At 30.7% G+C, this 72,089-nt stretch overlaps 5 protein-coding genes across 6 annotated transcripts in view; 2 read left to right on the top strand and 3 right to left on the bottom strand.

Moving 5' to 3' along the window:
* The window catches only part of LOC119606610 (serine protease 7), a 10,697-nt gene extending 7,333 nt beyond the window's left edge, over nucleotides 1–3,364 (top strand). The window contains exons 3-5 of the mRNA XM_037960176.1: nucleotides 2,375–2,483; nucleotides 2,559–2,845; nucleotides 2,909–3,364. Coding sequence (XP_037816104.1) covers nucleotides 2,375–2,483; nucleotides 2,559–2,845; nucleotides 2,909–3,213 — 701 coding nt within the window. The 3' untranslated portion in view covers nucleotides 3,214–3,364. The remainder of the gene's footprint in view (nucleotides 1–2,374; nucleotides 2,484–2,558; nucleotides 2,846–2,908) is intronic.
* A 41,350-nt stretch (nucleotides 3,365–44,714) lies between these two features.
* LOC119606613 (arrestin domain-containing protein 17-like) lies at nucleotides 44,715–48,717 on the bottom strand. The gene is made up of 5 exons (XM_037960179.1): nucleotides 48,574–48,717; nucleotides 47,967–48,095; nucleotides 47,691–47,905; nucleotides 45,076–45,652; nucleotides 44,715–45,014 (listed from the first exon to the last, which is right to left on the bottom strand). The coding sequence occupies exons 1-5, from the start codon at nucleotides 48,686–48,688 to the stop codon at nucleotides 44,836–44,838; spliced, it is 1,215 nt and encodes a 404-aa protein (XP_037816107.1). The 5' UTR covers nucleotides 48,689–48,717; the 3' UTR covers nucleotides 44,715–44,835.
* Nucleotides 48,718–55,254: 6,537 nt separating this feature from the next.
* Nucleotides 55,255–61,113, bottom strand: LOC119606614 (arrestin domain-containing protein 17-like). Of its 2 annotated transcripts, none has more exons than XM_037960180.1 (5): nucleotides 60,684–61,113; nucleotides 60,406–60,573; nucleotides 60,123–60,337; nucleotides 55,592–56,186; nucleotides 55,255–55,528 (listed from the first exon to the last, which is right to left on the bottom strand). In XM_037960180.1, the coding sequence occupies exons 1-5, from the start codon at nucleotides 60,796–60,798 to the stop codon at nucleotides 55,317–55,319; spliced, it is 1,305 nt and encodes a 434-aa protein (XP_037816108.1). In that variant the 5' UTR covers nucleotides 60,799–61,113; the 3' UTR covers nucleotides 55,255–55,316. The 2 variants fall into 2 exon arrangements, with proteins under 2 accessions (XP_037816108.1, XP_037816109.1); XM_037960181.1 differs by lacking the exons at nucleotides 60,123–60,337; nucleotides 60,406–60,573; nucleotides 60,684–61,113 and adding exons at nucleotides 56,292–56,515; nucleotides 56,577–56,720; nucleotides 56,825–57,021.
* A 2,193-nt stretch (nucleotides 61,114–63,306) lies between these two features.
* Nucleotides 63,307–65,402, top strand: LOC119606611 (arrestin domain-containing protein 17). Its single transcript, XM_037960177.1, has 4 exons — nucleotides 63,307–63,549; nucleotides 64,012–64,385; nucleotides 64,452–65,028; nucleotides 65,092–65,402. Exons 1-4 carry the CDS (start codon nucleotides 63,435–63,437, stop codon nucleotides 65,352–65,354), a joined length of 1,329 nt encoding a protein of 442 aa, XP_037816105.1. The 5' UTR covers nucleotides 63,307–63,434; the 3' UTR covers nucleotides 65,355–65,402.
* Nucleotides 65,403–66,354: 952 nt separating this feature from the next.
* LOC119606609 (arrestin domain-containing protein 4-like) lies at nucleotides 66,355–72,085 on the bottom strand (the record flags this gene model as incomplete). Its single annotated transcript, XM_037960174.1, has 4 exons — nucleotides 66,355–68,141; nucleotides 68,202–68,383; nucleotides 68,449–69,160; nucleotides 72,038–72,085. Coding segments are annotated over 3 exons (885 nt in total), but the record flags the coding sequence as incomplete, so codon positions are not given.
* Between the last annotated feature and the right edge of the window lie 4 nt (nucleotides 72,086–72,089).

The raw sequence follows: 72,089 nt of genomic DNA, 5'->3' as shown, positions 1-72,089 counted from the left end.
ATAACTCATTACAAAATTAAGATATCCAAGTAAAATTTGGTGTAAGTATTGCCCATATGCATAGAAATATTACTGTGAATTTTTTTTCCGATCGGTCCATAATTGGTCATAGCTCCCATACAAGGTCCCCTCCCGAAAATCACTTAAACGCGCTTAACTCATAACTAAATTAAGATATCCATATAAAATTTGGTACAAATATTACTCATATGGACAGAATTTTTGTTGTGAAAGTTTTTTCCGATCGGTCCATAATTGATCATAGCTCCCATACAAGGTCCCCTCCCGAAAATCACTTAAACGCGCATAACTCATTACTAAATTAAGATATCCAAATAAAATTTGGTACAAGTATTGACCATATGCATAGAAATATTACTGTGAAATTTTTTTTAGATCGGTCCATAATTGGTCATAGCTCCCATACAATGTCCCCTCCCGAAAATCACTTAAACGCGCTTAACTCATAACTAAATTAAGATATCCATATAAAATTTGGTACAAATATTACTGATATGCACAAATTTTGTTGTGAAATTTTTTTCCGATCGGTCCCCTCCCGAAAATCAGTTAAACGCGCATAACTCATTACTAAATTCAGATATCCATATCAATATAAAATTTGGCACAAGTATTACTCATATGCACAGAAATATTACTGTGAAAATTTTTTTCGATCGGTCCATAATTGGTCATAGCTCCCATACAAGGTCCCCTCCCGAAAATCACTTAAACGCGCCATAATTGATCATAGCTCCCATACAAGGTCCCCTCCCGAAAATCACTTAAACGCGCATAACTCATTACTAAATTAAGATATCCAAATAAAATTTGGTACAAGTATTGACCATATGCATAGAAATATTACTGTGAAATTTTTTTTCGATCGGTCCATAATTGGTCATAGCTCCCATACAAGGTCCCCTCCCGAAAATCACTTAAACGCGCTTAACTCATAACTAAATTAAGATGTCCATATAAAATTTGGTACAAATATTACCCATATGCACGGAAATATTGTTGTGAAATTTTTTTCCGATCGGTCCATAATTGATCAAAGCTCCCATACAAGGTCCCCTCCCGAAAATCACTTAAACGCGCATAACTCATTACTAAATTAAGATATCTAAATAAAATTTGGTGTAAGTATTGCCCATATGCATAGAAATATTACTGTGAAATTTTTTTCCGATCGGTCCATAATTGGTCATAGCTCCCATACAATGTCCCCTCCCGAAAATCACTTAAACGCGCTTAACTCATAACTAAATTAAGATATCCATATAAAATTTGGTACAAATATTACTCATATGCACAAATTTTGTTGTGAAATTTTTTTCCGATCGGTCCCCTCCCGAAAATCAGTTAAACGCGCATAACTCATTACTAAATTCAGATATCCATATCAATATAAAATTTGGCACAAGTATTACTCATATGCACAGAAATATTACTGTGAAAATTTTTTTCGATCGGTCCATAATTGGTCATAGCTCCCATACAAGGTCCCCTCCCGAAAATCACTTAAACGCGCATAACTCATTACGTAATTAAGATACCCATATGGTACAAATATTACTCATATGCACAGAAATATTACAGATAATTTTTTTCCGATCGGTCCATAACTCGTCATAGCTCCCATACAAGGTCCCCTCCCGAAAATCACTTAAACGCACATAACTCATTACTAAATTAAGATATCCATATAAAGTTTGGCAAAAATATTGCTCATATACAGAGAAATATTACTGTGAAATTGTTTTCCTATCGATCCATAATTGATCATAGCTCCCATACAAGGTCCCTTTCAGAAAAACACTTAAAGGCACATAACTCATTACCAAATAATGATATAAATAAATACTATTTTTGTTCATAAATACTATTTTGTAATGCAAAAAGCACTTAATGCTATTTCAAAAAATTTTCACGATCGGTCTATGTTTGGTCATATCTCTTATACTAGGTCCTGCCCCTAAAAGCGCTTTAACCGTATTTAACTATTTGCATTATCAATTTGTGTAGAACAAAATTATATATATGTATGTATTTTTAAAATCCTTAAATCTTTCACACACATGCATACATGCAAATACGAGATATCGCTAAAGCACATATTAGGGCGCTATTTAAAATTTAAATGAAAGTGGCGTTTCTAATGTTCAATAAATCTTGGAATTGTAGTAGATTTAGGCTGTTTAAATCTTGGGATTTTTCTATTTAAGACATGAGAAAACTTATTTCTACAAATATTTTAATAATTAGAAATGTATTAATACAAAAGTTGCTGGTGGAGGGTATTTAAGATTCGGCTCAGCCGAATATAGCACTCTAACTTGTTTTTAACAATTTTGTTTTAATTGTTGTATAGAAGATGGTCAACCGGTTTTAAATTGTGGTGGCAGTTTAATAAATCAACGTTATGTTTTAACCGCAGCCCATTGTGTTAAGGGTGAAATTGAAACAGCAGTTGGTCCTCTGTAAGTAAATTTTGGGAGAAGTTAATGAAAATAATAATACCATACTTTTACCTTTTTTCTTTACATTTACCTTAGCACTCGCATACGTTTGGGTGAATATGACATCAGCTCTGAAATTGATTGTATTGGCTCTGATTGCAATAACAAAGTTCTTGAATTGGGTTTCGAAGAAATTATACCTCATCCACAGTATGATGATAAAAACTCTAATCGTTATCATGATATTGCTCTTATACGTTTAGATCAAGATGTGGAATATAATGATTTCATACGTCCTGTATGCCTGCCTGTGGCAGCTACCAAACAGGATATCAATACAGGAGCTTTATTAACAGTGGCCGGTTGGGGTAGAACTTTATTGGGTAATTATAATAAATTTATTACCAAGAAATTATAAAATTTAAAAATTTTCCCCTTCTTTTAAGCCCGCCAATCGAATGTTAAAAAACAACTAGATATACCGGTTAACGATCATAATGCTTGTGTTCAAAAGTTTGCCACTAGAAAAATTAATATTGGTCCCACACAATTGTGTGCTGGTGGTGAGTTTGCCAAAGATAGTTGTGATGGTGATTCTGGTGGTCCTTTGATGCGTAAGGCATTTATGAAACGTTGGTATTTAGAGGGTATTGTTTCGTTTGGCAATCGTTGTGGTCTTGAAGGTTGGCCTGGTGTTTATACTCGTGTTTCAGAGTACACTGACTGGATACAAAGTAGTTTAAAACCTTAAAAATTTATTATACCAAGACAATACTATAAATGGAATTGGCAACGATATATTTTTTTAAGTTAAATTTACATTAAATCTTTGTATTTGTAATTAAATTCGAAATTGTTAGTTTTTATTAATTAAACAATTTTTGCTTTATAAAAATCCAGTATATTTATGGTCTCAAAAAGTTTTTTTTTATCAAAGAGTTTATTGGAGAAATACAGTTCTATCACTCATATTACTATGAGTGATTACATACAATCAACAATTGCTATAGCTTTACAATCAAACCTTAATTTCATAAGTTGATAGTTCTTCTTTTATGAAATAACTACGTAAGTGTCATATCAAACACCCCTATATATATAATATAAAAACTACTTTGAAAACAGTATGAAATAATGCTCACCTGTTGCGCACTGTCGATGGTGACTCCCAACTCTATGTATACATACATTCAATCTACCACACATTTACCGTAGCAGTCATCAGCTATAGTTTTCTTCTTTCATAAGCTATTTATAACTATTCAAACATAAATGATGGTTTATTTTAAAAAGAAGTGAAAAAAATCTGCACTAAAAAACTATGTGCAAAACTTTGCACATAAATTACAAAGCATTGAATGAAGAAAAAAATATAAAAATTATAGTTAAAAGAGTGTGGTGTTGTTTTTTTAAAAGTATATGCAAATTTTTAGTATCAGCACATAATTTATCATAAATTTCACATACACATGATGTACTTTTGTAAAGTTGCCCCCTACACAGGTGAATGCAATAAATTTGTTGATGTAAGAAAATCAAATATGAATTTTCCAAATGATAACTAAAAAATTATTAAATTATAACCAAAGGTTCAATACAATTGAAAAGTAATTACAAATGTTAGCTTCCATGAAGAATAAACTCAATTTCATTTTTATACACTAATAGTATTAAAGCAAGTTACTGGCTACATTTCTGTCTAGTAATAGAGCCCATTATATGCTCTATTTCTGTCTAGTAATAGAGCCAGTTATTGGCTCTATTTCTATCTAGCAATAGAGCCAGTTACTGGCCGCTTTTCTATCTAGCAATACAGCCAGTTCTGTCTAGTAATAGAGCCAGTTACTGGCTCTAGTCCTGTCTAGTAATAGAGCCAGTTACTGGCTCTAGTCCTGTCTAGTAATGGAGCCAGTTACTGGCTCCAGTTCTGTCTAGTAATAGAGCCAGTTACTGGCTTTAGTTCCGTCTAGTAATAGAGCCAGTTAATGGCTCTAGTTTTGTCTAGTAATAGAGCCAGTTACTGACTCTATTACTGTCCAGTAATAGAGCCAGTTACTGGGTCTATTCCTGTCTAGTAATAGAGCCACTTACTGGCTCTATTTCTGTCTAGTAATAGAGACAGTTACTGGCTCTAGTTCTGTCTAGTAATAGAGACAGTTACTGGCTCTAGTTCTGTCTAGTAATATAGCCAGTTACTGGCTATATTTCTGTCTAGTAATAGAGCCAGTTACTGGCTCTAGTTTTATCTAGTAATAGCGCCAGTTATTGGCTCTAGTTCTGTCTAGTAATAGAGCCAGTTACTGCTCTATTGCTGTCTAGTAATAGAGCCAGTTACTGCTCTATTGCTGTCTAGTAATATAGCCAGTTACTGGTTCTAGTTTTGTCTAGTAATAGCGCCAGTTACTGGCTCTAGTTCTGTCTAGTAATAGAGCATGTTACTGGCTCTATTTCTGTCTAGTAGTAGAGCCAGTTACTGGCTCTATTTCTGTCTAGTAATACAGCCAGTTACTGGCTCTAATTCTGTCTAGTAATAGAGCCAGTTACTGGCTCTAATTCTGTCTAGTAATAGAGCCAGTTACTGGCTCTATTTGTTTCTAGTAATAGAGCTAGTTACTTAAACAGATAAAGTTGCTGAATCTAGTTCTGCTCATAAAAAGACCTAATTTAGGGCTCTTGCAGAGTTATTATGTGTCGTTAATATTGTCATTTAATTTGTTTTGCAAAAAATTCCCCACAAAAGTTTATTCTTTACTTTAAGTTTTTCTGTATAAATAAATTATTTTTGCTATTTACTTTTTTGCTATATCATCACATCAAATAAATTTGCAAAATTTCATCGCATTAGGCAAATTAACTACACATATAGTTTTAAGCACATTGTTAAAATACAACTTTTGTTTTTCTGATATTTTAAGTGGCGCACTTCTTAAATGTTACGATGCTCTATATGTAAATCAGCTTATTTTGCACCACAATCCAGCGAAAAATTCCTTCAAAACATTAGTTCAAGCACAGCAAAACTAAGGAGCTGAAAACATGCATTATCAATTTGCGTAACAAGTATTGCAAGGATATTATCCAAACATGTGGCACGAGTTGCTGACTGTTTTGACGAATGATACTTATTTAAAATGTGGTACTGCAAAAAAAGTTTGTATCTGTAGATAACCACTGCTTGTGTTAAAATTTTTTACAGCTATATGACAAAATTAAAAATAATGGAAAAAGGCAAAAGTTTTGAAAACTTCAATGTCAACATGTGCAAGCATGTAGTTATTTAATTTTACCACAAATTTGCAACGTCAAATGTGTGAGATGTGAAAAAATATTAAAATTACTTAACTACATTAATCTGGTGTAGAAAAACTCTATTTGACAAATGAAAATTGAACAATATCTAACGAGCATTAATGAAAAACTGAAAGAATTATTTATCACAATTTTTAATTTTTTGTTGTTCCAATGAGTATTTCATTGTGCCGAAAAGTCTTTACTGTACATTCTAACTAAATTATCTGCATTAAAATGTCCTTCATAATTCAACAACATGGCTTTATATTAAGACTTCAATTTGTATAAGGAAATGCTGCTAAACTATAGCAAATAGCTATAAAAATGATGAAAAAAACAAAAATATTAAAGTTTCTAGTAAAAGCACACAATATTTACAAATATACGAAAAAAATGTGCAAAAAATAAAAAACAACATTTAGCGCAAACAAAAAAAAAATTTTACTAAAATTAGTAACCATAATACAGTCATCAAAGCTTAGCTGGAAGAAAAAATACTACACTGCAAAATGTGAAAGTTTTCATGCACAAACAAACGAAAAGAGCACTCTAATGCAATTTTCAATAACCATCAAAAGTAAAACTTATTTATATACATATACACACACAAACATATAAGTACGAATATATAAACGTTCATAGCAGTATTTACCCACACATAGATATGTGTATATGTGTATGTACATGTTTTAAATAAACATTTACTCTTGCAATGTATATACAAACAAACACCTACATCAATACATGTATATTTATACTTCAACTAACCAATACTCCCAAATATTTTCTTATACACACACCAGCAAGCTATGATTTTTTACACCTTGATAAACTATAGCTGTATTTTTCACAGTACACTTCAATACTTACTGCGGACAAGAGTTTTAAAACTAGCACAAGCTGTTGAACAGTAAGTTAAAACTACCAAAATGTTTTCTATTTCTTCTACACTTTTCTGGTGCACTTGTGGTTACAATCAGTAGAAAAAAAGAGAAAAATAGGGAGCTCTAATAGCTTATGCCAAATACATATTGATCAGAATTACTTTAGTACAGATATAAGTATACTAGAGATGTATGTTTGTATATATAAATGTATATATTAACAATATGTACAATACACCCATCCTTCGATTCAAAATATAAATCTATCCTAGAAAAAATCATGCAAATCGAGTTAAAAAAAGTTATATTAAACACTTTCCATCTGTAAGATACTTTTTATAAGTAATCCATTCAAATATTTGGACGGTTTATAGGGGCTATGATACTAACTAACTAACTAACTAACTAACTAACTACTAACTAACTAACTAACTAACTAACTAACTACTAACTAACTACTAACTAACTAACTAACTAACTAACTAACTAACTAACTAACTAACTAACTAACTAACTACTAACTAACTAACTAACTAACTAACTAACTAACTAACTACTAACTAACTAACTAACTACTAACTAACTAACTAACTAACTAACTAACTACTAACTAACTAACTAACTAACTAACTAACTAACTAACTACTAACTAACTAACTAACTAACTAACTAACTAACTAACTAACTAACTAACTAACTAACTAACTAACTAACTACTAACTAACTAACTAACTAACTAACTAACTAACTAACTAACTAACTAACTAACTAACTAACTAACTAACTAACTAACTAACTAACTAACTAACTAACTAACTAACTAACTAACTAACTAACTAACTAACTAACTAACTAACTAACTAACTAACTAACTAACTAACTAACTAACTAACTAACTAACTAACTAACTAACTAACTAACTAACTAACTAACTAACTAACTAACTAACTAACTAACTAACTAACTAACTAACTAACTAACTAACTAACTAACTAACTAACTAACTAACTAACTAACTAACTAACTACTAACTAACTAACTAACTAACTAACTAACTAACTAACTACTAACTAACTAACTAACTAACTAACTAACTAACTAACTAACTAACTAACTAACTAACTAACTAACTACTAACTAACTAACTAACTAACTAACTAACTAACTAACTAACTAACTAACTAACTAACTAACTAACTAACTAACTAACTAACTAACTAACTAACTAACTAACTACTAACTAACTAACACTAACTAACTAACTACCTAACTAACTAACTAACTAACTAACTAATACTAACTAACTACTACTAACTAACTAACTAACTAAATTAACTAACTAACTAACTAATCTAACTACTAACTAACTAACTAACTAACTAACTAACTACTACTAACTAATAACTCACTAACTAACTAACCAACTAACTAACTAACTAACTAACTAACTACTAACTAACTAAACTAACAAACTACTAACTACTAACTAACTACTAACTAACTAAATACTAACTAACTAACTAACTAAACTCACTAACTACTAACACTAACAACTAAACTACTAACTAACTACTAACTACTAATAACTAACTAACTAACTAACTAACTAAATATAAACTAAATAACTAACTAACTAACTAACTCACTAACTAACTAACTAACTAACTAACTAACTAACTAACTAACTAACTAACTAACTAACTAACTAACTAACTAACTAACTAACTAACTAACTAACTAACTAACTAACTAACTAACTAACTAACTAACTAACTAACTAACTAACTATCTATCTAACTAGTGGCCCCCCGTAGGTTTGTGGTTAGTGTTCTAGTCTGATAAACCAGAGGTGGTGGATTCTATTTCCAGTTGAGGCACTGGTCAAGAAGCGCACAACAGGCCCGATTTGATACATCCACTTTTCAAACTAAAAATTTTACTAGTTTCGGCTGTAAAGTAAAGTTTACAACTGCTTATTCCTACAACTGAAGCAAATAACTGAATCTGAATAAAATATCATATAGCGGACTTCACCCCAAATATATTACATTTTTGGGGAATTTTTTTTTAGAATTTAAAGGTATCTTTGTCATATAATTAGGAAAATTCAGGCAAAGATTTCCGATAAATTAGGTATTTGATTGGAATTTTTAAAATGTTTCTCTGACTTCTAAAATAAGGGTTTTAATATTTCTTTGTTTGGATGAATTTTAATAAATAATTTAAAAATTTTTTTTTACAATTTACCCGATTTACAAATCTTAGATGTATTTTATTTTTGCGTGCAGTGGAAATGATAATTCAATTTTCTCCTATTTGGAAATTTTTTTAAAATTTCTGTTTAAAACTGATTGTTCCTGACTAAAGGAAAATGAAAATTTTAGATTTTATAATTTAAAACTTGATTTTATTTTCGAGTTTAAGAAATAAAAATATATTTTGCATACAATTTAATTGGCATATTTAAAGTGATTTTGTAAAGAAAATTGCCATCTGAACTTAAATACGTATATGTATTTATAATGCAATTTTTATGTTTTATACAGAAAATTTTCCATATTTACTTTATAAATATTTGACATTTTCCTAATACAATGTTTAATATTTTCCACAAATATGCATTTTTTTGCCAACCACATCCTGTCATTTAGTCCTTTAGCAACAGATGTGATCATAATTTTATCATTAGTCTTGCAATTTCAGTTATAAACACAATATTCTCTATACAAATTTGTATTTCATACACGATACTCAAAAATATTGGTCATAAATTCTAGTAATTTCTTTATTTTTCATCTATCAAATATAAACATTAGCAGAGGAACTCCTTCTAAAAAAGATCGATGAACAAAATAGTTAATGTTTTTTCCACACTTCCGTTTTTGCTATGTACCAATATTTCTATACGATACGATATGTCGATATTATAAATCAATGTTTAGCCAATGTATAAAGACATCATTTTACTAAAGTGTCTGCACTTTAGACTAATAAATTGATAACAAAAAATTACAAAAACTAAAAGAGGAAGTGAAAAAAAAAATACTGTTGAAATATACAACTTTTTGTTGCAAGTCTGATGATGGTTACATTGCCAAAACCTACAACCGTCCTAACCAAACATTCTTACATTCTCTACATTGTATAGTGCACACAACCATACATATATTGTTGTAATATGTTTTAAACTAACAAGTAAGAAATTATAGTCGGGCGAGGCCGACCATATAATACCCTACACCTTTGACAAAAATATTGTGTGATTTATTTGCCATAATAAAGCATTTAAGTTGAATTGTACCTTGCCTTAGGTATACATACTTAAGCCGTTTATTGTTGAATAAAATTGTGGACATTTAAGTGAAATTTTGATGGGGGCTTTTCATAGGGGCTAGGGTCATATGAGAACCTATTATTATGGAATTCGTGGGGGTCATCCAGTCTTGTATACAACTTGGTTATTGCAGCTTTTTGTCGAGATATGAGTATATTAAACATAATTATGAACTTAAAAGCCCTATTCGGCGGATTCAGTTGTATGGGGGCTAGGTGAAATAATGGACCGATGTAAACCATTTTCAACAGGCTTCATCTACGGTACCATAAAAGATCATTTGCCAAATTTCATTGAATTATCACCAAAATTGCGACCTGTTGTTTGATTACAAGATTTAAAAGCCCTATTCGAGGGGTTCAGTTGTATGGGGGCTAGGTGAAATAATGGACCGATGGTAACCATTTTCAATAGGCTTCGTCTCCGGTACCATAAAAGATCATGTGCCAAATTTCATTGAATTATCTCCAAAATTGCGACCTGTAGTTTGATTACAAGTTTTAAAAGCCCTATTCGAGGGGTTCAGTTGTATGGGGGCTAGGTGGAATAATGGACCGATGTAAACCATTTTCAACAGGCTTCATCTACGGTACCATAAAAGATCATGTGCCAAATTTCATTGAATTATCTCCAAAATTGCGACCTGTAGTTTGATTACAAGTTTTAAAAGCCGTATTCGGGGGTTCAGTTGTATGGGGGCTAGGTGAAATAATGGACCGATGGTAACCATTTTCAATAGGCTTCGTTTACGGTACCATAAAAGATCATGTGCCAAATTTCATTGAATTATCTCCAAAATTGCGACCTGTAGTTTGATTAAAAATTTTAAAAGCCCTATTCGAGGGGTTCAGTTGTATGGGGGCTAGGTGGAATAATGGACCGATGTTAACCATTTTCAATAGACTTCGTCTACGATACCATAAAAGATCATGTGCCAAATTTCATTGAATTATCTGCAAAATTGCGACCTGTAGTTTGATTACAAGGATTACAAGCCCTATTGGGGGGTTCAGTTGTATGGGGGCTAGGTGAAATAATGGACCGAGCTTAACCATTTTCAATAGGCTTCGTCCCTGGTACAATAGAAGATCATGTACCAAATTTCATTGAATTATCTTCAAAATTGCGACCTGTAGTTTGATTACAAGGTTTACATGGACGGACGGATGGACGGACAGACGGACGGACAGACGGACGGACAGACGGAAGGACATAGCTAAATCGACTCATAAAATGATTCTGAGCCGATTGGTATACTTTAAGGTGGGTATAGGACCAATATTATTGTGCGTTACAAACATCAGCACAAACCCAATATACCCTCCCCACTAAAGTGGTGTAGGGTATAAAAATGTCTATAAAAAAACATACTTTTATAAATTTATAAAAAAATAAGTTAACTCATGCTGTTGTTACTTTTCCTTTAGCTTGTTGCAACACAGTTTGTAGTTCATGTTTCTTCAATGGCAAACTTTTTCTTTCTCTCTGTTAAACTAAAAATACTCAAACAAAAAAATATTTGTCACAACTTGAGGCATTTGTCTTAAATTTTCCATGTTTTCTGTTAGAATATGGGTTGGTTTTGTGTATTTTATTTTGTTTGTGTGTGTGTGTGTGTGTAAAGTACATAGATATAATATAAGTACATATTTGTGGTATGTTAGTCTGGAGATTTTTTTCTTTATGCATTTCACTTTAACCTATTATGAGTATCTGTAATATACTTACAGTTTGACAACAATATCTTTAGTTGTAATATTTAATCATCTTCTTCTTTTCAGTTCCTTTCGTCAATATCGTTTCTGATAAGATCTGATCTATATGTTACTTTTAGGAAAATAGCAATTGCTTGAAGCAAACCAACATGGAGATCACAGACAATCTTGTGATCTTTCTAGCAATTTTGATATCATAGAGAGAGAATCTTATTTTCCTTCTCTTTTTGCGTTTATCTAAAAGCCAATATACATACAGTTAATCTCAAAAATAAGTATACAGAAATACTGACAGTTGGTTTTATTTAAAAAAGGATATTATTTTTTAAAAAATCAAAAAAGTAACATATTTATTTATTAAAAACAATTATGATAATTATTATTCACTACTTTTTTCCGGGTTATTTTTGTTACTTGAGTTCTCATTTAAGGTGTAGTTAAATAGGTACAAAATTTACGTCACAAAAGTAAGTATACAGATAATTTCAATATGTATTTGGCTTAATGATATTAACAAAATTCATGACAATTTTACCTGTTTGAATGTAATTATTTTATAATAAAATATTCTGTACACTATAACATGGAAAAAATTCACTTTTTGTTGCGAAAAAATTGAAATTTTTGGTAATTGATCTGAATATTATTTATAGGAGCATTTTTGCCTATTTAAGAACATTAAACCCCCGGAGTTTTGGATCGGGTATTCAATAATATCCCTCGTTTGTTCATTATGATGCATTGGATTCTTTACAATAATTACAATCCATTGCGGAACATTGCCGTTTTTAACATAGTATAGCGTTCATATTCGATATTTAACGGCGATTTCCTAAAATTTATATCTTAAAATGCGATATTAATAATACTTGCACTAGTATCCATTAATTAAAACAAGTTTTTTGGTTCCAATCATCCATTACACACTCCTAAATACTACCAATAATCGTCAAGTGGTGACCATGTCAATAACTTACACTACATATCGGTTCTGAAATTGATTATTGTCCAAAATAGTAAGATTTTTATATTAAATCAGGCTCAATTGGTGGTATGAATACGAATTGAACAATTTTGAACACGGATACATCTTAATTTGTTGCTAGAACAAATAAAATGTCCGATCCATAAAACATGCTTATTGTATCGAGTATATCAAGATATGATTGGTAGCATTATTGTATGCTTTGGAAATCGGAGTATTTGGAAAACCTGTTTAAATTAAAGAAAATATATAGAATTATCCAAATTTTAAAGTTTATGTTGTAAGTCTTAAGAAATCGGAGTTAAATTTCGGGTTTTTAAGAACGTACTGTGTTCAAAATGGCCAAATCCATGCATATAACATTAATTTCGAAATAACAACTCTTTTCAAAAGTTAGAAATTCCATTTCCAATGCATCATTTGGAGGGTTCAATGACCACCAGATCCACAATCCGGGGTCTAAAGTGGAAAAAAATCGTAGAAATGAGAAAAAACTGTTCTACTAATTAATTCCGGAGCCAATCGGCCCAAATTTCAAGATTTCGGAACTAAAAGTAGATTTTTTCCAAGTTATTGCGTAAAAAATATTTTATTAAAAAGTAATTATATTAATACAAGTAAAATTTTAATAAATTTTGTTAATATCATTAAACCAAATATATACTGAAATGATCTGTATACTTACTTTTGTGACGTAAATTTTGCACCTTTTTAACTTTAGCTTAAATGAGAACTCAAAGAACCAAAATATGAAGAAAAAAAGTAGTGAATAATAATTATCATAATTGTTTTTAATAAATAAATGTGTTACTTTCTTGTTTTTTGAAAAAATAATATGTTTTTTTAAATAAAACCAATCGTCAGTATTTCTGTATACTTATTTTTGTGATTAACTGTATATATCATTTTTAAAAAATATTTATTGACTATATGCTGCTCTGTTGCATACAATACAGTACATAAAACTTCGAAGAGTTATGACCAATAGTGGAGCTATATATGTAGATCTACCAGGATAATATAAATATATTAATAGGTCCGAAATAGTCTAATTTTCAATACCAAACTGTTTAGTAAAATAGTGAATATTTTGAGTGTATATTGCTGATATCTTTTGAGTGTTTTAGGCAGACTAAATCGATTCAGAATTGCATAAGGACGCTCAATACATGCGTATTATATGTTTGATCTCAGATGAATATTTCTTGGTGCTACAGACAGAATGACAAACTTATATATACCCTCTATCACCACTAATGCTGGTGTAGGGTATACAAGTGGCGCCTTATCCTATTTAGGTATTATTGTTAATAAATGTAAACATTAAAATGCCTCTTAAATACTTTAATGTTGACATTTGTTGACGAATTGTGGTCATATTCAATTGTAAAACAAGTAAGAAATTATAGTCGGGCGAGGCTACCCTACACCTGATACAAAAATAAAATGTGATTTAGTTTTCATAATAAAGTATTTAGGTTGTCTCAGATATACTTAAGCCATTTATTGTTAAATAAAATTGTGGACATTTAAGTCGAATTTTGAAGGGGGCTTTGTATAGGGGCTATGGTCAAATGAGATTAGAAGGTTTACAAGCTCTATTCAGGGGTTCAGTTGTATGGGGTCTAGGTGAAATAATGGACCGATGTTAACCATTTTCAATAAGCTTCATCTCTGGTACCATAGAAGACCATGTACCAAATTTCATTGAATTATTAGCAAAATTACGACCTGTAGTTTGATTACAAGGTTTACAAGCCTTATTAAGGGGTTCAGTTGTATGGGGGCTAGGTGAAATAATGGACCGATCTTAACCATTTTCTACAGGCTTCGTCCCTGGGACAACAGAAGATCATTTACCAAATTTCATTGAATTATCTTAAATATGTAGTTTGATTACAAGGTTTACATGGACGGACAGAAGGACGGACAGACGGACGGACATAGCTAAATCGACATGATTCGAAAATGATTCTAAGCCGATTGGTATAATTTAAGGTGGGTATAGGACCAATATTATTGTGCGTTACAAACATTAGCACAAACCCAATATAACCTCCCCACTAAAGTGGTATAGGGTATAAATACTTTGGATAAAAAAATTTTAAGCAGGCATCAATAAAACAATAAAAATATTTTTCAGAAATATTACGGCTGCAATAAAAAATAAATTAAAAACAATTGTTTAAACAAAGCAAAATATGAAATTATTTTCAATATAATTTCTTGTACGCCAAACCGTAATTTATGTCGTTTCAGAATCAATTACTAAATCAATTTAATTTTCGATACTCCAATTTCTGTTAACACCAACTAACAGCACTGTAAGGTATAAATTCTACTTCGAAGCATTCTGTGAACATTTTGAATAAGTTGCAATGAAAGAGAAAAAATTGAAACAAAACTGTCGTGCTACTTTTTTGTTTACTTAATTAAGAAAAAATGACCTAAATACATTGTACTACAATTGTTAATTAAATATTAACAAATCATAGAATTATTAAGTACTTATGGTAAATAAAATTTTAACAAGTTGAAAATTGTACAAAGTCTTATATAAGGATAGAGAAATGTTGTATCGAGCCTAAGTAAAGTGTTGAACTGATTTCTTACAATTAAAAAAGGCTTAATCTACTATGAAGACAGACAGACAGACAGACAGACAGACAGACTCAAGAAGTGAATTTAAGAGATTTATAACGGGTTCGTAATTTTTATACCCTCCACCACAATCATTGGTGTACAGAGGGTATATATAACTTTCTCATTCCGTGTGTAACACCAAGAAATATTCATCTGAGACCCAACAAAGTATATATATTCTGGGTCCTTATCAAATTCTGAGTCGATTTAGCTATGTCCGTCTGTCCGTCTGTCTGTGTAAAACACGCTCACGATAAAACCAAGCTATAGAGTTTAACCAAATTCACCCAAAATGTTCTTCATTTTCTTAAATTATCTGGCATTGAAAATGGGCAAAATCGGTTCACACCGGGAAAAGTTATGAATCAAAATTTAAAACAACCTCGAAAAAAATAAGCATTTTTTACACATTCTGATGTAATTTTCTCGAAAACTATGCAAGATAATTCCGTGAAAATCACCACACATTCGTCCCTTGATTCCTGCTGAAAATCTCCAGAATCGTTCCACAATTTCATATACCTCCCATACAAAAGTACATATTCCCGGAAAATGGGTTTTTTGTTAATAACTTCCGTCACGATCTCGATATCTTCACAAAATTTTACAAATTAAAATCTTATGTCAATAGAATTCATTCAGAGAAAAAATTTTCTGGATCAGTCCATAATTGGACATAGCTCCCCCTCCTGAAAATCACTTAAACACACATAACTCATTACTAAATTAAGATATCCATATAAAATTTGGTACAAGTATTGCCCATGTGCATAGAAATATTACTGTGAAAGTTTTTTCCGATCGGTTCATAATTGGTCATAGCTCCCATACAAGGTCCCCTCCCGAAAATTACTTAAACGTGCATAACTCATTATTAAATGAAGATATCCAAATACAGTTTGGTACAAATAGTACTCATATGCACATGAATATTACTGAGAAATTTTTTTCCGATCGGTCCATAATTGGTCATAGCTCCCATACAAGGTCCCCTCCCGAAAATCACTTAAACGTGCATAACTCATTACTAAATTAAGATATCCATATAAAATTTGGTACAAGTATTGCCCATATGCACAAAAATATTACTGTGAAAGTCTTTTCCGATCGGTCCATAATTGGTCATAGCTCCCATACAAGGTCCCATCCCGAAAATCACTTAAACGCACATAACTCATTAAAAAATTAAAATATCCATATAAAATTTGGTACAAGTATTGCTCACATATACAGAAATATTACTATTAAAGTTTTTTTGGATCGGTCCATAATTGGTCATAGCTCCCATACAAGGTCCCCTCCCGAAAATCATTAAACGCGCATAACTCATTACTAAATTAAGATATCCATATAAAATTTGGTACAAGTATATATATATGCACAGAAATATTACTGAGCAATTTTTTTTTCGATCGGTTCATAACTGGTCATATGTCCCATACAAGGTCCCCTCCCGAAATATGTAGAATTTCATAGATCTACTAGTATTTTTAAGCCAGTACTGAGTTTTAAAGTCATTCTGAAGGGGGCTTATATGGGGGTACGGTCAATTATAGACCGATCATCGTAAAATTTTGTAGAACGATCTTGGTTCATACATTAGGGTCAATTATGGATCAGGTTTATATCGAATTATCATCGCTTTACTCGTTTTTTAGGCCAGTGATGAGCGTTAAAGTAACATTCTGATGGTGACCTTATATGGGGAGTAGGGTCAATTTAGGCCCAATCTACAAGGAACTTACTTGAGTGGAATTTCATTGCTATACTCGTATTTTTGAGCCAGTAAGGGGCCTTAAAGTAGTTTTCTGAAGGCGACCTTATATGGGGAGTAGGGTCAATTATGAACCGATCCACAAAAAATTTGGTGGAGAGATGTTGGCTCGCATGAAACTTATGTGTGTCGAATTTCATCGCTATATTCGTATTTTTAAGGGAGTAATCAGCATTTTAGTCATTTTCTAAAGAGGACCTTATATGGAGGGTACGGCCAATTGTGGTCTTATGTCCGACATAATTCAGAATTTTATTTCGGAAGTCAAAAAACTGACTTATGTGAAATTTTGTGGCATTTCTTATATACAATATTCCGGGGGGTACATTTGTATGGGGGCTACGTGAAATCGTTGACTGATTTTGCTCATTTCCAATACCAATTATTTCTGATCAATAAGAAATATTTTGGGAAAATTTCATCTCAATATCTATTTTTTTGTGGACGCTATCGTGCCAACAACAGACAGACGTACGGACATAGCTAGATCGTCTTAGAATCTTACGAGGTCCCAGAATATATATATCACTTTTAAAACAGAAATGTATTGGAAAATTAGTTTAGAATTTGAATCATGACGTTTCGAGATTCATTGACATGATTATATATTCTTTAATAGTATGCATATTCTACAACTAATCTTAATAAAACTATTAAAGGGTTAATTGTTAAAGAAAATATTTTAAAAATGTGTTACATTTATTTTGTTGTTTTTCATTCACCACGTTGAGTTTTTTTTTAAATTTCTTGCAACATCACCACTCACTCACTCATTCATTGTAAATATAATTTTATGGTGAACGAGCAAATACATAGATATGTATGTATGTACACTAGGGTGGTCGTGATTGTATAAAAAAATACATAAGCGAAATTCAAAACTAATTTAAAAGCCTTATTTACTGGAGATTGTAATTTCTCAAAATTATTGCTAACTTAAATTATATAAATTAATATTAATTTTTGAAGACCACCCTAATGTACAACTATGCAATTTTATATACTTGCATTATACTTGTATGTGTTACAATGTATTTGCTTTATTTTTATCCTGTTTTGCTAAGGACAAAATCTAAATGTATATATATGTTTTTTTCATATGTGTGTATGTGTTGTTTTTTTTTAATCCAAAAACATGTTTATTCTATTATAGTTTAATATATATCTCCCTCATATAGGAACAGCATGTGTTTTCATATGGCTACATGTATGTAAATTAGTGCAGATGTCTGGAAAAAGAACATTTTATAGATTATAAAAAAAAGGATGACCCAGTAACTATAACTAGCAACTAGACACACATACATACATAGATATTTAAAAGTAAACATATGTATATACATATGTACTATGTGTGAATGATAAATTTACAGTAATAAACGAAACTTATACATTTTCCAATTAACAAGTTAATAATAAACTATAAATTAACTGGTAATATAAAATTTCTTCGAATTTGATGCAATTTCCCACTAACTTGTCTATCTACTTAACTTGTGTTAGTTTCAAACGTATTCAACTCTTCTGGGAAAACTTAATACCAAACTAATTTGTAAATAAATTGTATAAAATTACATAAATGATTGTTTTAGTTTATAAATAACATATATTAAATTAGCTTTTCATATACATTTTACAATCACTCTTAACATATTTATCAAATTAATAAGTAAAATCAAAATAAATTCCCAATACATAATGAAAATTTTTTGCTATTCATTGTATATTCATTTTCATTCACATTTTCCCACATTTGTAAACTGTTTTAGAGTAAATATGTAAAAAAAATGTTTTGTAAAAATTATATTTTAATGGAATTTGTTGCAACATCAACAAATGCAAATAACAACGAAAACAACTATAGTTATTTTCAAAATTAATTTATATCAAAAAAGTGGTTATAAAATTCGCCAGAAAAAAAGAACTTGTTGTTCTACAAGTATTTGTTTGTTTGATTTGTTTTTATAACTAAATAAAATTTTTATGAGGAATATAATAAATTTCGTAATTGGTTTTAAAATATAGTTAACTTAATATAAATTTAAAAATAAAAATCTAAATAACTTACTGTTCTAAAACTCAACATAAATTTGTTAGTTAATTGTTAACTACAAAAATAAAGTGTGTAAATTTTAAAGAGAAAACTAAGCTAAATTTTGACTTAATTTAATTAAAACTTATAAATAAGGTTTTATTTGATGTTGTCCAGGTAAAGTTAACAAGTACACAGAGGGAAAAGGAAATATGCACGTCTGGTACCAAATTGACACCAAAAAGTTTATAATTATACCCCCCACCACCATCAGTGGTGATAGAGGATATATATAACTTTGTCATTCCGTGTGTAACACCAAAGAAATATTCATCTGAGACCCAACAAAGTATATATATTCTGGGTCCTTAACAAATTCTGAGTCGATTTAGCTATGTCCGTCTGACCGTCTGTCTGTGTAAAACACGCTCACGATAAAACGAAGCAATAGAATTTAACCAAAATGTTCTTCATTTGTCTAAGATGTTTGGTATCGGTTCACACCGGGAAAAGTAATGAATTAAAATTTAAAATAACCTCGAAAAAAATAAGCATTTTTTACACATTCTGATGTAATTTTCTCGAAATCTATGCAAGATTATTCCATCAAAATCATCATACATTCGTTTCTACACAAGAGCTTGATCCCTGTTGAAAATTGCCAGAATTGGACCACAATTTCATATACCTCCTATACAAAAGTACATATTCCCGGAAAATGGGGTTTTTATACCCTCCACCACAATCATTGGTGATAGAGGGTATATATAACTTTCTCATTCCGTGTGTAATACCAAGAAATATTCATCTGAGACCCAACAAAGCATATATATTCTTGGTCCTTATCAAATTCTGAGTCCGTCTGTCTGTGTAAAACACGCTCACGATAAAACGAAGCAATAGAGTTTAACCAAATTCACCCAAAATGTTCTTCATTTTCCTACGTTGTTTGGTATTGAAAATGGACAAGTTACAAGTTAAAATCCTACGTCAACAGAATTCATTCAGAGAAAAAAATTCTGGATCGGTCCATAATTGGACATAGCTCCCATACAAGGTCCACTCCCGAAAATCTCTTAAACGCGCATAACTCATTACTAAATTAAGATATCCATACAAAATTTGGTATACGTATTGCCCATATGCACAAAAATATTTCTGTGAAAGTTTTTTCGATCGGTCCATAATTGGTCATAGCTCCCATACAAGGTCCCCTCCCGAAAATCACTTAAACGCGCATAACTCATTACTAAATTAAGATATCCATATAAAATTAGGTGTAAGTATTGCCCATGTACATAGAAATATTACTCTGAAAGTTTTTTCCGATCGGTCCATAATTGGTCATAGCACCCATACAAGGTCCCCTCGCCAAAATCACTTAAACGCACATAACTAATTACTAAATTAAGATATCCATATAAAATTTGGTACACGTATTGCTCACATATACAGAAATATCACTAAGAAAGGTTTTTTGGATCGGTCCATAATTGGTCATAGCTCCCATACAATGTTCAATAAATCTTGGAATTGTAATAGATTTAAGCTGTTTAAATCTTGGGATTTTTCTGTTTAAGACATGAGAAAACTTATTTCTACAAATATTTGATCAATTAGAAAAGTTATAATATAAAAGTAGCTGGTGGAGGGTATGTAAGATTTGGCTCAGCCAAATATAGTACTCTAACTTGTTTTTAAATAACATCCGTTGTCAAAGTATATACATACGTACGACAACACTATGTAATGTTCCAACAATTCGTTGTCGAAATCTAAATTTTATACACATTCGTTGTCTAAATGTTAACAAACGTGGTAAACTCAATATTGGCAATGGATTGTTTGTCAATAGTGAGCTCGATAACGAATTGTTATGCTGTCAACATTACATAGTGTTGTCGTACGTATGTATAAGTGATCTTTGGAAGTGGACTTTATATACGAGCTATGACCAATTACAGGCCTATCCGGAAGTTATTTATATGTACATAAAACATATTTGTATCGAATTTTTTTCAAGACAGCTTTATTTGATTATGAAATATGTTCGTTTAAGTGTTTTTTGAAGTGGACCTTATATGGAAGCTATTACCAAATATGGACCGATCCGGAATAAAATTTGGTAGAATAATTTATATGCACACAAAACATATTCAAGTCGAACTTTATCCCGATAATTCAATGATATTCAATTATAATTCTACGAAATATATACGTTTAAGTGATTTTCTGAAGTGGACCTTATGTGGAAGCTATGATCAATTGTGGACCGACACAGATCGTTGGTATTATGATTTCTGTTTATATTATACTTGCATGTACGATACCGATATATTTGCATGTGTTGATACCGATATATGTGAGGGAATATATACCTTTGTTTGGGGGCTTTGGCTAATATTGGATCAATTGTTATGATTTTGCAAATACTTGATCTCTGTTAGAAAAAAAATTGTGACTAAATTCATCGAAATATCCTTGGTAGTTTGAAATTTTTACTCATAACTTTTTACGTCGTGAACCGATTCTACTGATTTTCAATACCAAACTGCTTAGGATAACAACAAATATTTCTGTTGAATTTGGTTGATTTCCTTTCCTTAGTTTTTACGTGAGCATGTTTTACGCAGACAGACAGACGGACATAGCTAAATCGACTCAGAATTTCACCATTGATTGTAGAGGATTGTATAAAAACTTAGACCTTTGACAGCAATAATTCAGCCAATATAGAGATAGATTACATATTGGTGTCAATAAATAAATTTTGGTTTATATTAATTAGACTTATCAAATTATGTCTAAGCATTTTTTTAATTAAAACAAAAGAAAATTACTTACAGAATATGTAATACACCTGTAGTAAAATTCATTGAGACCAGCTAAATAATTATAACATTTATAAATTTAAATCTGTTAATATGTATATCAAAAGCGAAAGTGGAATGAAGTAACTTAACTTGCGTTTTCTATACAGAAAATAACACCGCTGTCATTCATTGACATTTTTATGCGATTGCTTGAATTTTCTAATAAGAAATCAAAAATAAAGAAAATTTAAAAAAATTTTCAAAAGTTCTTGAAATGAATTTTAAAATATGTTTATAGTTTCTCTAAAACATTGTTCTTTAAACCGGTAATGACGTCATTTAAAAGAATAAGTATATTTCCACTTAAAAACCTCATTTTCTTATTAATTTTATGATAATGGTTGCATAAATTTGAGCGTTTACAAAAAGTTGACTTGTTTATTTATCTATAATTGTGTACACTGTACAGCTTTTTTTCGACAATATAAATTTCTTTAACAAAGTTGAGATTTTTACTTTTGTAATACTAGAACACTTGATTTTAATGTTTAGAAAAATAGTACTGCTACTTCTTCTCCCTCTTATCTTGTCAGCCATAAAGTTAACTTTATATGGAAAAATTTTCTGTACTAAGCTGTTTAATACTTTGAATTTAGAAATATCTTTTCGAATTTGAAATTTCTTATAATCGATTTAGTTTCATGTTTGTAAATTTTGTCTTTTATTTTCCATTTTTTTTTTTTTTATTTTGTAACAATTTAATTTGCATAAATGCTTTGATAACCGCCACTTACTGCTGCTATTCCTCTGTGCGTTGTTCAAATATTTATACTTTTTTATAAAAAATCAGACAGTTTTTATATTATTTTATTTTATTTTTATTTTCAACAAGAACGACAGCGGTTAAAAATTAAACAGAAATCTATGCATTTGTAGATTAAAGTGAGCGAAGTAAAAGAAAAACCAAAGTTAAATGTAAACAAATCCAAAGATAAACTCAAGGATTTTTTATGCATCCTTAAGTATGTGAATATTTTATGATACTTGGCTATATAACCAGAAAAAGGACCAACAAAGAAATTAAAAGAATAAAAAGTGAACACCAAAAGAATATTTATGAACAAAACGCGTTATATTTATGAATGGAAATATCAGTAAACGACAAAGTTTAAAATAATTTTGTAAAATATACAAATATTTATAAAAATCGCTATAATAAGACAAAAATGTTTGAACAAGAACAACATAAGTGGATCCAATCTCAAGCAATCAATAAAACATTTTAAATTGTCCTGAAATGAACCCAAAAAGAATTTCAGATCTCCAAAAATTTAACTCAACTAGAACTACTAGAACTGAACTAGAACTGAACTAGAACTGAACTAGAACTGAACTAGAACTGAACTAGAACTGAACTAGAACTGAACTAGAACTGAACTAGAACTGAACTAGAACTGAACTAGAACTGAACTAGAACTGAACTAGAACTGAACTAGAACTGAACTAGAACTGAACTAGAACTGAACTAGAACTGAACTAGAACTGAACTGACTGAACTAGAACTGAACTAGAACTGAACTAGAACTGAACTAGAACTGAACTAGAACTGAACTAGAACTGAACTAGAACTGAACTAGAACTGAACTAGAACTGAACTAGAACTGAACTAGAACTGAACTAGAACTGAACTAGAAACTGAACTAGAACTGAACTAGAACTGAACTAGAACTGAACTAGAACTGAACTAGAACTGAACTAGAACTGAACTAGAATTGAACTAGAATTGAACTAGAACTGAACTAGAACTGAACTAGAACTGAACTAGAACTGAACTAGAACTGAACTAGAACTGAACTAGAACTGAACTAGAACTGAACTAGAACTGAACTAGAACTGAACTAGAACTGAACTAGAACTGAACTAGAACTGAACTAGAACTGAACTAGAACTGAACTAGAACTGAACTAGAACTGAACTAGAACTGAACTAGAACTGAACTAGAACTGAACTAGAACTGAACTAGAACCGAACTAGAACTGAACTAGAACTGAACTAGAACTGAACTAGAACTGAACTAGAACTGAACTAGAACTGAACTAGAACTGAACTAGAAACTGAACTAGAACTGAACTAGAACTGAACTAGAACTGAACTAGAACTGAACTAGAACTGAACTAGAACTGAACTAGAACTGAACTAGAACTGAACTAGAACTGAACTAGAACTGAACTAGAACTGAACTAGAACTGAACTAGAACTGAACTAGAACTGAACTAGAACTGAACTAGAACTGAACTAGAACTGAACTAGAACTGAACTAGAACTGAACTAGAACTGAACTAGAACTGAACTAGAACTGAACTAGAACTGAACTAGAACTGAGAACTAGAAACTGACTAGAACTGAACTAGAACTGAACTAGAACTGAACTAGAACTGAACTAGAACTGAACTAGAACTGAACTAGAACTGAACTAGAACTGAACTAGAACTGAACTAGAACTGAACTAGAACTGAACTAGAACTGAACTAGAACTGAACTAGAACTGAACTAGAACTGAACTAGAACTGAACTAGAACTGAACTGAACTGAACTGAACTAGAACTGAACTAGAACTGAACTAGAACTGAACTAGAACTGAACTAGAACTGAACTAGAACTGAACTAGAACTGAACTAGAAATGAACTAGAACTGAACTAGAACTGAACTAGAACTGAACTAGAACTGAACTAGAACTGAACTAGAACTGAACTAGAACTGAACTAGAACTGAACTAGAACTGAACTAGAACTGAACTAGAACTGAACTAGAACTGAACTAGAACTGAACTAGAACTGAACTAGAACTGAACTAGAACTGAACTAGAACTGAACTAGAACTGAACTAGAACTGAACTAGAACTGAACTAGAACTGAACTAGAACTGAACTAGAACTGAACTAGAACTGAACTAGAACTGAACTAGAACTGAACTAGAACTGAACTAGAACTGAACTAGAACTGAACTAGAACTGAACTAGAACTGAACTAGAACTGAACTAGAACTTAACTAGAACTGAACTAGAACTGAACTAGAACTGAACTGTTTTGGACAATATTGTTCTGGGGTTTCAGGACATTATTTCGCTTGTTGACAAACAGTAATTATTATACCAAAAGAATTATGTTTTTTCAGAAGGTCTTTCCTTTAAATCTTCAAAATTTACTAATTAAACAAAATCGCTGACTACTTGTATATTCTTAAAACAAAGAGGAATGTCTAATAAAATTTCCAGCAAAACTGTCCAAATTTTCCACAACAGTGTTTATATCTGCATGGTTGATTTTTAATATCAAGTTGGTTTTATATTGTTTTTAATTTGTCAGCACAAGCTTATTTTTTCACCATGATGTATTTACATATAACACACTGCAGTTAGCATTAATATTAAACTTTTTTACCAGTCTTCGGAATTTTAGTATTCATATTACTTTACTTAAAATATCGGATGCAAATTTTAAAAGATACCTTTTGAAAAAAATTCAAAATTTTCTGTGGAAAATTTTTTTTCAGTAATAGTTTAATGGTACAAATTTGACCTAAAATATAATTTTTAGCTAAAGGGAATAACACGTTCAAAACAACCAACAATGTTTGTTACCTAATTTATTTTTTTATTCTGTTGGTTATTCACATCAACAATCTAAACGCTAAAAAAGAGTTAACAACCGCATAAATAAAGACATTATTTAAACCATTAAAAACTCCTTAAAAAGTAAAATACGCCCTTTTTTCTAAAAATAGACTTTAATCATATTGTTGATTTTATTTTTCAATTGGCGTAGATTTTATACATTTTTCCTCATTTTTTGTCCTCTACTTGATATATTAGCAATTTGAACAAGTTTTAAAACAACAAGTTTAAAGTGGCCATTATAGAAGTAGTGAAGCTAGAAAATAAACAAAAATATAAAATTTTTTCCGACTTCGCTCTTGGGCTGCATCATAAACAAGCATACTTAACAACCATAACAAAAAATTATTTGCCAACTCCTGGGGTTTGGCCCTTTCTAATACTTCTTCTCCAGTTTAATACTTCCTTTAAAGAGCGAGTCACAGGAAAAGAAAATTTAAATGAAACTAACGCCAAAAAGAGTGGAAAAAAATTGCTCATTAAGAAGAATTTTATTTTAGTTAAATAAAAGAAGGGACACATACACACATGCAGAAATTTACACAAAGTTTCAGACAGCCATTCTTATATACTTACATACATATAACGTCTACTGCATTACATAAAGGACTAAGTGGAAAAAAGAGCCAGACCGCAACTTTCTTTTTGGTTGTAAGAATGTGTGCCATTTTAAATGGTGCTTTAAACAAAAGCAGGAGAGTGAAAGAGGAAACGGAAACATTAGTAGGAAAACAAACTGTAAAACAAAGTCGATTATTTAGGCACCCTGTAGTTTTAAGGCAATAAAAAGAGGTCGGTTATATCTGACCATATGATACCCTTCACAAGTGCTTAATATTTAATAAGTTAGTAAACTAGTAAGTAAATAAGTTAGTAAGTTGGTAAGTTAGTAAGTTAGTATGTTAGTAAGTTAGTAAGTAAGTAAGTAAGTAAGTAAGTAAGTAAGTTAGTAAGTTAGTAAGTTAGTAAGTTAGTAAGTTAGTAAGTTAGTAACTTAGTAAGTTAGTATGTTAGTATGTTAGTAAGTTAGTAAGTTAGTAAGTTAGTAAGTAAGTAAGTAAGTAAGTTAGTAAGTTAGTTAGTTAGTAAGTTAGTAAGTTGGTAAGTTAGTAAGTTATTAAGTTAGTAAGTTAGTAAGTTAGTAAGTTAGTAAGTTAGTAAGTTAGTAAGTTAGTAAGTTAGTAAGTTAGTAAGTTAGTAAGTTAGTAAGTTAGTAAGTTAGGAGTTAGTAAGTTAGGAAGTTAGTAAGTGTCAGTATTGTATGATTTTTTTCATACGAATGTCATTCTTAAAGTTTAGGCTGCAAATGCTTTCGGTTAGAATAGGAACATTATTTACTTTCTAATATAGAGCTTTCAACCATTACTACCTATAGGGTAAAATATTTCATAAAATGTTGCAACAACTCGTCTTTGGTTTACATTACAAAAACTTTTCCATATTTCGTAGCCATATTTTCATACGTTTGCCAGCGAAAAAGTTAGAGTGAAATGGCGATGAAACTATTTGCCCATAATAATAATGATAATATTGCATTTGTGTCTGTAACATTAGTTTTTTTCCTCAATGTTTTTCTTCTATTTTTTAAACAACTTTGTTTATTGGACTTTTACTCATACATTTTCTAAGTGTTTACTAAAATTTTTTTGTTTAAAAACTTATTATGCCCCAAAAAAATCGATTTGAAAATATACTTGAAACTTATAAAATGAAACTTAATTTTGCGCTTATTTTCCTGCTCTTACGGTCCCCAACGACAGTTTCCAGTTTTATTTGCGGTTAAAGAAAGAAAATAAAAAAACCACCCTTCCACAGTAACGAGAATAACAAGAAGTCTTAAAGCATTTAAGATAAACTAGCGAGACACAATAGAGACATATTTAATTTATTGAAAGCGTATAAAATATAAAATGAAACCACCAGCAAGCAGTTTGAGTAAGTGTTTACGATTGCATTCGAACAATTTTAAATTTATTGGAAAATTAATGAATGAATGCAGAAATAAAAAGAAGTATATAATAACAAAAGTAATAAAAAGAAAATGACAATAAAAAAAAAAACGAAAACTCTGCCAAACTCTGTCTATAGAATTTTGTACATAATTAAAATTTATCAGTTTTACTATTACTTTTTCAATAATGTAATGATAGAACATCATTATTAAGAGGTTTCAATTTACTTTTTTGGCCACATTTAATTAAGTTGTCTAAGTCATTTAATTGTCATTTAAAAAGAAAAACTTGCAATCAATAGGTATTTTTGTAAATAGCTTTTATTAGGGTTGCATGTGGCGTATGAGTGTTATGGAATTAAATTAATTAATTAAATATCAATCATACGCAACATGGTGATGTCAATTATAATTAGTTTTTAAGAATGATAAAAATTGTAAGTGAAAGATATTGTTGATGGATTTAGAGTAAAAAAAAACTTAATTATATTTAACTATAGGATAAATAAAGCTTTTATAATGATGACCAGTATTTTTATTATAATTTAATTTTTATATTTTCAGCATGGAGGTAAGTTTTGTATGATGTTTGCTAATAGATATGTCTAACATCCTGCAGACTGTCTGTGGAAATTTGTACACCCCAGAGACAGCCAGTCGGATGGAAGGACCAGAAAATGATTGGAGTCTATACATATACTTTACTAAGTACCTTTCTTTGCTTTACAAAATACCTTCTCTTCATACATAAATTTATTTTATAACTAAACATGTTTTTAAAAAAGATTTTACTGTTTCATTTCTTTGATATAATACTTTCATTAAAAAATTGCTTAATTACTTATTTTAATTAATAACACACTAGTTAAAATTATAACATTTTCCTACATAGTCAAAAGTCCACTAACAGATTTTCTTAAAAACTCAAACACTAAACAACTTTAACACTCATACATTCCTTTATTTTTACACATTTCCACTTGCTTTGAAAAAACGGTTTTATTTGAAGAGTATTTTTTAGAAACATCAAAAAAAAACCGACCACTTAAAGTAGCAAAAAAAAAGTCATGTTCCTCTAAAGCAATCATATTAAAAAATTGTAACTAACAACCATTAGTAAAGAAAGTTAAGGACTAAAATAAAACCCATGTTTCCTTTGGCTTGTACAAACATAAGAAATGCGTAAAAAGAAATGAAGTTATAATAATGAAGAAAAAGAGAAAAAACAACTTATAAAACCACAATTTTAAAACCATTTAACCCGTTATTTAAAAAACAAACCTATCAGACTGTATAACTTTGACCCATTTTCTACGGTACTAGTGTACTTTACTCTTCCAAGAGTAGTTCTTCAGTTATCTACAGCACTTTATTTTACAGACCATTTCATGGTGTATAGTAGTGTTATAAAACAAAACGCAGGAGAGTCATTTTTCTGGCGCCTTAAGTCACTATAAATAGTTAAATAAACATGAATGTTGTTCCGTTTCTTATGCAGGTTTTACCCCTTTAAAGATTCGAGTAGTCCAAAAAAGCAATTTGAGAAGGAAACATGAAGTACAGGTATAAATGAGAGATCAAATGGTATAAAAGCAAAACAAAAAGGAAGACAAGAATATTATGAACAAGGCTCTTATTCACAATTGACAGAGTTCTGCAATAGTAAGTGAATTTTGGTCTTTAAACAACTTTCTTGTAAATCATATCAAATATATTCAAACACTTTTACTGATACCTTCTGTAAATAATTATTGGTTTCTATCTTCTTAACAGTACTTGACTATAGTGAGTTGGTATTATGGATTTGTGTTAACATTTGTAATATCTAAATGAAAATGTTACTGACTTAAAGCTAACGTTATCGACTCTTTGTTTTTGATCGGAATTGAAAGACTTCATTCGAAAAGATGTAGAGAGTAAGTTAATAAGTAGGCGAGGTGCCACTAATACATATAAAATAAGTAACAAAAGTAGCATATCTTGGAAACTGCAATAGCTATAGTAATCATTTGCGGACAAAATGGATAGATTAAGGGGGCGTGACACCTCCCACGTTAATTAAAAACAAATATTAGTTTATCTGGGAAACTATTATAGTTAGAATTATTTTTTCATGAAGAACTTTTGGGGGAAAGTGAGGGGAGTTGGTGCGTTACAGACATTGGCAAAAATCCAATATAGCCTTAACACCTTAATGGTGTAGGGTATGTAAAACGCATAGCTTATTAAAAAAAAACAAAAAAAAAAATAAAAAATTGTAATTTATTTTTGTCTTGTTTGTCCATTTCAAGCTAAAACTATGAAAAACAAAAAAAGAACAACCGGAAAATGTTGATAATAGTTGAAATTGCCAAACACAGTTAACAAAAGACCATAAATGTTTGGTTGTGTTACCTTAAGCTTTAGGGAAATGAACATTATCCAAACGATTTTATGTTGTTCATATTATAAATATGATGTTAAATGGTGACATACAGCTAGAAATACTAAATGACATAAACATTTTTTGTTGGTCAGTTAAGGTTTTCCTTGCGTTTGTATTTGAGTTAAATCTGACATTTATTGGTATCTTACAATTTTTTCTATTTTACACACACATATACAGACTTTATTAAATGACTATTTTACCAATTTCCTTTTGTGAAACTTAAAATCACAAACATTTTACACGATTTGTAATAACGTAAGTACTTGATAAGTAACAACATATATACATATGTACATATGTATGTATGTAGGTATGTATGTGTTACAAGCATTTTAGGAATATTTGTTTAAAACTTTGTTAGACGTCTCACAGTGGTATAGGAAAAAAAAAAGAGGGAAATAATTCGGTAACTTCTAAACGGTTAATCCGATTTTAATGAAATTTGGTGTGCACAAAGAGGAGGTGTTGTCGAGTTTAGGTTTTGAATTTGGACCTTATAGGCCAACCAGGGGCCCGGCGGGGGGTCATCAAATTAGGACACCTCGGCTATGTTAAATTTTTAAAACGATCCTATTTCTTCATTTGAGTTCCGATTTAAAAAAAATTTCGTATATAGAATCTCCTCATCGAGCACTATAAAAAATGTTGTCATAGCAGTAAATTATCTCTTATAGTTTAGGAGATATTCGCATTTGAAAATTAAAATTTTAAAATTTTTACCGTCCTTACTTTAGTTTTTTTTGATAATAGCAGGTCCAAATATTCCCGATTTTCGCCATTTTTTTTTATTCGCTTAACAACAAGTTTATATATCAAGCAGTGAAAGAATTATGTAAAAATCATGACTGAGTCCAAAGTTATAGGCATTTTAATTTAAAAAATTAAAAAAAGGCGATTTTTTGTCATTTTTTTGGGAAAAAAGTATCTTTTTCTTTTTAAGTTATCTAAAAAGTTTCTAAGAAGATGTATATAGAATTTATACTTTTTGGAAAGCTGACTTTACATAAAGTACGATAAATGAAACAAAACCTAAAAATTTTTGATACCGAGGGGACCAGGTCCATCCAAAAAAACCCTATTTTTTATGGAAAATTAAATTTTGAGCAAAAATTCTCAAATCGCATAGTCGATATCAAATTATAGTGACCTGTTTTATATGACCCAATATGTTCTTAATCATTTTGTAACGGGTTTCGATAACCCCGCCCCTGGTATGGATATAATAGGCAAAAAACTAAAAAATCCCATTTTTGGGATTTTTTAAAACTTTTTTGGGATTTCTAATAAGAAAATTCGAAATTTTGATTTAATTTTGGATTTTAAGTAAAAAAATCTACCTAACTGTAAAATTTCATCAAAAAATATTCATAAATAAAATTTTTATTGCAATTAGAAAAATTTGTATCTTCGCAAAAACTGAATAAAAAACATTTTTTAATTTTTTTTAAAAAAAGTATTCCGCGAATTTTTTAATTTTCAAAAATTATATACAGTTTTGAAAAATAGACAAAATTACCTTTCCATTGATATATAACATGCCTACCTAATGTTTTTTAAGTGACAAATTAATTAGGGAAAACTCAACATCTTTTAGAAAATTTGCCTAGCACTATTATTTTCATCCATAAGGTTAACTCTTAAATTTGTTACATATATGGATGAAAATAATAGTGCTAGGTAAATTTTCTAAAAGATGTTGAGTTTTCCCTAATTAATTTGTCACTTAAAAAACATTAGGTAGGCATGTTATATATCAATGGAAAGGTAATTTTGTCTATTTTTCAAAACTGTATATAATTTTTGAAAATTAAAAAATTCGCGGAATACTTTTTTTAAAAAAAATTAAAAAATGTTTTTTATTCAGTTTTTGCGAAGATACAAATTTTTCAAATTGCAATAAAAATTTTATTTATGAATATTTTTTGATGAAATTTTACAGTTAGGTAGATTTTTTTACTCAAAATCCAAAATTAAATAAAAATTTCGAATTTTCTTATTAGAAATCCCGGAATTCCCAAAAAAGTTTTAAAAAATCCCAAAAATGGGATTTTTTGGTTTTTTGCCTATTATATCCATACCAGGGGCGGGGTTATCGAAACCCGTTACAAAATGATTAAGAACTTATTGGGTCATATAAAACAGGTCACTATAATTTGATATCGACTATGCGATTTGAGAATTTTTGCTCAAAATTTAATTTTCCATAAAAAATAGGGTTTTTTTGGATGGACCTGGTCCCCTCGGTATCAAAAATTTTTAGGTTTTGTTTCATTTATCGTATTTTATGTAAAGTCAGCTTTCCAAAAAGTATAAATTCTATATACATCTTCTTAGAAACTTTTTAGATAACTTAAAAAGAAAAAGATACTTTTTTCCCAAAAAAATGACAAAAAATCGCCTTTTTTTAATTTTTTAAATTTAAATGCCTATAACTTTGGACTCAGTCATGATTTTTACATAATTCTTTCACTGCTTGGTATATAAACTTGTTGTTAAGCAAATAAAAAAAAATGGCGAAAATCGGAAATATTTGGACCTGCTATTATCAAAAAAACTAAAGTAAGGACGGTAAAAATTTTAAAATTTTAATATTCAAATGCGAATATCTCCTAAACTATAAGAGATAATTTACTGCTACGACGACATTTTTTATAGTGCTTGATGAGGAGATTCTATATACGAAATTTTTTTTAAATCGGAACTCAAATGAAGAAATAGGATCGTTTTAAAAATTTAACATAGCCGAGGTGTCCTAATTTGAGGACCCCCCGCCGGGCCCCTGGTTGGCCTATAAGGTCCAAATTCAAAACCTAAACTCGACAACACCTCCTCTTTGTGCATACCAAATTTCATTAAAATCGGATTAACCGTTTAGAAGTTACCGAATTATTTCCCTCTTTTTTTTTTCCTATACCACTGTGCGTCTATGTATGAAAAAAATTTGTTTGACATTTACTTATATGCATTGTAAGAAGTCAATTGAGTTGTAAATTGGATTTTTTTTTGTGTTACAGGTGGGTGGTTATATGTTAACATAAAAAATTTTAATATTATTTTAGATATTTAATATTTATTGTTCATTTGGTTTACAAATACAACTTTGTATTATACTGACAAACAATATAATGTGAATTTTTTTTTTCAAGGTTAAATATATGGACTAGTCTATAGGCCAGTGTTTTCAATATTCTATAGATTAGTCTATTAACTAATCCAGGGACTATTCTAAAGAGTTGTCTACTAACAGAGAATAGTTAATGGATTAGAACATAGACTAATTCTAAGGACCAGTCAATATAATGGCCAATAGAATAGTATATGAATTATTCTTTTGACTAGTCTATGGACAAGTCTAATCAATAGACTATTTTATTGACGTGTCGTTTGACTAGTCTACAGACTAGTCCATAGTATACCCTTAAATAGTTCGACTGACCAGTCCAAATAATAGTTCATTGAGTAGTCCTTAGTTCTTAGACTAGACAAAGACCACACCATAGACTAGTCCCTAGATTTGTTCATATACTAATACATTGACCAGTCCATGCACAAGTCAAAAATTCATATACTAGTCTAGTGGCTAGTATAGTGGCTGAATTTGTCTATGGACTAGTCCACTTTACTTTTCTTTGTACTAGCTTATCTACTAAACTAGCTTATTGTCTATAGATCAGAATAGACATTAGTCGATTGACTATTTTAACGATCAGTTTATAGACTAGACTAGACTATGGACTAGTTTATTTATTAGTCTATGTACTCTTTCATTGATTAGTTTAGCTACTAGTCGATGGAATAGAATGTTAACTAGTCTATAGACCAGTATAATGACTGTTTTATCTCTAGTCTATAGACTAATGACTAATCTATGGACTACTCTATTGAGCTATGTGTGAGCTAGTCTATGGACAAATCTAGTTAATGAACTAGTCTATAGACAATTTTATAGACCTGTCTTTTGACTAGTCTATAGACTAAACTATTCTAAACTAGAGTTAACTAGTCTATAAATATCCTTTAACTAGTCCAATAGAATAGTTCATTGACTAGTCCTTAGAATAGTCCATTGACTACTTCTTATATTAGTTTAAAGATAACGCCATATACCTATTTATCTATAAACTAGTATATGGTCCATACTAGCTTATTAGCTATTCTATTGACTGATCGACTGAATAGTCTATGAACTAGTCCATTTACTTTTCTTTGTAATAGCCTATCTACTAATCTAACTCATAGTGTATGGATTAGAATATGGACTAGTCGATTGATATATGAGCTAGCCTATCGACTAGTCTACGGATTATTCTATGGAGATTTTATAGTTTTGGTTTTTTCTCTAGTCTGTAGACTATTGTCTAATCTATTGACTACTCTAATGAGCTATATATGAACTAGTTCATAGAATATCCTTAAATTAGTCCATTGACTAGTCCATAGAATAGTTCATTGACTAATTCTTACACTAGTCCAAAGATTTCACCATTGACAAGTACCTAGATTTGTCCATAAACTAGTACATAGACCTCTTCAAGCACAATTCAAAAGTTCTTATACTACTCTAGTAGCTATTCTATTGACTGATCGACTGAATTGTCTATGGCCTAGTCCATTTACTTTTATTTATACTATCCTATCTACTAAACTAGCTCATAGTCTATGGATTAGAATATGGACTAGTCTATATGTTAGTTTATCGATTAGTTTATAGACTAGACTATTGACTAGCTTATTTATTAATCTATGTAGTTTTTCATTAATTAGTGTAGCTACTAGTCGATAGAATAGCATATAAACAGTCTATAAATTAGTATATGGACTTGTTGTTTCTCTAGTCTATTGACTAATCTATGGACTACATACATAGCTATATATGGGCTAGTCTATCGATTACTCTACAAATTATTCTATGGACATTTTATAGTTTTGGGTTTTTCTCTAGTCTAAAGACTATTGACTAATTTATTGACTACTCTAATGAGCTATATATGAACTAGTCTATGGATAATTTAACGGAGTACTTTATAGACTAATCTGTGAACTAATATATTGAGCAATATATGAACTGTTCTAGCGGGCTAATCTATCAACTACTTTATGGATTATTCTATGGACATTTTATATTTTTGATTTTTTCTCTAGTCTATAGACTATTGACTGATCTATGCACTACTCTAATGAGCTATATATGAACTAGTCTATGGGCCAATCTACGAGCTAAATTATAGATTCATCTGTAAGCTAATATATTGAGTAATCTATATTAGTTTTGGTCTTTCTGCTAGTCTTTAAATAGCCTCTGTACTTCTTAATTGATTATTCTATGACCTAGTCATTTGATTAGTCTATAATTTATTCCATTGAATAGTTTATTGACATGTCTATAACAGTTTCAGTTTCCAGTCTATTCGCTAATCTATTTAATCTGAATTTTCCTTACCTCTATGGAATCGTTTCTAAGCAACGAAAGAGAGTGAATGTTAATGGATGATGCATTATTACATTACATTTTCCAATATATTATGTGAAATGTAAGGTCTTAAATAGAAATATCCTAAAGTGACTTTTTAATCCACCCCACTAATATCTAAAAATATAAAAAACATTTAGGTTTATTTTTCCCGTATAAACGTAAATAAATGGGGTAACTGTCAAACAATTTGTACTATTTAAAAGATATTTTCCAAATGCAATGTCAATAGAAGACATTGTTTTCATATTTGCTTCAAATTTTCTACCCCAATATACATGTCAATATTTACATTCAGATATTTAGACTTAAACAAACAAAATACTAACAAAACTATTTCTAATGCATTTAACTGTTTGTAGTATGTTGTTCAACTAAAAAATAATAATAATAATAATGAAACTGAAAATGTTATTGTACTAAGGAAATGGTTTCTAATGCAAACACAAAGATAGTACACATTACTACATTAGAGTAGTACATGGTACAATATAATACTATATTAGGACACTTGTACAGACAATAAGTGGGTTTGTTATAGTGTTTAACATGCATTTTAAAAATAATATTCAGTATAAGGACAATAAATGCTGGAACATACTAGATATTGGTAACATTCATAGTTACATATATAGTTAAATATGTACATTTGTATGTAGGTAGCCTATTTAACATTTATAGTTTTTGTGGTTTCACTCTACAAGTTCTAGCCACCGTCAATGTTAAACCAATTGTGGGTTTTAATTTATACACATACATACATGTTCATTTGGTTATGAATTTTTATACAAATATATTTACATACACATTAATGTACATTTAGTTGGTTTGTGTTTGTATGTTTTACAATTGTAAAGGACAAATGTTGTTTTAGGCTCTCTCGCTTGTGTGATTCTTTTAAGTACCCAACAGTTCTGATTTGTCTGGCAGACTTTTGGTTGCAGAACTAGCTAGCGTTTTATATCTTATATATCGTTCGGAGTTTTTTTAATCCTATGGGGGGACCAGAACGAGAGAAAGGCGTGAACCTATTCTAGAACTAATATGTCTGAGGTTAGTAAGATGGTCTTGGTGTACACAACTATACATAATTGGTCGAACATATTCAGATGGGAGGACATTGAAGCGCCGAAATACTTTCTCTGTCATTGAAAGCATTCATCGAAATTAGATTCAAACAATTTGGAAACGATTTAACTTAAAATATTACATCTCTCAGGAACATTCATTGGAAAATTCTAACTATGTCCAGGAAACTAAGTATCTGGATAGCTATATAAGTTTTTTTTCCACCAACCCTTGGAAACTACAGGGATTGTAAGTATTGTATGTATCTAAACCATTGTATTTTTTATTTTTATTTTTATAAGGATTGTGTGCAATTTAATGATCATTCATATGTGACCATTTTATGTTAAACATTTTAGCATTTCCTGACAACATTTAAAGACTAAACAAGTAAGAAATTATAGTCGGGCGAGGCCGACCATATAATACCCTACACCAGTTATAACAAGTAAAAGTGTTATATTAGGCTATGCCGAATCTTATATACCCACCATCAAATCACTGCCATATAAACAAACTTTGATATATTGAATATTTTATTATTATATATCGATATTAATGAGAACATCATTGTAATAGGTCCATTAATGGGGGTATAACTATTGACAGTGATCTTTCAAATTAAATATGTTAATTTATATAGGGAGTAGGGTTATATATACACATATGGACCAATTCTCATAAAAGTCGGTAGAAAGATTTCAGTTCCTTATTTATTTCAAATTTCATAGATCTACTTGTATCTTTAAGCCAGTAATGAACATTAAAGTCATTTTCTTAAAGGGACCTTATACGTAGTTAGGGTTAATTATGGACCGATCCTCATAAAATATGGTAGAGAGATTTTAGCTTAAAATTCGTTTATATCGAATTGAATTGCGGTATTCGTATTTTTCTCGTTGATCTCATTTTCTGCGGGGAAATTTATATGGTGTGGGGTTATAATGGACTGATCCGCATACAAATTGGTAGAGATTTCGGTTCCTATAGAACTTATCAGTGTCGAATTTCATTTAAGCCAGTAATGAGCGTTTAAGTGATTTTCTGATGGGGACATTAAATGAAGGGTAGGGTCAATTATGTACCGATCCCCACTAAATATTGTAGAGAGATGTTAGCTCATACAAAACTATATCGAGTTTCATCGCTTTACTCGTTTTTTAGGCCAGTAATGAGCGTTAAAGTAATTTTCTGTTGGGGACCTTATATGCGGGATAGGGTCATTTAAGGCCCGATCCACATAAAATTTGGTGGAAAGCTTTTGGCTCCTAAGATACTTACTTATGTCAAATTTCATCGCTATACTCGTATTTCTACGCCAATAATAAGCGTTAAAGTCACTTGCAGAAGGGCCCCTTATATGGGCGGGTATGGTTAATTATGGACGATCAGCATAAAATTTGGTAGAGATTTTGGCTCGTAGAAAACTTACTTCTGTGAAATTTCATCGCTATACTCGTATTTTTAAGCCAGTAATGAGCGTTAAAATAATTTTATGGAGGGGACCTTATATTGGGAGTAGGGTCAATTATGGACCGATCCGCATAAAATTTGCTGGAACGGTTTTAGCTCCTAAGATACTTACTTATGTCAAATGTCATCGCTATACTCGTATTTTTACGCCAATAATAAGCGATAAAGTCATTTTCTGAAGGGGACCTTATATGGGCGGGTAGAGGTAATTATGGACCTATACACATAAAATTTGGTAGAGAGATTTTGGCTAGTATAAAACTTACTTCTGTGAAATTTCATCGCTATACTCGTATTTTTAAGCCAGTAATGAGCGTTAAAGTAATTTTATGGAGGGGACCTTATATGGGGGGAAGGGTAATTATGGACCGATCCTCATATAGTTTGTTGGAGAGATATTGGCTTGCATGAAACCTACGTGTGTTAAATTTCATCGCTATACTCGTATGTTTAAGCCAGTAATCAGCATTATAGTCATTTTCCAAAGGAGACCTTATAAGGGTGTTGGGCCAATTATGGACCGATCCACATAAAATTTGGTAGAGAGATTTTAGCTCATATAAAACTTACTTCTGTAAAATTTCATCGCTATATTCGTATTTTTAAGCCAGTAATGAGCGTTAAAGTAATTTTTTGGAGGGGACCTTATATGGGGGGTAGGGTCAATTATGAACCGATCCACATAAAATTTGGTGGAGAGATTTTCACTCATACGAAACTGACTTATGCGAAATTTTGTGCCATTTGCTTCATAAATAACGATTTTGTGGATGTTTGAAGCTTCTTACACAATATTCCGGGGGGTACATTTGTATTGGGGCTATGTGAAATCGTTGACCTATTTTGCCCATTTTCAATGCCAAATATTTCTGATCAATAAAAAATATTTTGGGAAAATTTCATCTCAATATCTCTTTTTTGTGGACACTATCGTGCCAACAACAGACAGACGGACAGACGGACGGACATAGCTAGATCGTCTTAGAATCTTACGAGGTCTCAGAATATATATACTTAATGGGGTCTGTGATCAATATTTCGATGTGTTACACACGGAATGACAAAATCAATATACCCCCCATATTTTTTGATGGTGGGTATAAATATAAAATGTGATATAGTTTTCATAATAAAACATTTCAGTTGAATTGTACCTTGCCTCAGATTACTGAAGTCATTTATTTTTGAATACAATTATGGACATTTAAGCCATATTTTGAAGGGTGCTTTGTAAAGGGCTAGGGGGCCCTATCATTATAAACTTAATCGGGATTATCAATGCTAGTATATAACTTGGTTTTGCAGCTTTTTGTCGAGATACGCGTATATTAAACATGAACTTAAAAGCCCTATTCGGTCGGTTCAGTTGTATGTGGGCTAAATGAAATAATGGACCGATATTAACCATTTTCAATAGGCTTCGTTTCTGGTACAACATAAGATCATGTGCCAAATTTCATTGAATTATCTAGGTTTACAAGGTTTACAAGCCCTATTCGCGGGGACAGTTATATGGGGGCTAGGTGAAATAATGGACGATGTTAACCATTTTTAATCGACTTCATCCCTGAGACAATAGAAGATCATGTACCAAATTTCATTGAATCAGCTTCAAAATTGCGACATATAGTTTGATTAAAGGTTTACATGGACGGACGGACATAGCTAAATCGACTCAGAAAACGATTCTAAGCCGATTGGTATACTTTAAGTTGGGTATAGATAGGACCAATATTATAGTGCGTAACAAATATCAGCACAAACCCAATATACTCTCCCCACTAAAGTGGTGTATGATATAAAAACACTCTACAATCAATATCCCTATATCTACAATACACAACCAAATGCAAATACAAACAGACTAATTTAAAGCTAAATAGAGAAAGTGAAAGCCATGAAACTTAGCAAATTTGCTAACGTTACCGTTTACACATTTGACTGCGTAGGCCTTTTTACTGTCGTTCTATCTTCCGTCTTTTAAATTTCCTAGTTATTGTGTTTTTTTTTTTTTTTCTTTCCACCACCGACATAACAATGTGGTTGTATGTGTGTCTATGCGTATGATTGCATTTGTGTAATTTTTGCAATTTTATTGTGTGGCATACAATTAGTATAATGTTTGTTTGACTTTTGCAAGGACTAACAGTAGTAGTTCTGTAAAATACTATATGTGTTAATACTTGTATTAGGGTGTTTGTTTTTATTGTTTTCCTTAGAAAGAAGAGTGAGACTAATTTCTCTAATATTGTAATTTTTAATTTGTTCTATAATATTTGTTAAAATCATAATATTTTTTTGTCCGATAAAAAAATTTTCAATATACATATATTTTCTTTAATTTGAACAATATAATTTTATAATATAAAATGAAATCCCCTATTGTATATGTTAGTATTGATAAACTTTCACATTCTTATTTGCCACAGAAAATTTTGTTATTTGAATATGAAGTTTGTTTATCATATTAACATATTTAAAACAAAACTACAACTACCACAACAATTAGATGAAATATCAGTAAAATTTTACCAACTGCAATACATGTACTTCACATATAAAGCTTGACTAATTGAAAAATAGTTATTAAATATTCATAAATATAAATAAAAGTACGCAATGATATGTAAATTATGTAAAAAAGCAATTACTAAAACTGAAGCTACCATTATTCAATCGAAAATAATGATTTATTTGGTTTAAAATTTTCCCCCTTTATAATTGCAAAATTTTTAAAATTTCAATTAGTTGGAATCGTTTTGACCATTTTCAATTCAATATGAAACTATCAGTTTATCCAATTATAATTTTGATTTTCGTTATCTTAATACTGCTAGTTTAATGTATGTTAGTCTAGAGCAAATATTGTTTTCAAAAATTAATTACATATATTAATTGATTAATATGTATTTTCTTAAATAAGTTATTTATTTATTTAAGAAATAAACAAATATCATTTTAATTAATATAATTTATCCTAATTGTAGCCTACTCCCATAATATGGGCAGAAATTCACGTTTACATTCATAACTTACACAGCGAGACAAAATAAACGAAAATTGATATACCTGGGAAGTGATACTATTTTTCTGAAAGGTGAATCCGAGTAGAACAAGAATATGTTTTTGAAATTTGCCAAACACCTCCAAAATCTTGAGTTACGGGTAAAAAACCGTTTTTTCGTACCTTTAGACACTTATAAGTCAGTAACTTAGTTAAATCTGGACCGATTTTAAGTTTAAGTTTCACTGATTTAGAAAGCAGAAGCTGAGGCCTTTATAATGACATATATGATGTTTAAGTAACCTGGAGAGATATGTGTGAATTTCATCAGCAAACATATTTTTTATTTAGCCTTTTCACCGTTGTACAAGTTTGGTGATGTTTTTTGAACGTATTTTATATGGGAACCGTACTATTTATTAATTGATTGGAAAACCCTGTCTATTTCCGGGAAAAAACCAACTTTGTTTTTAAAAATCCGTTAGCAATTGGCGACGTTATTGATATTTTTCTTAATACAAAATTGTTCATAAACTGATTTTCTGAAGGATGCTTTATATGGGAGATAGGGTTAAATAAGGTAATTTTCTGAAGGGGACCTTATATGGGGGGTAGGGTCAATTATGGACCGATCCTAAAAAGCTTTGGTAGAAAGATTTTGACTCATATGAAACTTATTTATGTCGAATTTCGTCGCTATACTCGAATGTTTAGGCCAGTAATGAGTGTTAAAGTCATTTTCTGAAAGGGACCGTATATGGGGAGTTGGATCAATTATGGACCGATCCTCAAAAAATTTAGTAGAAAGATGTTGGCTTATATGAAATTTATTTATATCGAATTTCAGCAGTTATGCCCGTTAAAGCTGTTTTTTGGAGGTCCACTTGTATGGGGGCTATCCGAAAACGTGGACCGATATTTCCAATTTTCAATGCCAAACAAACTTTAGCAATAGAGAATATTTATGCAAAATTTCAACTGTCTAGCTCCTCTCGTGTGGGCCGTATAGTAATTTCAACAGACAGACGGACGGACATGGCTAAATCGTCTTAGAATTTAATAAGGATCCAGAATATATATACTTTTATGGGTCTATGACCAATATTTCGATGTGTTATAAACGGAATGACAAAATCAATATATCCCCATCTTTTTTGATGGTGGGTATAAAAATCGGTTAATAAATAATGGATACATGAGCAATAATGCTTTTACAAAATAAAGAAACAACAACAACATACATTTTCATATGTAAATGTGAGAATAAAAGTTAAATTGACTTATACTGGGGCTAGGGAAAATGTGGAACTATCCTCATAAAATCAGGTCGATGGATCCACGTTTAAATAAAATATATTTATCCTAAATTTAATCCCAACATTAATCTTTTTAAGCGAATTGACATTTAACATAATTTACTGAAGGGGTATTTATATGAGAGAGTGAGGCCCGATGATTACAAAATTCGCCATACCTACATACCCTACACCACTAAAGTGGTGTAGGGTATAAATAAACGCTACGTATTAATCTCAGTATTGTTATTGTTTTATTATTGCCATTAAAATAAACCTAGAAACATAAGTCTAAACTTGCAGAACCTTGAGAGAATGAAAATCTGTTAGAGAGGATATCTGGTACTTTTTCGTTCTTCAAAAGGTAATTTTTTGGCTTTTCCACAATATAAGATCCTGATGGAATAAAAATCTATAAGAATTAATTTTTTGGTACTTTTTCATTCTTCATTCTTGATTCTTTTATAATATTCAACCTTGAATGAAAATCTAAAATACGGACTTTCTGGTACTAGAAACAATTTCAGACATATAATATCTTCATGGAATGAAAATTTGTGAAAGTAAACTTTTTGGTAATTTTTCGTTCTTCAACTGGTACTTTTGAGTCTTTTTCAATATTAAACCTAGAATTAAACACACAGAGTCCTGATTAAATGAAAAACTAATGCAACATTTTAGTTCAATCGTTTAAGAGGAAATCACTTTAATGTTGTAAAATTGGAAGAAAATTCTATATATTTGGACCGATTTTAAAAATAATTAAATTAACTTCCGAGAGTATAAAGTATATGGGGAATTTCGTGTTAAGTGATCCAACTTTTAAAATCCATGTCTTCCATTTTGGATGAAATTTTCACCATGGTTAGTACTATGTAACCAAAAGCGCTCAATGGAAATGGTTTAAGGTTTCCCTTGAGTGATAAAAATACAACAAAAACGTCAATTTTGAAAAAAAAAAATTATTCTTGAGTTAAAAAGTATTTTTTTGATAGAAATCCCACTCAAAACTGTATAAGTTTTCTTTTAAGCAAAAAAAAAGGCCCATTAAAAAAATTAATATTTAAAAAAATTTTCGAAAGAATGAAGAAATATCTATCTGAAATCCTTTGGAAAATTTTTGCTATGACCAATAGGTGAAAAATTACACTCATTTGAATAAAACCATGTATGACCAAAATGTCCAACTTTGACACCCTCTATGTCCGGGAGTTCTTGACCGATAGAGCTGATCTTCTATATAATAGTACTAACCTTGGTGCAAATTTTGTCAAAATTGATTTTTTGAGTTGAGTCACTTGACATGAAATTACCCATAAATATTCTAGATATTTATAAATAGAGGAGTTGATTTTGCTGTCAGATGTAATCAATTTTCTAAATCTGCAAAATCGGGCCATAAATAACAGAGGTATGGTCAAAACCACGAATTAAAGATGACAGTCATTCATTTGTAATTCGAAAGGTAATGTAAACTAAATTACGGAATTCACACCTGAAATTTTTTATGGAGAATAATGTTACCCAAATTATTGGGAAGAGAATGAGTTCGTGAACTATAAATAATTGTATAAAGAGGACATGAAAGGACATGACATTATTTGCTGCAGCATTGTTGCAATATCTCCCAAATACATTACCCTTAAGAAACATGTATCTAAACGTTGAATATATGTAAATGTGTACTATCACTATGACCTTGAAATAAAGCAACATTTTATACTATTCTTAAACTTTATGTTGTTAACTTTAAATATATGTAATGTTAATATAATATGTAAAGCTTTGTCCTAAAAAGTTTTAAGAAAATTTATCCGCAATTTCTAAAAAACATCGAGGAAGCCATAAATTATAACAATTGGTACAATAGAAAGTATCTGCTCTAATACATATAACAACTAGTATACATATTATCTAAAATGCTCAAAATATTTTATAACATAATGTACTAAACTCAAGTGGGAATAGTTAAAAAATATGATATACTTACTTGAAACAAGCTAAATTTCTAACAGATACAAAATATTTTCAACTTTATAACATATTTTCAAAAAAGCATTAAATCAAATTGAATAGTTAACATTATTTTAAAATATACCTTATATACTTCTGTAAAAGCCTTAAAAGTCCTTAAAAAAGTTTTATAGACCCAAATAAGCTTCAAGGATTTAGCATGTTTGCAACCCTTATAAACTGTTAGTGCGCAGGACAATACATTGCTTATAGAATTTAGCAAATCTGCCATCCCTTGTGTAGTGATTCTGGGTAATGCAATCTACAATGACTTCTAAACTGTGTGCTATAATACTTAGCTTCCACATACCACAATTCATTTTGTGGTACATGTACAATGCATTCGCATAAATTATGATCCACTTACGTACCATCCACTTGACTTCCACAAATAATATGCCATAATTCGAAGTTTTGTAAATAATATATAATACCATAAAATTAACTATTAAACTAAAACAAAAGCATATTCAACAACCTATTTTTTACATAAAAAAATAAAACAACAATAATAAACAAAAAAGCTCTAAGGCTCAAAGCTTTTGTTGTCAAAGCCTAAAGGCTTAAAAGGACCCTCAAAAGTTGGGCTGGGTATCTTGTATACTGGATATAAAGGAGCAAATTCACAAGGACCAAAAGCATGCTGCTCATCCTCATTGATATTACTGCGCACCGTATGATAGGACTCTTCATAGGAGGGAGGAGCTAAAATTTTTAATAAATTAATTTAAAATATTAAAATTTTTACTTTAAATAAAGAACTCACGCAAATTTGGTGTTATCAACTCCAAATTAGGAGCTGAACTCATTTCTTGTTCCAACTCCAAAGGCAAATCTATAGGTCTTTCCCTATAGGTGGGCTGTTCTTGTATCACCTCCATACCACTGGTATTATTAGCCAACGGTATATTGCCTATAATAACCGGTAAAGTTACCACTTGACTTTTGTGAAACGATTTCATAGCAACCTCCATTTCAACTTGATACATAATTTGTATAACGCCACATGTCTGCAGACATGTAGGTGGTGTTGCTGGTACATGTATTTCATCTCTTAATGATCTGGTGCAATTTCTTAGCACTCCATCATTTTTGATTTTACTCACACTTATACGTTGTACATTATGACGTGTAGGATTTTGACTAATATAACGAACCAGCATGACTAAAGCAAATTTAACCTCTGAAACTGGTATGCTGGTGTTGTTAATAATTAAAGCTTGTACGGGTATACTTTGACCGGGTACATAACCAGCTTGAGGTATTTTAAGTTCCATTTTAAGTGGCTCAGTGGTACAGGGGCCACAGCAGAATGTACGATAGGCTTCACTGTTGGAGGGGATCTGAAAAAATAAGAAAATAATGCAGTAAATACTTTTAGTATTACAATAGACATAAGTTTCATCTTAATATAATTTATAGCTGGCATGGGGGGTAATGATTACACAAAGTAATTAATTACAAGCCCAATTACAATTACTTGTAAGGTGTAAGTGAACAATAACCAATTGAATTTACTTGTAATTGAAGTTTTTCCAATTACAATTACTTGTAATGTGTAATAGACCAATCACCATTTACAATTATTTGTAATTGAAGTTTTGCCAATTACAATTACAATTACTTGTAATTCTAATTGAATTTGTCAATTAAAATTACATGTAATTGTTATTTAGGTATTTCTAATTACAAATTACATGTAATTATAAGGAAAAAATCCACAGTTACATGTAATTGTAATTGGAAATTCTTCAATTACAATTAAAAGTAAAATTACAATTACAAGTAATTGTAATTGTAATGGGCAAAATTTAAATTAAAATTACAAATTGGCAAAACTTGAATTATAATTACAAATAATTGTAATTGGTAAAACTTTAATTACAATTACATGTAATTATAATTGGTAATGCTTCAATTACAATTACTTCAAATGTAATTGTAATTGAAAATGTAGTCATTATCCCCCAAGCCTGATTTATAGGAATGACAATCTGATTTTCTAGTTACTAGGTAATATATTATTGTATAAACTAGTCAATAGAATAGTTTATAGACTGAATAATAAGATAGTCCATAGATCACACAATAGAATATGTATAAACTTCTCAATACTTCTGAGACTGATCTAATCCCAGTAGACTAGTCAATAGGGTATTCAATGGACCAGTTAACAGACTAGTCCATAAACTAAGTTATAGTCAATTCAATAATTCATTTAATGCAGTTAACATATTAGTATAAAGATCTATAAACTAGTCAATATACAAGTCCATAGACTGTTTAATAGACTAGACTATAGAATTGCTAATATACTGCTCAGTATACTTGACCATAGACTAGTAAAATAGTCGATAAAGCATTAGATTGATCAACAAACAATATTATAAGATAATCCATAGACAGTTCAGTAGACTGTTCCACGGGCTAATCCAAGACTGCTTAAAGGTCCATAGAATCATCAGTAGATTAGTCCACTATTTCATGGATTAGTCAAAAGGGCAGCCCATATACCAAACCATAGACTAGTACATAAACTTGTTATTAGACTAGTCCATAGAATAGGCAATATACCAGTCTATAGACTAACAAGAGATTTGTCAATCAGTAGACTAGGCAATGGGCTAGTCAACAGACCAGTCCATAAACTAAGCCATATACTAGTCGATAATTCATTTAAAACATAAGTCCACAGACTAATCACTAAACTATTTGTTAGACTAGTCAATAAAGGCAATAGGCAATTACATAAACTATGAAATAGTCAATAGGCTAGATCATTAGTTAATAGAAAATCAGATCAATAGACTGTTCCATAGACTAGTCCATAGGCTTATTCATAGTACAGTCAAAGGTCCATAAAATAGCTAATATACAAGTTAATTCACTAATCCATAGATTGGCTATTCAATGGGTTAATCCATAGAAAAGTCAGTAGAATATTGAATAGACTGTTGCACAGACTAGTCAATAGGCGAGTTCACAAACACAATTTCATGATTTCATAACTCTGTACAATTGAATACGGTTGAAGTTGAGGGGTTTTTGAGTTGATTGACTGTTGGCGGTGGTCGAGGGCCGATTGTCCCTCTTCAGCTTTAAGAGATATTTAGGCCGACGGAAGATCGTAAATTTGTTTAAATATATCTTCTGAGGTTTTTATTAAATTCTAAAAAGAATTAGATGAATCACAGAACTGAATAAAATTTATCATTTTTTAGTTATGACATCTTGAATAGTTCCAGAAATACAGAATAAATTCGAAAAATAAAATTTTCTAAATCACTGTGTAACGGTGCACTACAAAGAGAATTAAGCTCTCTCCATTGTCCTAATGTTAAACTTTCATTTATTACGAATAAATATATAACAAAATCTTACCCTTATCTGTGGTGATTCAAAATTCAAATCTGTCATTCTTAACACCGTAAAACCTCTCTTATATGTCTGATCAAATTTCCAAGGTCTAATCAAAGCAACTTTAACCGTATAACGAATATGACCATGCAAACCCTCAAACGAAGAGGGACAATCTTGAGGCAATTGACAGGCGAATGTAAATGTATGAACACCAGTGGCTAAGGTAGTTTTGGAACCTTAAATGAAAAATATTAAATTTAATTATTCTAAAAATTTGTGATAAGCAAAACTACTTACTATTTTCAGAACCCATTAAATAGGTGGTGGAAGACAAATAATCTTCATGTCCTCGATAAATGCGACGAGTATTGAATCTTCTTTCGCTCCATAATATATGAGCAAAGCCGGATATTTTTAATTGAATAGCTGAAATTGAAAAAATATACATATATATAAAATATGGAACTGTAGAGTAAATGAAGATAAGATTTTTTTTTAATATTTTCGCTATATCATCACTAACTGTATACTTATTTAAATATTTTTATATCTTATCCAAGTTTCTTGCTCAATATATAGTATGTTTATTTTTACTATTTTTATGTTATTTAAACTAAAATTATCTATCATAAATTATTCTTTTGCTGTGCTAAATTTCTTTTACAGAAATATGTATTAAAATATTTATACTAAAATTTCCATAAATTTTTAAATAATTACGCCATTCCTCTAATATGACTAATTTGTTTTTGTTTTATTAAATAAACATTATTTTGTTTTAACTCAGATAACACTATAATAAATGACAAAATGAAAATACTGGTACTAAGTCCTAAATTAAATATAACTAATACCCCATCATTAAAGACTGCAAGAAGAAATTGTGCAAAAATTGACTACGTACCCTTGACGTCCTTGGCTTTATCACATTTGAGTACAATAGTACCACTAACTAATTGTCCGGCAAAATAACAGGCTGTTTTATTTTGATCAAATTCTATATCACACGTTACGACCATTGTGCCCCGTACCACTAAAGAATAAATACTAAACTAACTACCACATTTTTTGTGTTTTAATGGAATCAATTAAATGACTACCAGAAAATTATTCTCACTCATTCTCTCGGCTCGATTAATAAAATAATAGTCGGTACTCCAAAAATTGTTTATCAAAAACATAAAACAATAGAACATATCCGAACTTATGATAACCTAAACCAGAGAATTTTGAAAGTTCTAGTTTATAGCTTAGTTAGTATTAAAATGGACCAGCAACTGAACAAACCTTATAAAATGAAAATCTTTTTGATAAATTTCAGTCCTCTGACACAACCTATTTAAGCCCTATATGGCAAATCAACATACAGACGAATTAACCTTAAACAGACATAGCTAGATCACCTTAAAATAATTCCCGAACCCAGAAGGTCTATGACCAACTTATTACAAACGGTATGAAAAACACAATATACCCCCTTTTTTAACAACAACAAAATTAAGTAAAAGTAAAAACCCACGTTTAATCAGTAAAAACAAAAAAAATTATTAAGTTAAATTTTAATGCTAAAACAATAACAATTTAAGTAGTAACTAAATTAAAGAGATTTTTATTTCAAAATTTATTTTAACCAAATGATAAGCGCCATCAGAGAAAATACTTTATTTGAAAATACATTGATAAAAATAAAAGCAAAACAGTGGTATTGAAAGTTATTTATTTGAAGAGAGAAAACATTTACAGTATTTTCATTGAAGAGAAGAAGTGTTGCATATAATAACAATCAATGTTAATCAAATAAAACAATAATCATTAGTATTGATAGCAAATATTTAATGCAGAGCAGCAAATAGATGTTAACACAGCTGGAAAAAAATTTAACATTAAATATTATTATCTTAAAGTACTTTTGTACGTCAAATTAAAATGGTAGTTCCCACGCAACTGTTTAAATATATAGTTCGATAGTTATTATGATTCATTAATCTCTCTAGGATTTTTTAAATGAGATTAAGTTTAATCACACGTTATTCAATGCCAATAATTCCTGCTTAAACCATGTTCATCACTAAAATAGATTTTTACCTTGTGAACAATAATGTTTTGTATTTTATTTATTGGAAATTCCCCTACAGCAAGCACTGGCTAAAAATTTGTCAGAATATTTTTGTGGCCGGACATAAAGGAATATTTCATCATGACAACTTTCGGGCACATGTTGTCATAACTATTAAAACTATTTAGATATAGGTGATACGAAAGTTTTTCCTCTTCCGCCTTATAAGGACCTTTTTACCACTTTTTGGCATTTTCGGTACTTCTTCTAACTTATAAACATTTGATAAGTAGTCCTCATACATAGTTGTCATTAGACCAGATCGTAGTTTATAGTCTAGTCTATAGTCTAGTCTATAGTCTATTCTATAGTCTAGTCTATAGTCTAGTCTATAGTCTAGTCTATAGTCTAGTCTATAGTCTAGTCTATAGTCTAGTCTATAGTCTAGTCTATAGTCTAGTCTATAGTCTAGTCTATAGTCTAGTCTATAGTCTAGTCTATAGTCTAGTCTATAGTCTAGTCTATAGTCTAGTCTATAGTCTAGTCTATAGTCTAGTCTATAGTCTAGTCTATAGTCTAGTCTATAGTCTAGTCTATAGTCTAGTCTATAGTCTAGTCTATAGTCTAGTCTATAGTCTAGTCTATAGTCTAGTCTATAGTCTAGTCTATAGTCTAGTCTATAGTCTAGTCTATAGTCTAGTCTATAGTCTAGTCTATAGTCTAGTCTATAGTCTAGTCTATAGTCTAGTCTAGTCTATATAGTCTATGTCTAGTCTATAGTCTAGTCTATAGTCTAGTCTATAGTCTAGTCTATAGTCTAGTCTATAGTCTAGTCTATAGTCTAGTCTATAGTCTAGTCTATAGTCTAGTCTATAGTCTAGTCTATAGTCTAGTCTATAGTCTAGTCTATAGTCCAGTCTATAGTCTAGTCTATAGTCTAGTCTATAGTCTAGTCTATAGTCCAGTCTATAGTCTAGTCTATAGTCTAGTCTATAGTCTAGTCTATAAGTCTAGTCTAGTCTAGCCTATAGTGTAGTCTATAGTCTAGTCTATAGTCTAGTCTATAGTCTAGTCTATAGTCTAGTCTATAGTCTAGTCTATAGTCTAGTCTATAGTCTAGTCTATAGTCTAGTCTATAGTCTAGTCTATAGTCTAGTCTATAGTCTAGTCTATAGTCTAGTCTATAGTCTAGTCTATAGTCTAGTCTATAGTCTAGTCTATAGTCAGGTCTATAGTCTAGTCTATGTCTAGTCTATAGTCTAGTCTATAGTCTAGTCTATAGTCTAGTCTATAGTCTAGTCTATAGTCTAGTCTATAGTCTAGTCTATAGTCTAGTCTATAGTCTAGTCTATAGTCTAGTCTATAGTCTAGTCTATAGTCTAGTCTATAGTCTAGTCTATAGTCTAGTCTATAGTCTAGTCTATAGTCTAGTCTATAGTCTAGTCTATAGTCTATTCTATAGTATGTCTATAGTCTAGTCCTATAGTCTAGTCTATAGTCTAGTCTATAGTCTGTCTATAGTCTAGTATTAGTCTAGTCTATAGTCTAGTCTATAGTCTAGTCTATAGTCTAGTCTATAGTCTAGTCTATAGTCTAGTCTATAGTCTAGTCTATAGTCTAGTCTATAGTCTAGTCGATAGTCTGTCTATAGTCTAGTCTATAGGTCTAGTCTATAGTCCTAGTCTATAGTCTAGTCTTAGTCTAGTCTATAGTCTAGTCTATAGTCTAGTCTATAGTCTAGTCTAGTCTATAGTCTAGTCTATAGTCTAGTCTATAGTCTAGTCTATAGTCTAGTCTATAGTCCTAGTCTATAGTCTAGTCTATAGTCTAGTCTAGTCTATAGTCTAGTCTATAGTCTAGTCTATAGTCTAGTCTATAGTCTAGTCTATAGTCTAGTCTATAGTCTAGTCTATAGTCTAGTCTATAGTCTAGTCTATAGTCTAGTCTATAGTCTAGTCTATAGTCTAGTCTATAGTCTAGTCTATAGTCTAGTCTATAGTCCTAGTCTATAGTCTAGTCTATAGTCTAGTCTATAGTCTAGTCTATAGTCTAGTCTATAGTCTAGTCTATAGTCTAGTCTATAGTCTAGTCTATAGTCTAGTCTATAGTCTAGTCTATAGTCTAGTCTATAGTCTAGTCTATAGTCTAGTCTATAGTCTAGTCTATAGTCTAGTCTATAGTCTAGTCTATAGTCTAGTCTATAGTCTAGTCTATAGTCTAGTCTATAGTCTAGTCTATAGTCTAGTCTATAGTCTAGTCTATAGTCTAGTCTATAGTCTAGTCTATAGTCTAGTCTATAGTCTAGTCTATAGTCTAGTCTATAGTCTAGTCTATAGTCTAGTCTATAGTCTAGTCTATAGTCTAGTCTATAGTCTAGTCTATAGTCTAGTCTATAGTCTAGTCTATAGTCTAGTCTATAGTCTAGTCTATAGTCTAGTCTATAGTCTAGTCTATAGTCTAGTCTATAGTCTAGTCTATAGTACTAGTCTATAGTCTAGTCTATAGTCTAGTCTATAGTCTAGTCTATAGTCTAGTCTATAGTCTAGTCTATAGTCTAGTCTATAGTCTAGTCTATAGTCCTAGTCTATAGTCTAGTCTATAGTCTAGTCTATAGTCTAGTCTATAGTCCTAGTCTATAGTCTAGTCTATAGTCTAGTCCATAGTCTAGTCTAGAGTCTAGTCTATAGTCTAGTCTATAGTCTAGTCTATAGTCTAGTCCTATAGTCTAGTCTATAGTCTAGTCTATAGTCTAGTCTATAGTCTAGTCTAGTAGTCTAGTCTAGTCTGTCTATAGTCTAGTCTATAGTCTAGTCTATAGTCTAAGTCTATATAGCTAGTCTATAGTCTAGTCTATAGTCTAGTCTATAGTCTAGTCTATAGTCTAGTCTATAGTCTAGTCTATAGTCTAGTCTATAGTCTAGTCTATAGTCTAGTCTATAGTCTAGTCTATAGTCTAGTCTAGTCTAGTCTATAGTCTAGTCTATAGTCTAGTCTATAGTCTAGTCTATAGTCTAGTCTATAGTCTAGTCTATAGTCTAGTCTATAGTCTAGTCTATAGTCTAGTCTATAGTCTAGTCTATAGTCTAGTCTATAGTCTAGTCTATAGTCTAGTCTATAGTCTAGTCTATAGTCTAGTCTATAGTCTAGTCTATAGTCTAGTCTATAGTCTAGTCTATAGTCTAGTCTATAGTCTAGTCTATAGTCTAGTCTATAGTCTAGTCTATAGTCTAGTCTATAGTCTAGTCTATAGTCTAGTCTATAGTCTAGTCTATAGTCTAGTCTATAGTCTAGTCTATAGTCTAGTCTATAGTCTAGTCTATAGTCTAGTCTATAGTCTAGTCTATAGTCTAGTCTATAGTCTAGTCTATAGTCTAGTCTAGTCTATAGTCTAGTCTATAGTCTAGTCTATAGTCTAGTCTATAGTCTAGTCTATAGTCTAGTCTATAGTCTAGTCTATAGTCTAGTCTATAGTCTAGTCTATAGTCTAGTCTATAGTCTAGTCTATAGTCTAGTCTATAGTCTAGTCTATAGTCTAGTCTATAGTCTAGTCTATAGTCTAGTCTATAGTCTAGTCTATAGTCTAGTCTATAGTCTAGTCTATAGTCTAGTCTATAGTCTAGTCTATAGTCTAGTCTTATAGTCTAGTCTATAGTCTAGTCTATAGTCTAGTCTATAGTCTAGTCTATAGTCTAGTCTATAGTCTAGTCTATAGTCTAGTCTATAGTCTAGTCTATAGTCTAGTCTATAGTCTAGCTATAGTCTAGTCTATAGTCTAGTCTATAGTTCAGTCTATAGTCTAGTCTATAGTCTAGTCTATAGTCTAGTCTATAGTCTAGTCTATAGTCTAGTCTATAGTCTAGTCTATAGTCTAGTCTATAGTAGTCTATAGTCTAGTCTATAGTCTAGTCTATAGTCTAGTCTATAGTCTAGTCTATAGTCTAGTCTATAGTCTAGTCTATAGTCTAGTCTATAGTCTAGTCTATAGTCTAGTCTATAGTCTAGTCTATAGTCTAGTCTATAGTCTAGTCTATAGTCTAGTCTATAGTCTAGTCTATAGTCTAGTCTATAGTCTAGTCTATAGTCTAGTCTATAGTCTAGTCTATAGTCTAGTCTATAGTCTAGTCTATAGTCTAGTCTATAGTCTAGTCTATAGTCTAGTCTATAGTCTAGTCTAGTCTAGTCTATAGTCTAGTCTATAGTCTAGTCTATAGTCTAGTCTATAGTCTAGTCTATAGTCTAGTCTATAGTCTAGTCTATAGTCTAGTCTATAGTCTAGTCTATAGTCTAGTCTATAGTCTAGTCTATAGTCTAGTCTATAGTCTAGTCTATAGTCTAGTCTATAGTCTAGTCTATAGTCTAGTCTATAGTCTAGTCTATAGTCTAGTCTATAGTCTAGTCTATAGTCTAGTCTATAGTCTAGTCTATAGTCTAGTCTATAGTCTAGTCTATAGTCTAGTCTATTAGTCTAGTCTAATCGTCTCGTCTATAGTCTAGGTCTATAGTCTAGTCTATAGTCTTAGGTCTATCGTCTAGTCTATAGTCTAGGTCTATAGTCTAGTCTATAGTCTAGGTCTATAGTCTAGTCTATAGTCTAGTCTATAGTCTAGTCTATAGGTCTAGTCTATAGTCTAGTCTATAGTCTAGGTCTATAGTCTAGTCTCTAGTCTAGTCTATAGTCTAGTCTATAGTCTAGTCTATGTCTAGCGCTATAGTCTAGTCTATAGTCCTCGTCTATAGTCTATTCTATAGTCTTAGTCTATAGTCTAGTCTATAGCTCTAGTCTATAGTCTATTCTATAGTCTATTCTATCGTATAGTCTATAGTTCTAGTCTAGGTTAGTCTATAGTCAGTCTAGTCTAGTCTATAGTCTAGTCTATAATCTAGTCTATAGTGTTAGTCTTTAGTATAGTCATAGTTTAGTCTATAGTCTAGTCTGTAGTCTAGTCTAGTCTAGTCTATAGTCTAGTCTATAGTCTAGTCTATATTCTGTTTTACAGACTAGTCTATAATCTAGTCTATAGTCTAGTCTATTTTTAAGCCAGAAATGAGCTTTAAATCCATTTTCTGATGGGTACCTTATATGGGGGTAGGGTCAATTGTGGACCGATCCTCATAAAATTTAGTGTAGAGGCCCATATGAAAATAATTTGTATCATCGCTTTAAACAAATTTTTAAAACAGTTATGACTATTAAAACTCTTTTTCGGGGGTCATGCGAAACATGAGCCGATATTACCAATATTTTCAATACCAAAGAAATCTTACCTATAAGAAATATTTATGGAAAATTTCAAATTTTTGTCACTTTCCGTTTGCTCTCTATATTGCGTTCAACAGACGGACGGACTGACATGGCTATATGATCTTAGAATTTAATAAGGACCCAGAATATGTATACTTTTGTTTGTCTATGATCAATATCTCGCTGTATTACAGATGGAATTGTTTTGGTGTTGAGTATAACAAGAAAACATCATAATGATAAATTAATAAATTTTCATATTTTAATATCTGTAAACGCAGCATGGGGAGGAGGTTGAAAACTTTTTATTACAAAAATATAAATATAACAAAACAAACAACAATTTATTTTACAGCCAAGTAGTTTTATCAGGATCTGTTACTGTCGGTGGTACAGCAGGACCATCTGTTTCATCCGCAGTACAGGGCAGAGGGCTAGTAGGACTTGGTATATTGAAAACTGGATATTTGGGAGAAAAATTTTTTTCACCATAATCATGAGCAGAATCTTCAGAAAGTTTAGCCTCGGACATGTGAGTGGCTGGCATGTATACGGGAGGAGCTAGGGGGGTAAATATAAAAAAATATAAATATTATAAGTTTAATAAAAATGAACTAAACTTACGTATATTGCCTATGGTTGACCATGGTTCCATATTTCTATTACTAGTTGAAGCATCATTATTATTTTCTGCAGCTGCCATACCGTTGGACTCGTAGCCAATTTGTCTACGCATGGGTTGTTGTTGCACCACCATACCATCCATTTGTAAAGGAACATTACCAATGGTAACCGGTAACTGAATGCATTGATTGGTATACAACATACCCTGCATTTTTGCCTCCACTTCTATATGATATGCAATTTGTATAATATTGCAGAGGGTGGAACATGTGGGTGGTGTGGCAGGTATAGGTAGTAAATAATTAAATTGTTTTTTACTATGTCTTAAGACTGGATCACCTATTAATTTTGAAACAGTTTTACGTTCCGTGTTACTTCTACGTGTTGGATGTGTACTAAACAAAGTTATTATCATTACCAAACGTACACAAATTTCATTAATACGTGCCGATGTTTCGTTTGTTACTAATATATTAACCGGTATAAGTTGACCCGGTACAAAACCAGTTTGTGGTAGATGAACATTTATTTGTAAGGGATCACTTTTACAGGGACCACAACAGAAAATTTTCGAAATATCGGAGGTAATAGGAAGCTGAAAGATAAAGACATTTAACATATCATTACATTAATATGATAATAATAGAATTCAAATATAAATTATAAGAAATCCTAAGTATAAAGTCGCCTATTTGCATACCTTCAAATCTTCGTCATAATTTAAATCTTTAATATTGACCACCGTAAAACCTTTTGTATAAATTTGATCAAATTTCCAGGGACGTTTTAAAGTAACTTGAACCCAGTAACGTATATAGCCATTGAATCCCTCAACTGAAGAGGGACTCTGTGGAGGTATAAGACAAGTGAAGGGAAATGTGTGAACACCAGGTTCTATAATGACACCTTCACTAGCATTGCCAGCTAAAATGAAAATAGCTTAGCTTCGAAAAATAATTAGAAAACAAATGCCTAAAACACTTACAGCCTTTGGAGAAATCAAATAAATATGTTTTCGATTTAATATAATCTATATGACCATCATAAGTAACGGATTTTTTATCATCACCCGTGCCTTCATCTTCAGACCAACTTGTATTGGCACAACCATTTATTTTTAATGTTACAGCTGAGAAATAAAGAAAATCATTTTAAAATAACTTTGTCTGCTGTTTTGATGACTCATTCAAATAATTATTGTAATTTTTTAGTTGCAACGAAACATAAAAGTACCTTTAACTTGTTTAGGTTCATCGGCTGTCAATGTTACTTTTCCGCTAACTAATTGTCCCGCCAAATAAGTGTCACTTCCATTGTTTTCAAATTCTATCAAACAGGTTACCACCATTTTTGTTTTTAATTTTAAATATTTCAGTTTTTTTATTTTCCTTATTTATTATTTGTTCTGTTACGTTCAACTAATTCAGAAATACTATTTTGATTCGCATTATATCGATGAATCAATAATATTTTGAGTTCTCTCTGGTCTTATCGTAAAGTTTGTTTCTCTTTATCTTTAACATTTATGACTACTATGTTATGAAATTGAGAGTATTATCAGTTGAAATCACATTAACAAGCACAAGTAAGAACTCTGTTATCTTTAGTAATAAAAAAAATTAATAAATGTGAATACCCTGTATAGAGTCGAACATGGTTATAACGAACTTGAAGGTAAAACAATAAAATTAGTTTGTTATTAATAATCGAACATTTATAACTACCTAATTAATATTACATATATATATGCTTTTCAAATAAGAAAATTAAACATAGATTAGCTATAGTTGGAATATTTATACACAAAACCCATAATTCATAACTGGGAACATGACTTTTTTAAAACCAGTAAAATCAGTCCTTAAGTATTAGAGATATGATCAATAAAATTTAACTTGTTTGGTGGGGGGAATATTGTGTTTCTTATGGATTAGGGGATATAAAATTGTAAATTTGCATTTCGGTGGAAAAGTCCAAACGTTTCAAAAATAAAACAAATATGTATAGTCGGTCATGGCCGACCGTATTTTACATATGTAAACAAGTAAGAAAGTATAGTCGGACGTGGCCGACCATATGATACCCTACACCAGTTATGAATATTAAATGTGATTTATTTTTCATAATATCGCATTTATCTTCAATATTCCCTTGTTCCGATACATTTAAGCAATTTATGGATGAAAAACTAATTTTCTGAAAGAGGCTTTATATGGGGGCTAGGGGCAAATATGGACCAAGCCCGATAAAATTTTGTGAATATATTTATATTTACATAATATTTTATTGTGCTGAATTTCATCGCGATATTTGTGTTAATAAGTTAATTTGGGACATTCAAGTAATTTTCTGAAGGGGACTTTGTATGGGAGCTAGGGTCAAATGGGGCCCGATCTTTATGAAATTTGGCAGGGTTATCAAGACTTCTATAAAACTTAGTTATGCCGTATTTTATCGATATATCTGTATATTTAACATAATTATGAGCTCAGAAGCCCTTTTCGGGGGGTTCTGTTCTATGGGGGCTAGGTGAAATAATGGACGGATTTTAACCATTTTCAATAGGCTTCGTCCTTGGGTCAAATAAAACGTGCGTGCCAAATTTCATCCAATTATCTTGAAAATTGCGACCTGTAGCTTGCGCACAAGGTTTACATGGACAGCCAGCCAGCCAGCCACACGGACGGACGGACGGACGGACGGACGGACATAGCTTAATCGACTCAGAAAACGATTCTAAGCCGATTGGTATACTTTAAGGTGGGTCTAGGACGAATATTTTTATATGTTACAAACATCAGCACAAATCCAATATACCCTCCCCACTAAAGTGGTGTAGGGTATAAAAATGTAAATAATTTTAAATAACAATTAAGAAACTATAGTCGGTCGTGGCCGACTATATGATTCCCTACACCAACTGCGAATATTAAATGTGATGTCAATAATAAAGCATTTATGTTGAATCTTACATAGGTTCCAAATAATGTCTGTTCCTGTACGGTTGTCAACAGCCTTCGTCATTGGATCCAGAAAAAAGTATGTGACAAATTTTAACAAATCATATTGGAAATTGCGAGCTCTAGCGTGCACTCACGGTTTTCACGGTCACAAAGACGGACATAGCTTAATCGAATCAGAAAGCGATTATGAACCGAATCATATACTTAAGAACAAATATTTTTGAGTGTTACAAATATCAGCGCATTGCGCCGATTTTTGCATTTAAAAGATAAAAGGCCCAAATCGGAAGGACCGGTTATATGGGGCCTAGGACTAAACTTGGACCAATCCTTTTAAATTTTATTGTCGGGATTTATGTTTATATAAAACATATTTGTGCCGAATTTCATCGTGATACTAGCGTTTATAAGTGAATTGTGGACATTCAAGTCATTTTCTAAAGGGACTTTGTATTTGGCCTAGGGTCAAATAATGCCCGATCTTTATAAAAATCGCTACAATTATTAAGTCTTATATAAAATTAAGTTTTACCAATTTTTGTAGAGATAGTGGATCATTTAACATAATTATGAGGTCAAAACCCCTATTCGGGGGGTCCGGTTGTATGGGGGCTAGGTGAAATAATGAACCGATTTCAACCATTTTCAATAGCGTTCGTCCTTGGACCAAAAGAAACACACGTTCCAAATTCCACACGTTCCATTATCTCGAAAAGTGTGACCTCTAGCGTGCGCACAAAGTTTACATAGACACACAGACAAACGGACAGACAGACGGACGAACAGACGGACATAGCTTCATCGACTCAGAAAGTGATTATGACTTTTTATGGAGGCTAGGGTCAAATTAGGCCCGATCATTACGAAAATTGGCAGTATTATTTATACCTATATAAAACTAAGTCTTATTAGAGATACAAGAACATTTAACATCGGTTTTATGGAGGCTAGACGAAATAATGGACCAAGGGCCATTTCGTTCTTGTGGCAAAGAAAGAGTATTTGGTTTACATGTACACACAGACGGGCGGGCTTAATTTAGCTAAATCGACTCAGAAAGTGATTCTTAGCCGATTGGTATATTTTAAGGTGAGTATAGAAATAATATTTTTGTGTGTTACAAACATCAGACAAACGCATAATAACCTTCCAATTACAGTGGTGTAGGGTATAATGAAAATGTTAATTTCTAGTCCACGTGATATTTGTTTTATAATTGTTGAATTGTATTATGATATTAATATGAACACTAGGTTGATTGTGTACCGAGCTAAACGAAATCGTGGACCTATATTACTCATTTTTAACACCAAACGTAAAGAATATTTACCTCCTGGTACCTATTATGCTTTCAACAGACAAATGGAAATGGCTTGAAATCTCAAAATCTAACAAATACATTTTGATGGTGGGTATACAAAACATTAAAACAGTATCCATGGATTTTCGGTTAAGAAATTAATGTATAAACACTATATACAAACTCCTTTAGGCTATAGCTAACCCATTAAGAATTAAAATTTCATACATCTAATATAAGAACATTACCAAACAATACATTTACTTACCTTTAACAGAGGAGTATCGTAATTTAAATTTTTGATAGAGAGTACAGTAAAAGGCCTAGTAAATGTTTGATCAAATTTCCAGGGTCGTACTAAAGCAACCTGTATGATATAACGTATATTACCCCTAAAACTTTCAAAAGATGAAGGACAGTTTGCAGGTATATGACAGGCAAAACTAAATGTATGAATACCAGGTTCAATTATTACAGCTTGATCTAAAACAATAAATAAAATAAAGAAATTTAATAAAATAAATATTTAAGAATTTACAGCATTTACACACCTGTAGCGTTTGGTGTTAATAAGCTAGTTAAGGTATTCATATAGTCCACCTGACCCCAGTAAGTGGTATCACTACTACTGCTAGTACTACTATTATTATTAGTACTAGTAGTAGAGCTTTTCTCAGTCCATCTGGTTTTTGCCGCACCACTTATTTTTAAAGTAACAGCTGTAAACACAATTTGCAATTGTTTAATGACGTCAGAATATTAGGAAAAAATTTAAGTTCTTAGGCTATTTATTTGCCTTAACAATGACTCATTGCCACTTGTACTTTACCTTTTACTTGTTTTATTTTATCTGCCGTTAAGGTAATTTTACCCGTTATTACTTGGCCAGCATAAAATGTGGCTTCTGGATTATTTTCAAATTGTATATCACACGTCACAACCATTTTGGAATTATTTAACTTTTTAAAGTTTTCTTTTTCAAAACGTTTTACCGCTTGAAATTCTATAGTTAATGTTTCAATAGTTCATTTATAACTTAAAGTCTGTTTTGATTTTCAAATACTTTGAAGTTATTAACTCTTTTTAGCAGATAAAAATACAAATACTAAATAAATATTATTATTTTGTTAATGTTCAACAGTTAAAAGTGTTTTTCAAACAACACGTTAACGTAAACAGTTCAATGCAAAATTTAGTCAAATACGAAAAGGTATATTTTTAGTTGGCTCAGATATTCTTATCGTTATTATGATAATAATTGAACTGCTCTTAACTGTTTCGTATAGGTACCGTGGAGAAACAATTTGGTATTTGAAACATAATGAGTATTTTTTCTTTTTTGTAAAACAAAATTATAAGATAAAAAATAATTTTGCTGTAATTTGTTATTTATTTATAATGAACTTGAAATATGTAAGTTATAGAACTCTAAGACTAATAGGGAGGTCCCCAAAAGTTAGCATGTTTAGACATGTCCAAACATTTTTAATAAAAAAGGAAATTTTTTCGAAAATGTTCTATGAAAAATAAAATTTTATCAAAAGAAGGCAAAAAAAAGAAAATTTATGAAAATTTTTATAAAAAAAAAAATTTTGTATAAAAATAAAATTTTTTGAATTTTTTAATAAAATAAAAATTTATTGACTATTGAAAAATAGAAAATTTATAAAAAAAATTTCCATAAAAAAAGAAAATTTAACGAACATTTTTCTATAAAAAGAAAATTTAGCAAAAATTTTCTTTCCTTTTAAGAAATTTTATTAAATTTTCTATAAAAAATATATATTAAATTTCTTATAAAAAGAAAATTTATCTTAAATTTTCTATAAAAAGAAAAATTATCTTAAATTTTATATAAAAAGAAAACTTATTTATATATAAAGAAAATTTTGTGACAATTTTCTATAAAAAAAAAAATTTGTGACAATATTCTATAAAAAGAAAATTTTGTGAAAATTTTCTGTATAAAAAGAAAATTTTGTGAAAATAAAAAGAAAATTTTGTGAAAATGTTCTATGAAAAGAAAATTTCTGTAGAAAAAGAAAGTTTTGTGAAAATTTTCTGTAGAAAAAGAAAATTTTCTCTGGAAAAAGAAAATTTTGTGAAAATTTTCTGTAGAAAAAGAAAATTTTGTGAAAATTTTCTATAAAAAAAAAATTTGTGACAATTTTCTATAAAAAATAAAATTTTATGAAAATTTTCTATTAAAAGAAAATTTTGTGAAAATTTCTTATAAAAAGAAAATTTTGTGAAAATTTGCTATAAAAAGAAAATTTTGTGAAAATTTGCTATAAAAAGAAAATTTTGTGAAAATTTGCTATAAAAAGAAAATTTTGTGAAAATTTGCTATAAATAGAAAATTTTGTGAAAATTTGCTATAAATAGAAAATTTTGTGAAAATTTTCTGTATTAAAAGAAAATTTTGTGAAAATTTTCTGTATAAAAAGAAAATTTTGTGAAAATTTTCTGTATAAAAAGAAAATTTTGTGAAAATTTTCTGTATAAAAAGAAAAGAAAAAAGAAAATTTTCTACAAAAAGAAAATTTTGTGAAAATTTTCTGTACAAAAAGAAAATTTTGTGAAAATTTTCTGTATGAAAAGAAAATTTTCTGTAAGAAAAGAAAAAAATTTTTACCGAAAATTTCCTCTTGATTAAGAAATTATTGAAAATTTTCTTAAAATACAACATTTTTTCCAGAAATTTTCTATAAAAGTTTTTAAAAATTTTCTATAAAAATGAAAATTTATTAAAAAATAAGAAAAATTATAGAAAATTCTCTATTTAAATAAATAAAATTCTCTATTTATATAAATAAAATATATCGAAAATTTCCATTTTTTACCAAAAATTTCCTCTTGAAAATTTTCTTAAAATTAAACTTAAAACGTTCATTTTCTATAAAGCTTTTTTAAAATTTTCTATAAAAAATATATAGAAAATTTTCTATTTATATATCATATCATATACATGTGTTTGTTTTCAGAATAATAAAAATTTATAATAATTTTTTGACAATTCACGGTACTTTCTAATTGTTAATAATAAATAATGTGTATAAAAAAAAAAAACAAAACTTTATTTCAAATAAAGTGACTCACCACCGCAAAACTTAATAAATCTTAAATAAATTGTCAAAATTAAAATAAATAAATAATACGCCACCAACATCTAATCAACAAATTTTACTTATCAGTTAAAAGAAAAAAACTTATCATTTCACTGATAACCGAGCAGACATTCGGAGAGAGAGGGAAAGAATTGAGAGGCAGACAAAGAGAGTTAAAAACACACAAAAACAAAAATAAACAAATCAACTTTGAATAATAAATACTTATAAAGATAAAAACTTATCAACAACAAATATTTACGACAACAACTTGCAAACATAAACTGAAAATAACCATGTTGCTGAAACGTTAAAGTGAGAATGAAATTCAGTTAATTGTTTTAACTCGTTTGTAAAGCATTTATTAAAAACCTGCTAACGGCATAATCAATTAATTTAATTATGATTAGAATTTGCTAAAGAATAGTGTGTTGTAAGCAAAACATTGATTGAATTTGGATTTTCGAAAAAAAATGGCCAATAATTGTGTTATAACTTTCGATCAAAATGAATACGGAACTTATTTTACCGGTCAGCTGTTAACGGGAAAAGTTGTAATAACTTTAAATAAACCGAAAAAGTTTAAAGGTATAGAATTGTAATAGAAACTGTTGGAGATAGAATAGAGCTAAAAGATCTTAATTTAATAAAAAATTTGATTCTCTAAATCTTCTTCTCTGAGTCCTATAAGGTTTTTTTTTTAAATAATTTACAAAATATTTTGGCTTTTTGTGATACACAAACTTTGCTATAAAAAACTTTTTGCTAAATTTATAAAAAATATAAAAATGTTTTATTTTCTAAATAATCACTTTTAATTTATTTAATACAAACATATTTCTATATCTTATCATTTTGATAAAAAACACTAAACATTCATCCATGAATAAAATATTTATGTACATTTCACTTAAAGTCATTGATAAGACTGCGCAGTGTACTTGATCTAAAAATATAAAATAAAACATGCATAATTAATTAGATCTTAATCGAAATTACTTGTTATACTTAATTTAAACAGAATATAATATTCCCTTACTTTTCGTACAGGCATTAAATTACAAATAAATGGCTATGCTCAATGTCAGTGGCGTGAACGACATGGACGCAAAAGACCCATTTATAAAACAAATTTAAAAAAGAGAAATATATTCTATGGTCATGAAGATTATATAGCGTCCACTACATTTTTAGTGGGCTCAGAGGAAGGACAAAGTTTTGCCATAGACTCGGGTACTCATACCTATACATTTTCCTGTCCTATACCCATGAATTGTCCCTCGTCATATGAAGGTGCTTTCGGTCATATACGTTATATGGTTAAAGTAACATTTATCAGATCGGGAGCTTCAAATCGTACACATACTAAGGGATTTACGGTATTGAAATTATTGGATTTGAATAGAGAATCAGCTCTTTTAAAGGTTAGTACATAATATTAATATAAACTATATAGTATATTAATGTTAATTCCTTCTCTTAACCCCCAGACTCCCGCTTGCAATGAATCCCTAGAAAACTTTTGCCTATTACCCAATAGCAAGGCGGTCCACTTAAGAGTAGATGTTACCCAAACCGGTTATGTGCCGGGACAAATGATTTTAGTTAGTTCACATGTCAACAATGAATCCAGTGCTGATGTTAAGAAACTTTTGATTACTTTAAATTTGCGCGCCACCTATATATCGGATACACCCTGTATGCGTACTATTTCCGAGAAACTTTGTTTAGTTAAGAAATACTGTGGTCCAGTGGCTCGTCATACGACTAAAGATTTTGCTGAAATCATAAGAGTACCAGCTACACCGCCCAGCTGTGATCATTTGAGTAAAGTTGTAAGACTTTCATATGAGATTTGTGTAAAGGCCATAATGAATCATTTTATGAGAGATCCCAAAACTATAATACCCATAACAGTTGGCAATGTACCATTAGTAACGCCAAACGTTGAAACGGAGCCGCCCAGTATCGATGATGTACCCACAACATCGGCCTGTGCCATGCAACGTGCCGAGGGTGATGATCATAATTTGTTGAGTGAAGAAACGGAAGTTGATTATGAATTACGTAAGTATTCTAATAAGAAAATATAATAAAATATTTTAATAAAAACTCTTACTTTTTTTCTAGCCCCTCCCACTTATGAAGAGGCCATGTTTATGACCACGAATATAGCTGATGATGATGCTAATACTGTGAGTGAAAATGCTCAATTTACTCCACGTTATCCGGTCTATGATGTTGATAATATTGTTATGTCGTCTGCTATGGCCCAAAGTCCACCACCTAATCCTCCTCAAAAGCGACGAAAACGTAGAAAGAAGAACACCTCACAACCTGAAATGTCTAGCATTGAAGAAAAACCTCCCAGGGAATCACCGGTGGGGATTTAATTGTTTGCATTTAAAGAGATTTAATAAATTATATCATTTACAGCTAAATTCCTAAGAAGATTTATTTGTTTTTAAAACGCTGCATACAACTAGTTCGGAGGGTAACAATTTTGCCAATTCTAAAGGTGACAAAGTTGAACTGAATTCATCGCCTATAAAGTAAAACTGTAGAGAATACCAGGATAATCCAAATCACAACTTTAGACTTTAACTCTGACCGTGCAACATGAATATTCTGTGTATTATTCGGCCAATTCTCACTTAAAAATAATCTGTTGATCCAACTAAATACATAGTATTACATTAGTTCCATATACATATATTAGGCTTTTGTGTCGTTTTCTAAGGCCTCTCGGCCTTAATTCGTATTATACCCAATTTCTCTGCTTTTCAATGAATCCTTCTGTCTACAACCATTATTAAATTTTTTCTTGAGTAGGTTAAGTTACGTGGGTTGCTCGCTAGTTAGCGAGTTCACTCGGCGAGTTCACCTGTGATATCCTTAGAATTGCCATTCCCATAAGTTGAGAGAATTTCGTTGATTACTTGGTTCTTGCGGTCTCCGCAAAAACCAGCCGGTGTTTCTAATAAAACCGATCAAGTTTACTAGTGACACATCTCTGAAACAGTCCAGATCCTGGAAAAGAGCTCTACCAAGATATAGTAGTCTGTGCTCTTGTAAGGCTGAGCAGTCACATAGAAGGTGTTGTAGCGATTCCACTTCTTCTTCGTCCAAACAGCTTCTGCAGTAACTATTATGTGGATAGCCCATATGTCCAATTATACAGCGCCCATCAATTACACCAGTTAGAAGCCTACTCGAGTTTTTACTAAGAGACAAGAAAGTCCTAGACTTATCCGTTGTCAGAGTGGGCCAAAGCATTCTCGATATTCTACAAGTAGTGATGATATTTGTCCACCAGAGTTCCGTCTCACTCAAAGCCTAGTCATCTATCAATTTTGATAGGGTCACCAGGGGAATGTGAATATCCCTTTGTGCAAGTCTGGGGTCAACCCTTTGGTTGCGCATTCATCAGATATTTAATTTCCCCGGATGCCCACATGTCCCGGAATCCATATGAAGTCAACTTGATATTGTGTGAGTTGTACCAATGATTGAATATAGTTACTAAGAGGCAAGAGGGTCCTAGTCTTAACCGTTGTCAGAGTGGGCCTGAGCAGTCTAGATATTCTACAAGTGGTGATGATATTTGACCACCTGAGTTCCATCTCACTCAAAGCCTAGTCATCTATCAATTTTGATAGGGTCACCAGGGGAGTATGAATATCCCTTTGTGCAAGGGTTAAGTCTGGGTTTAACCCTTTGGTTGAGGATTCATCAGATATGTCATTTCCCCGTGGACATTGTTGGTAGTCCCAAACAGGAATCATTTTAATTGACAAGTCTTATTTCAGTGGCCAAAAAGACCCACTGTGATAAGTAAAGCATATTTTAGAGTAAACTCCAACACACTCTACCATTAAGGAAAATCGCCGATAAATTGAAGAAAGGGCAGTGGCGATCTCTCACCACACTTCGTTTTGCCAAATTAATCATCAATTCTTGGTCTTTTTCATCGACTTATTTTTAATTATATTTAAATTAAAAGTTTTATAATTTTCTCTTCATAAAAAGTATATTCAGTTTATAATTTTTATTAAGCATATATCAGATAGTATAAGGCTGAGAAAGTATTACACAGAGATTTTCGAAATATTACTAATTATTTAGAGGGAAATTGGAGAAAACATTGAGATATGAACAAAAGTACTTAATTAAAGTTTAGTCGGAGATGACCGAAAATATGATATCCAACACCTTACGCTGTACATTGGACCAGCCTTGGCGGGGGTAATGATTACACAAAGTAATTCATTACATGGTCAATTATAATTACTAGTAATGTGTATTTAAGCAATAACTAATGACAATTACTTGTAATTTAGGTATTACAAAAATTCACAATTACAAGTAATTGTAATTGGAAATTCTTCTACAAGTAATTGCAATTGAAAATTTTGTAATTAAATTGTGTAATTAAGCAATAACCAATATCAATTACTTGTAATTTAGGTATTACAAATTACATTTAATTATAAGGTAAAAAATCCACAATTACAAGTAATTGTAATTGGTAATTCTTTTACAAGTAATTGTTATTAAAAATTGTTTAATTACAATTACAAGTAATTGTAATTGGTAGAACTTTAATTACATTTACAAGTAATTGTAATTGGCAAAACTTCTATTACAATAGCAAGTAATTGCAATTAAAGTTTTGTGATCTTTAACCGCCAGTTTTATAAAGACATCAAATAGATGCCTAAAATCGGAAAGTGATTTTAGATCATTCCGGAAAATTGTACAGATCAGTAAAGGTGTAGGATATAAATTAATTAATACAAAATTTTATATAATTTCTAACTATTATTTTCGAATTATATATCATCTCTCACTACTGATTTACAATTTTAGATAAATTTTCACTTAATCAGATAACTAAATTAAAATCTATGTATCTATTCTAAGAATCAGAATTTATAGTTTTAAAACTTTTAATTAATATCATTATCTTTCTCATATATTTGGCTTTAGGACCTTAAAAATATTTGTAACCCTTTTCGATTGGTGTTCTTAATTGTTATTAAGTGAAAGCGATTTGAGCAGAAAAATGGCACAATTTAATTTTATTCACAGCACTAAGTTGGCAACACAGCATTCCGTATAAAACTAACTATTAGTATTAGCAACTAGATGATCAAATCTACCAGACTGTTGAAAGAAACCTGTAATATTAACAAATCAGATAATGTTGCTATTAGATAAAAATGGAAATAAGCAATTACCCATATCATAATGCTATTGCAACTGTGAATTTAACATTCCTTGCAGTCTAATTGACTCTAAACTATAGTTTGCTTGTAAATGGGATATAAAGGTCTGAAATCATCAATACGATGACTTTCATCGGCATCATTATCAATAAATGGCGAACCACTGCGTACACCCTCTTCGAATGAAGGTTGATCTAAGAGAGAATGAGAAATAATTCTTTACTTTAAAATATTTAATTAATTTTCAATTTTTACTTACCATTATCATAAAACTCCAGTAAACTATCATAAGAGGCGATTGATAACTCAGAAGTGGACGGTGTCATACTACTTTGTGGCTTTAAAGTTCTACTAGGTGAACGAGGACGTTTAACAATATCACTACCTCCGGTTGGTGTTGATGTTGTTGAGGCTGTTGGCGATGAAGCTGTTGCTAGATCTGTTGTACTACTGGCATTCGATTTCAAAGCCATAACACGATCTTGCGCCAAAGTTGCTGGTCTTTGACGAATCAAACTCTCTTGCAAAGGTATAGTACCTATAACTATAGGTATACTTATAGGAAAATCTTTGTGACCACTAACATGAGCTATAATCTTCATTAAATATTCAACACGTATGAAATTACAATTAACTTCACTTGGTGGCACTGAAGGTATAATAAATTGTCCCTTCCATAGACGACTCGACAAACGTTTACATGGTTCAATAAATGTTATGCGTAAAATAATATTTTCATCGGTGAATTCTTTTTTCTTAGGCAACAGCAAATCCGTTGATTTCGCAATGCATAGGAATTTTTGTGAAAATTCTAAAGTATAACCATCTACATCAGTTTTCGATTGATTATTTATGTGGAATGTGTATTTGACAGTTTGGCCAGGTGCGTATGCACTGAAGGGAATTTGTACGTTGTAGAATATTTTACCACTCGTATAGGGTGTATAGGAGTCATCGACGGAAATGTTTAGCTAGGGGTAGAAGAGATAATAATAATTAATATTTAAAGCAAATTTTGTTTTATAAATATAGTAAATTTTGAATAATTTATAAATATATTTTAATACTACATAGACATAATTGCCTAAACACTGATATATAGTATGTTTAACTTTTGTTTTAATTTCACTTTAAAATATTAGTTTCTAATACAACCTCTTGTAAAGAAATTCTTTTACAATAACTAAGCCTTCTATGCACTTCTCACTTTATAATGTACCCATCTTTCTATGCATAGTAAAGTCAACTGTGTTTGTTAGTGTGCGGCTGTGATTGGTCGTTAATGAAACATACTTTTATGATTTTCGCACATCGCTTAAGTACTATTTGTAAACGAAAAATCGTTCAAGACTTCCAAAAAAAGTGCTCGTTCGTAGATTACATGAGGTACATATTTGGCAAAAATAAGATAAATACTGTGGAATGGTTTCAAAATTAAAATTTACTCTTTGGTAAAAAACTAACTAACTAACTAACTAACACTAACTAATAATCTAACTAAACTAACTAACTAACTAACTAACTAACTAACTAACTAACTAACTAACTAACTAACTAACTACTAACTAACTAACTAACTAACTAACTAACTAACTAACTAACTAACTAACTAACTAACTAACTAACCTAACTAACTAACTAACTAACTAACTAACTAACTAACTAACTAACTAACTAACTACTAACTAACTAACTAACTAACTAACTAACTAACTAACTAACTAACTAACTAACTAACTAACTAACTAACTAACTAACTAACTAACTAACTAACTAACTAACTAACTAACTAACTAACTAACTAACTAACTAACTAACTAACTACTAACTAACTAACTAACTAACTAACTAACTAACTAACTAACTAACTAACTAACTAACTAACTAACTAACTAACTAACGAACACGAACAACGAACGAACGAACGAACGAAACGAACGAACGAACGAACGAAAACGAACGAAACGAACGAACGAACGAACGAACGAACGAACGAACGAAGAACGAACGAACGAACGAAACGAACGAAACGAACTACGAACGAACGAAACGAAAACGAACGAACGAACGAACGAAAACGAACGAACGAACGAACGAACGAACGAACGAACGAACGAACGAACGAACAACGAACGACGAACGAAACGAACGAACGAACGAACGAACGAACGAACAACGAACGAACACGAACGAAACGAAAACGAACGAACAACGAACGAACGAACGAACGAACGAACGAAACGAACGAACGAACGAACGAACGAAACGAACGAACGAACGAACGAACGAACGAACGAACGAACGAACGAACGAACGAACGAACGAACGAACGAACGAACGAACGAACGAACGAACGAACGAACGAAACGAACGAACGAACGAACGAAACGAAGAACGAACGAACGAACGAACGAACGAACGAACGAACGAACGAAACGAACGAACGAACGAACGAACGAACGAACGAACGAAACGAACGAACGAAACGAACGAACGAACGAACGAACGAACGAACGAACGAACGAACGAACGAACGAACGAACGAACGAACGAACGAACGAACGAAACGAACGAAACGAACGAACGAACTAAACGAACGAACGAACGAACGAACGAAGAACGAACGAACGAACGAACGAACGAACGAACGAACGAACGAAACGAACGAAAACGAACGAACGAACGAACGAACGAACGAACGAACGAACGAACGAACGAACAAACGAACGAACTAACGAACGAAAACGAACGAACGAACGAAGAACGAACTAAAACGAACGAACTAACGAACTAACTACTAACGAAGAACTAACGAACTAACGAACGAACGAACAACGAACTAACTACTAACTAACGAACTAACTAACTAAACTAACTAACTAACTAACTAACTAACTAACTAACTAAGAACTAACTAACTAACTAACTAACTAACTAACTAACTAACTAACTAACTAACTAACTAACTAACTAACTAACTAACTAACTCGAACTAACTAACAACACTAACTAACTAACTAACTAACTAACTAACTAACTAAAACTAACTAACTAACTGAGCCAGTGTGAAGTGATTTCTTCTTCGTAAAATTTAATGACTATCGGCCCATAATTCACCCTACCTCCATTTAAAATTCCTCTCGGTAAATTACTTTAACGCTTATGATTAGCTATAAAATTTGACATAAACAGGTTTTGTAGCAACTAAAATCTTTCTGACAAAAAATATAACGCTTTAAAAATTAAAAGATTTTCAAGGAACTTAGATCACTCTGGCAATTTTTATGAACATCGGTCTATAATTGATACCACCCATATATATAAGGTATCTTTCCAATTATGACAATGTATAATGCTCATAACTTGCTTCTAAATGTGAGTACAATAACGAAATTTGACATAAACAGGTTTTATAGGAATTATAAAATTATCGGTCCATATTGGACCCTACTTCGATATAAACATTCATAAATTTCTTTCTAGCAACGAAATTCGACATAAACTATAGTAAGTAATATCTTTCTCCAGGTTTATGAATAAAGTTATCGAATCATATAGTATAGGACCTACCAAAATTCACATGAGCACGGCTGAGCACAGAACTCTTACTTGTTTTCTTATAAACAATTTTATGAAATCACTGTAACCAAATTACTGAAGTAGTTGCGGATTTTTAACTACATTCCAACGATTACTATGGATATCTTATTTTTCTAATCCTCATTTCTTTATTATCATGCATCATACAAATTATTTTGTTTGAATTATTTATGCAAATTCAATGTCTGCTGCATTAGCACACATGCACACACACACACACACAATACTTACCATTATATTTCACTTACCTTATAATCACGATGTAAATTTAAATCAACTTTTTGCAAAACCGTTAATGGT

The sequence above is a fragment of the Lucilia sericata genome, unplaced genomic scaffold (genome assembly GCF_015586225.1).
Source record: "Lucilia sericata isolate MDLA Ls3-8-SP2 unplaced genomic scaffold, ASM1558622v1 Contig000606F_arrow, whole genome shotgun sequence".
In the NCBI taxonomy this organism is placed as follows: domain Eukaryota; kingdom Metazoa; phylum Arthropoda; class Insecta; order Diptera; family Calliphoridae; genus Lucilia; species Lucilia sericata.
Note: the sequence above shows the minus strand (reverse complement) of the source record. Positions and strands in the feature narration are given on the sequence as shown.

Bases quoted from the DNA above. Each gene is read 5' to 3' on its own strand.
- LOC119606614 (XM_037960180.1), bottom strand. From the start codon at position 60,798: ATGGTTGTGACGTGTGATATACAATTTGAAAATAATCCAGAAGCCACA. The intron at 60,574-60,683 runs GTAAAGTACAAG...TTGTGTTTACAG, and splicing joins TAAAATAAAACAAGTAAAAG to CTGTTACTTTAAAAATAAGT. The intron at 55,529-55,591 runs GTAAGTTTAGTT...TTACCCCCCTAG, and splicing joins GTCAACCATAGGCAATATAC to CTCCTCCCGTATACATGCCA.
- LOC119606611 (XM_037960177.1), top strand. From the start codon at position 63,435: ATGGCCAATAATTGTGTTATAACTTTCGATCAAAATGAATACGGAACT. The intron at 63,550-64,011 runs GTATAGAATTGT...CTTTTCGTACAG, and splicing joins TAAACCGAAAAAGTTTAAAG to GCATTAAATTACAAATAAAT. The intron at 65,029-65,091 runs GTAAGTATTCTA...CTTTTTTTCTAG, and splicing joins GGAAGTTGATTATGAATTAC to CCCCTCCCACTTATGAAGAG.
- LOC119606613 (XM_037960179.1), bottom strand. From the start codon at position 48,688: ATGGTCGTAACGTGTGATATAGAATTTGATCAAAATAAAACAGCCTGT. The intron at 47,906-47,966 runs GTAAGTAGTTTT...TTTTCATTTAAG, and splicing joins TTTAATGGGTTCTGAAAATA to GTTCCAAAACTACCTTAGCC. The intron at 45,015-45,075 runs GTGAGTTCTTTA...TAAAAATTTTAG, and splicing joins GTTGATAACACCAAATTTGC to CTCCTCCCTCCTATGAAGAG.